This window comes from Rosa chinensis, chromosome 6, assembly GCF_002994745.2.
Source record: "Rosa chinensis cultivar Old Blush chromosome 6, RchiOBHm-V2, whole genome shotgun sequence".
Lineage (NCBI taxonomy): Eukaryota > Viridiplantae > Streptophyta > Magnoliopsida > Rosales > Rosaceae > Rosa > Rosa chinensis.
Genome location: NC_037093.1, coordinates 4410543 through 4480853, shown reverse-complemented (window position 1 = coordinate 4480853; position 70311 = coordinate 4410543). Strand labels below are relative to the sequence as shown.

At 39.5% G+C, this 70311-nt stretch overlaps 9 protein-coding genes across 11 annotated transcripts; all 9 read left to right on the top strand.

The window, feature by feature from the left end:
• Positions 1-13504: 13504 nt before the first annotated feature.
• Positions 13505-14272, top strand: LOC121049921 (secreted RxLR effector protein 161-like). The gene is made up of 2 exons (XM_040508377.1): positions 13505-13952; positions 14046-14272. The coding sequence occupies exons 1-2, from the start codon at positions 13505-13507 to the stop codon at positions 14270-14272; spliced, it is 675 nt and encodes a 224-aa protein (XP_040364311.1).
• A 6891-nt stretch (positions 14273-21163) lies between these two features.
• On the top strand, positions 21164-24879 carry LOC112169251 (probable zinc metallopeptidase EGY3, chloroplastic). The gene is made up of 6 exons (XM_024306258.2): positions 21164-21717; positions 21921-22118; positions 22584-22808; positions 23106-23344; positions 23569-23723; positions 24301-24879. Exons 1-6 carry the CDS (start codon positions 21196-21198, stop codon positions 24654-24656), a joined length of 1695 nt encoding a protein of 564 aa, XP_024162026.1. The 5' UTR covers positions 21164-21195; the 3' UTR covers positions 24657-24879.
• Positions 24880-26360: 1481 nt separating this feature from the next.
• LOC121049898 (F-box protein SKIP22-like) lies at positions 26361-28229 on the top strand. Its single transcript, XM_040508253.1, has one exon. The coding sequence runs from the start codon at positions 26430-26432 to the stop codon at positions 27948-27950; it is 1521 nt and encodes a 506-aa protein (XP_040364187.1). The 5' UTR covers positions 26361-26429; the 3' UTR covers positions 27951-28229.
• Positions 28230-29392: 1163 nt separating this feature from the next.
• On the top strand, positions 29393-31269 carry LOC112169254 (mogroside IE synthase). The gene is made up of 2 exons (XM_024306264.2): positions 29393-30105; positions 30319-31269. Exons 1-2 carry the CDS (start codon positions 29443-29445, stop codon positions 31039-31041), a joined length of 1386 nt encoding a protein of 461 aa, XP_024162032.1. The 5' UTR covers positions 29393-29442; the 3' UTR covers positions 31042-31269.
• A 601-nt stretch (positions 31270-31870) lies between these two features.
• Positions 31871-33862, top strand: LOC112169253 (mogroside IE synthase). The gene is made up of 2 exons (XM_024306262.2): positions 31871-32721; positions 32950-33862. Exons 1-2 carry the CDS (start codon positions 32059-32061, stop codon positions 33670-33672), a joined length of 1386 nt encoding a protein of 461 aa, XP_024162030.2. The 5' UTR covers positions 31871-32058; the 3' UTR covers positions 33673-33862.
• An 8933-nt stretch (positions 33863-42795) lies between these two features.
• On the top strand, positions 42796-44191 carry LOC121049838. Its single transcript, XM_040508056.1, has 2 exons — positions 42796-42823; positions 42902-44191. Exon 2 carries the CDS (start codon positions 42971-42973, stop codon positions 43808-43810), a length of 840 nt encoding a protein of 279 aa, XP_040363990.1. The 5' UTR covers positions 42796-42823; positions 42902-42970; the 3' UTR covers positions 43811-44191.
• An 8377-nt stretch (positions 44192-52568) lies between these two features.
• Positions 52569-53585, top strand: LOC112170615 (putative nuclease HARBI1). The gene has a single exon (XM_024307958.1). The coding sequence runs from the start codon at positions 52569-52571 to the stop codon at positions 53583-53585; it is 1017 nt and encodes a 338-aa protein (XP_024163726.1).
• A 12473-nt stretch (positions 53586-66058) lies between these two features.
• On the top strand, positions 66059-68594 carry LOC112174437 (mogroside IE synthase). Of its 3 annotated transcripts, none has more exons than XM_024312206.2 (3): positions 66059-66155; positions 66661-67354; positions 67583-68594. In XM_024312206.2, exons 2-3 carry the CDS (start codon positions 66707-66709, stop codon positions 68303-68305), a joined length of 1371 nt encoding a protein of 456 aa, XP_024167974.1. In that variant the 5' UTR covers positions 66059-66155; positions 66661-66706; the 3' UTR covers positions 68306-68594. The 3 variants fall into 3 exon arrangements, with proteins under 3 accessions (XP_024167974.1, XP_024167973.1, XP_024167972.1); XM_024312205.2 differs by having other exon boundaries at positions 66658-67354; XM_024312204.2 differs by lacking the exon at positions 66059-66155 and having other exon boundaries at positions 66543-67354.
• A 121-nt stretch (positions 68595-68715) lies between these two features.
• LOC112170614 (trigger factor-like) lies at positions 68716-70095 on the top strand. The gene is made up of 3 exons (XM_024307957.1): positions 68716-68724; positions 69654-69900; positions 70061-70095. Exons 1-3 carry the CDS (start codon positions 68716-68718, stop codon positions 70093-70095), a joined length of 291 nt encoding a protein of 96 aa, XP_024163725.1.
• The last annotated feature ends 216 nt before the right edge of the window (positions 70096-70311 follow it).

The window sequence follows — 70311 nt, the reverse complement described above, 5'->3', positions numbered from 1 at the left end:
AAAATCTCAGCCTTGAGACTGATTCGGAGGGTTAAAATTCCCCACCTTTGGGTGAAATTTGTTGGAATTGAAAACAATTTTAAAAATAACTTTGAAATCACTTTACTCGAAATACTTTTGCAACCCAAAAAACCTGTTCAAAACACAAGATTTTCTAAACCTTGGAAACAACTCAAATGGAGAGGTTTCAATGTTGAACTAGCATGATTCCAATTTCCAACTACAACCAGAACTTTAATGATGTCAGACAAAATCAACCAAAGGAAGAAAATAAGAGTCAACGTAACTATTAACAAGGAAGGAATACTCGCAGTCCTTCTAGGATCCTTACCGGTAACACGTGTTGTTGTAAGTGACCAGAATCCTAGAAAGTCGCCTGCCCTTCCTTGAAATACGTTCGACTTGATGACCTTTCACCTAGAGTCGAGCCGTTTGGTCCACGAAACAAAGTAGGCTTATTTTCTCGTACGTACGCGAGTCTCGACGTCCACAAACTCGAGTCAACTATAGCTATGATTGACACGGAGTTTTTACCGCACATGCGAGTGAGTCGAAGAAACATAATTTAAGAAGTCGCCATAGAGGTCGCACAGTGACACACACCTCTTCTCCTTCTTCCCTTGTGGCACGCTTCAGGCCCATGCTGAATCCGCATTTTCTTGTTTAAGCATTCCCGAGGAGGTCTACATACTTTAAAGTATAACATAGGGTGACCTTAGTCAAACCCATAAATCTTCTAATCGCGTACCTTCCTCAGCTACCCCAAAGCAAAGCCTTATATGGTACCACTCGCCGAAACCATGCTTCCAGATTTTAAAATCCTAAAATTTCACAAGCAACGTCAAATGGCGAGTACTAAAAATCCACTTTTCCTTGACTCATACCCCTGAGGTACGAGAAGCGTCAACGAGTTGCGCTCGACAGGTTCTTCCCGGAATAATGATTCAAATTCCTCGAGAGTTGTCAAATGACATTTCAAGTCTAACATGAGAGCAACAATCAACATCACTCAGACAACTAAAAGAATTCACAAGACAGTTGTCCAAACATCCACTATGCTTATAGGGACCCAAAGTTTGTCGTTCACGTACCTTTTCCTTTTTGCTTTTACCTCATACTGGGCCCACATAATCTTTCTGGCGGTCTGTGCACTGTGGAGGAGCTTTGGGTGGCAACACTCATTCAGATTCAAAGAATAAATAAAAAGATGAACAGTAACTGGACTCGATAAAGATTACGAGACAGATGCAACATCGAGTCTTACCAACAATATCTCAATGGACAGGATTCACGTGATTATGCAAAATTTGGAAGTGAATCCATAAACCAATTCAACACAGCGTATGAACATACAACAGTTGGACTTGAAAAGATGATGAGACAAATCACAATAATCGAGTCTGTGGAAGCAATCAAGTAAACTAGACTCGACAGGATATCCAAGGAAGAATTAATCAGCAAGTCCAACTTCAATAGCAATAAGCACAATTTTTAACGAACCAGATTCACTGAACAAAGCGATGGCAAACAACCAAATCGGTAAGTGAATCCAACAATATAACAACATTAAAAAATATAGGAAATCACGCAACCACAATTTCAATTTCAATGACAAGTCGGAACATAAGTCAACCTTTCGAAGAAGGGATAACGATTTTCGAATTAAGGAATCCAAAAAGAAATCAAACAATAGTTCCGACTGACAACACGTCGAAGTTTAGGAGAATAATTCCAGAGTCATTTATTTATCGCAAGTTGTAATAAGTAATTAACAACTTTCAACCGCGGTATACATTAGGGGGATCCGGTGGCCAGTCGGGCCCTAAACTGCGTGAAGAGTTGTAATTATATGAACACACACGAGCAACAATCATTTCTCACTACGAAGGAGTGAACCGGAATTTCATGGTAAAGAAATTCCTAAAATCTCCCACGTAACTGGAAATCAAGACTCTAGACAAACTTCGAAAAACTATTTAAATCAGTGCAAGGTTCTGTTCAAAAACCTCAAATGTAAAAACCCACGTTAAGGATAAACAACTATTTTTCCGCTAAAACTTCCTTTTTCGGTCAAAAGCGTCTTTCCGACAAAACACATTTCAAAGTCGGTACGGGTTTAAGCACGTAAATAGTAAACACCGAAAACCAACACTTTTGAATAGTAACGGGAAGTCAAACCTTTTTACCAAATTGCCTTTCAAAGCACTTTCGCTTTTGGCCCCTTTCTCGAAATCTCTTTTGGGAAACACCTTTAAAACCCGCCTGTGAACCGTTTTCAAAATCTTTTTTCCGAAAACTTCGTTGAACGTTTTTGAAACTCGATCTTAAGAACCGAAGTCAAACCCTTTCAAACGTTAGGTAGAACTTCTAACAACTTTTCAAGTCAAAGGTTCCGACTTCCGCAACACGTTCTTGAACAACCATTTCTCAAGTCAACTTTTTACCAAGACTTGGAAATTTTCACGAACCGACATAAACTTTTTTCGGGTATCAGAGGTTTTTAAATCGTTGAAATCGAAAACTCGGAAGCATTGCTCTGATACCACTTTCTGTAACGCCCCAAGCTACACCTCACTAGCTTAAGCACGTCACAGTGCCGCGAGTCTCTAAAACATAAACCGAACGCTCGATTTACATCCTAGAGAACCGCTAGGCATTTTGTTTGAAAAACTTTTTGTTAAAACACAGCGGAAGCTACAAATATTTTTGAGGTGAAAACTTGAATTGCTAAAATCTATTCCATTTCGTCCAGAACTTGGATAAAGGCTCACACGAGGTACAGATTTCAATGAAAGAGAATTCAACTGAATGATGACACGAGACTAGGTAACAAGAAACTCCAGAGCCAAAGTTCGAGAAACAGAATTTAGAATAAGGTTCACACGGTAATTTACAGAACTTGTTCTGCACACCCAGCTCCATCCGCTATTGTCCCGTCACCAGTGCACAGTACCTGCATCCATACTGTTGTAGGGGGTGAGCTTTCGTCCTCGCTGCTCAACAGGAACTCTACCTCAAATAGACTCAAAACCAATAAACAAATATTTGGGCTGCCCAGTATGAAAACATATTTAAACCGAATATTTAAAAGAACGACAAACTTTAATGATTTTCAACTTGAAAACCGATGCATGATGCTTAAATAAATACGGCGCCAAATCCCAGTATTACCTGATGGCCGGTCCCATAGACCCACTACACGACCTTACCTCAAATTAATTTATCACCAGGTAAGCGTAGCGAGAGCGTCCGCTACCTAGCTACACACACGGATCGGGTCGTCATTGCGATCGCTCACCGTCCGACCGGTGTAACTAACCCTCCGGAGGTTTTGGGGATCGAACCCAAGGAAGTCAGAGCTACCCTTCGCTCTCAAGCCATCACATTTCTCACATAGTTTGGTTAGTATGCATTGCATTTGAACATAACCAAACCATACCAACTAACATGCATCATTTAAGAACAATATAAGAAAATCACTAACCGAGGAGAGTCCTGAATCCCTACCTGGATTCCGATGCTTTCTCTCACGTATTCCGAGAGTCGCGAACCTTCCGTTCCTCGGGTAACTGGAGTCCTAAATTCCGACATTTCGATAGTTAATATATTTTGAACAATTATATTAATTCTCGACAACTTTTCCTGGTTTGACCAGGAGTTGACCTGTTTGACCATTGTTTGACCAACCGTAATAAGTTCGATAATTAACCCAAATTACCGAACATTTTACTTGAAAATTACGATATCGACCAATTATGTCTATGTCGAAGTAAATCAAGCAACGACTTAATTTCAAACATATTAGGTGTACCCGAAATTTACTAAGATCACCCAATATTCTATTTTCCTTTCTTTACTTAATAATTTCGTCACATAGTAATTCGATGAAATTTACTATGGACACCCAATACTTTCCAATTTTCATACAAGGTGTGCCCAAAACTACTAAGGGCACCCAACCCTAACTTTTCTCCTTAACTGAAATATAAGTTCTTCCGATTCAAATCAACGCAACCACTAACATAACAAATTGCCTTAGTAACCTTAACTAAATATCGAACTGATAAAACCAACTCCCTTACAAATAGTAAGTACCAAACAGAAACGAACCCATACCAATTCAATCCACCATTCTCAACACAACTTCACAGGAAACTTGTAAACACAGGCATTCAACTTCAGAAGCAAACTATACAAGCAAATTCCCAAAACTGTCAATGGATTCTAACTAACCTTGCCATCAAACTCGATCACAAACAAAACCCCAAATTGCAGGTCGGCTCTCTGTCGAAGAACACAGCAAACCGGAGTCAGCCTAGTCGATTCTGAGTTGATCAACTCAACCCAAGACTGCAGATTTATCTCGACCAAGACCCAAGTGGTGGTTAGGACGCAGAAGTTAAACCGAGGAAGCCAAAACAACCGTCGGCAACGTCAATTTCGACGGCGTCCGAAGCAAACCCAGAAACACAATCCATTAATCTCAATCGAATTGAAAAACTAATTAGACTAACGTGCAGAGCGTGACGAGAGGAGTGAGTTTCATACCACAAGCGGCTCTGTCGGTGGTCCGAGTCGCCGGAGTCTGCAGAAATCGCCGGAGGAGACCCAAGGCTTTCCGTCGTCAAATCCCCGCTTCTAGTCGCTGCATGTAAGATCTGGAACCACAGGGACGTAGACGACGCGGAGGCGAAGGGAATGATGGGTGTGCGCTGTCTTGGGGTGGCCGGATGGTGGCGCGACGGCCGGGTTTCTTCTCGGGTCGCGGTGGCGTCCGGGTCGGAGAACTCTAGTTCTCTCTCCCTCTCTCGTGTTTTCTGATTCAATCTAGTCCTTTCCACGGGATTTATAGTCCATACAGATCAAATCGAACGGTGGAGACGGTGGATGGCTGGGATGAAACGGTGGTGAGATGAAGGGCTAGGATTGCACCACAGAAATTTTTTTTATCTAAATGGATTTCCAAAATTTCCAAACTTCGGAAATTCATTATAAATACTTCGGGTATCCGAAAAATTCTCCGAAAATTTCCACGAACTCGTCGTGTCATGTACTTTATCATCCAACCCTCAAATTGAGGTTTTCACTTTATGAAAATTTCTCCATTAAGCTCGATACATATTTCCGGGGCTCACAATCTTACTCTGCTGAATTTGAAATTCCCAGTTTTATAGGGTTTCAATTTTCAATCTCAAGAAATGTTGAAGCGGAAGGCGTCATAGAAGAAGATGTTCTCCCCCATTGACAGGGTCCACCCCGGATTCCACCCTGGAATCCGAAGTGGCCCCGCGGGACACACCTTTAAAGAAGGTTTACCAAAAATTTCGGCATAACCTCCCTTAAAAATGGGCAACCCAAAACCTGTAGAATTTCAATTTCACTTCTAAACAACCCTCCCAAAACTCCTGGAGCCACCCTGCTCCCAAAACCGCACAACTTCACAATTTAGAGTATCAAATTATCCAATTAACTCAAATTACAACCAAGTCATAGGTTACAATAATAATACAAAATACTCAAGGTTATCAGAGCAATCTAGAACCAAAAGAACAACGATACACATAGTAGGTTAGCAAGTAACCTACACAGCGGTGGTGCTAAGCCTCAACTCCTAAAGCCGAACAGCTACACTGCGAACTGGGCATTTGAAACCAAATGGCCCAGGGGAAAGTACATAAAAACATTAGCGTGAGTGGACAAAAATAAACAATTTCAAACAAAAGGGATTTTATACTTTCCCACATTTATTTCTTTAAAAAAAAATTCTGATGCATGAAATGATTAATGAAAATAAAACAAGAGGAGTTCCGCTCAAGAAAACCGACTAGCCCCGCTAGTCACAAATAGTAAAATGAGTAGGGGAAGACGATAGCCATACAAGTGAGCCTCCCAGGCTAAAATACTCCCATAACTCCCGTAATATATCCTTACGCCACTAAGTGTAGCGATAGGATACCGGGCTACAGAATTACTGTCACAAAGACAGTAACCTGCGCCACAAAGGCGGAAGGGCTACGGTGATCCCATCACCGCGCCACAAAGGCGGAAAATCAATGCTAGCAATGATAAGTCACCCAAAGTATGGCAAAAGAAAATCCGAAAACCTAATAAATCCATAAGTACATAAAGCTTCCCCTCTCTTGCAAATGAATTCCCATGACGTGTCCCACACGCCAAGATCATCTCAAATTCAAAGTAAATAGGCAGAAATAATATTATTCGTAAACCGGAACAAAATCCATTTCCAAAATCATCAACAAGGCATTCTCAATGCCAAAACCGAAGTCGATATAAAAAGAGGAAATACAACTCCATCGAAATCCCATTTTGAAACTCCTTTAAAAGTCTCAAATCGAAATAAAATATAATTAGAGAATAATTCCGGAAATCACCTCGGAAATAAGATAATTTCACCATTAAGATTATAAATCAAAAGCAATTTCGGAAACGAATCAATAATCAAAGTATATATATGAGATAATACGAAATCAATTTATAATCTCATACTCGAAATGTAAATTGATGAATAAATAGAGCATACTTTTTTAAAATAATGCATGCATCAATTACTTAAAACCAAAAGTCCACTCACGATATACGGCTAACGTGGTATCCAAGCGTAAGGATCCTCGTCGAGCGATAGGTCGCTATCACGTCCTGTACACAATTATAATCCGTAAACAACAATTTGATAAATATTTACGATAATCAATAATTAATCTCAAAACCCAAAACCTTAACTTCTCCAATCCTCTTCCACACCCAATCAAATTTCACCATTAATATCCATCCGTCGATTAATGTATTCCATATCGGAACAAGGGAAATCCGAAGGTCGGATTCCCACAATTCAACAACCGAAACTCCCAAACTTCGGAAATTCATAATCCATGTCAAACTTCTCCCAAAATTGACCAAAATCACATATTTAACCTCTACAACAATTATAGAATTTAATAAGCTAAAAATTGAAATTGAAAGGCACCCCTACGCGCCTCCATGCGCAACCTACAGTGACAGCGCGTGGGGCCCACGCGCCGACGGCCACCACCTTCGATGGCCACCAAATTTCGGCAGCAACAACTACTCAACACGCCCAATCTTTTTCTCAACTACAACACAATCTAATTTTACCTCGAAACAGTCGAAATCAACCGGTGAAGAAAACCCAGAAACTCCAAACCCTAGGTTGTCGATTCAGTCTCTACACGACAAATTGGAATGCAAGGCCTTAGGGGAAATGATCTCTGTCAAAAACCGAGCCTTCGACGCCGGTTTGGTGGCCGGAGACGGCCGGAAACGAAAGAATTGCCGGAAAACCCCAATCTGCTACAGTTTGCTTCTCGCCGTCGATTCTCGTTTCTCCGGCCAAATTGGCGTGACTCACGGGTACTAGCGTGAAGAGGGGTAGTAGGCGCGCCGGTGATGATCGGTGACCCGTCCCCAGGTGGCCGGACGGCCGGGAATTGAGAGGAGGAAGATAGAGGCCGAAAGGGAAAGAGGGAGAGATCGGGGAAAGAGAGAGAAAGGGTGGGTTTCCAGTTTTGGAAACCTACCACAGTAAAATTTCTATATATATGAATTTACCATGAACAGTAACTTCCTTATTTCGCTCATAACTTTCGCATACGAACTCCAATTTTTACGCACCACATATGCACGCGCTCGGTTTAACGTCCTCTACAACTTCCATGAAGGAAATTTTCTCAAATTTTGACCCGAACAAAAAGTCAACTTTTAGGGCCACTAAACGTACTGAAACGATAGTAAAAGTGAAAATAAAGGTCGTTTACCGTCCAAATGACCAGTAAACGGGTAATTGAGATACGGGACGTTACACCCATCATCTCCGGTACGAGCCCCTCAAGGCCATCACCGACCATAATCCAAGCGGTTGTCATCAGGTCTGGGAGCCCAATCTCTAGTCCAAGGTTATGATTTATATATACTGTTGATCCTCTCTGTCGATTCGGTTTGGGTCCTTCAATTGATATTCACTCTGTTTGTTTTAGGTTGAACCAAATTTCAAAACAAGCGGAGGAGACCACAGTAGTGATCTATTTGAGGCTACGTCATCGAGTAGGTTTTGCCTCTATTTGATTTGATTCATTGATTAATCGGTTTTAATTGATTTAATTAAGTGAATTCTATTTTCGATGTTTAGGTTTCGTCACAAACCTACAGTCTCAATGAGAATCTCTGCCATCTTTGTCTCTATCAGGTGATTTAGGGTTTAGGAATAGAGTTTCTGGTTTTGACTAGTTTCTGTTTGGATTCTGTGCTTTGTTGTGATGGTTTGTTCTTGTAATTTTTGGGTGTCATTTGTGTAAGATAGAATTTGAATATCAATATAATTCATATTAAGAGTGACAACTTATTGTTAATTACAGAACAAGTAATTAGAGAACAAATATGAATCCTAATCCTTGTTTAATTGTATTTGTGTTGTGAGTCACACAAATATGATAGGAGATCTAAATGGCTTGGAAACCAAGTAATTAGTATCAGATAAACTTATAGTGATACAGTTTTGATAGAATTAAGAAGCCTTTTATGGGAAGGACTTTATCGGATTGATAAATATAAATACAAGGTCCCTGAGACCTCTCCAACGACGAGCATTCAGAATATCTTGCCCCATAGATAAGTTTGCTTACTCGAGAGGATCTCAGAAGATTTTGTTTGGCTGCAATGGCTTTCTCCTCACAAGCTGGTGTGTGCCACAATCTGGCATATGTTATATGTTGATGTTATATGTGTATGTTGTTTTGAATGGTTAAAAATATGTCTTGCAGTGTTTATTAATTGTGCAATATAATATGATATTCAGTATTTCAGTTAACAATTGGTATCAGAGCCTAGGGATTGCATGATAATAAACCGGATTAAGAATTATGAAATCCTTGCGGTATTCCTTTTGATCATTCGGCTAAAGCCAAAGGTTTTTGCAACTGGGCCAAACCTTTTTCTAATACAGCCTACTTTTCTTTTATTATGAGCCAAACCCGATATTGACCATTAAGCCTAAAAGTGCATAAGCACAATTCAGCCAACCCCAAAACTAACCGTTTTGCTGCAAACGGTCATTCCTCCTTAATTTTCAGATTTGGGGTTTAGGGTTCTTATAAAGAAATTGTCGATTCTGCTGAAATTTGATGTACCTGATTGCAATTACTTCTAGACGCTGAATATGTATGTAATTCGAACTCTTCTATATATGTTTTGGCATGATTAACTCCTCTTGCAGCACGGGAGCGTCCGGGTAAGTTCTTGTTTCGAAAAACTTGATTTTACATATCTGGAATTATGGTAGTACAAGAACCTTAGTTTGCATTCCAGGCGTGCACCTAGGCTAGAGTAGATGGCGACCAGATGAAATTCAATTTTGGATTGCTCATGAATTTCGATGTCTTGTTCGATTGAAATTATTGTGATTGAGTGATGATTCTTGTGCTGCTGTTTAGTGTGTAATTCATGTTCTTGAATGAGTTGTATGTATAACTGTGTTATTCGCTTGATAGAATTTTAGTAAACAAGACAATCTCCCGATTAATTCTTCATATATCTTGTTTAATGAAATTCTGAAAATTAAGATGGTTGTTTTAAAACTTTCAGTAACAACAATTTGGTTCTAGATTGCAAAATTGTGTTCTGATATATATTGTAACATCAATTCGTCATGATATTGTTTTGTAAATCATTTAGCTACTGAACCAAACTTTGTGTTTTTTGATTTCTGGAATGTAACTGTATCTTTAACAGAAGGATCGACTTTTGTATTCTTGAAATTGAAACAGTGTAATATGAAATCCTAGGAACTAAATTTAGTGATCTGAACGTTTCTTCTTGCTAACATGTGTTGAACATTCAGTGATACCTTAGTTTCTAAAGGTTTTAGTATTACAATTAAGTTAATCTTCAGTATAATGAATCATCTTTTTGCCAACAGGTAAAGTGTTTCATTGAATGTGCTTTTGGGGAAATTTCTGTGTTTTCTGTGATGGATGTTTTATTTTTTGTTTTGTTTGATTCTTGATGCACTATCATGTAGTATATGTGTTCTTATTTTGTTCAAACAAAAATTTTCCAGATTTGACAGAAAATTAAAACTTTTGTTTTTCCTTGTTTTCAGCTTTGAACTCAGGTTTTTCCCTAACCAACATTGAACTGTTGAATAGCTCGAATTTCAGAAAATGGAAAGAGACGGTTGAGTTGTATCTTGGCTTTCAAGGTATTGACATATGTTTAAGAGAACCTAAGCCCCTTATAAATGACCAAAGTACTGATCAGGATGTCGCCAAGCATAGAGAATGGCATAGAGCCGATAGAATGACCAAAATGATCTTGAAATAGACCATGTCAACTATTGTGAGGGGTAGTGTCGCTGAGCAAGAGACCGCATTAGAGTATATGACTGCTATCGGCCTTAAATTCAAGGAGAATGAAAAGGCTGAGATCCACCTACTGTTAGATAAGTTGATAAAGACTAAGTATGAAGCTTCTGGTAGTGTAAGAGAACACATTATGAGTATCATCCAGACCACCACTAGACTTCGGGACTTAAATGTTGCTTTTCCTGATGCTTTCATTATTCATATTTGTTTTGAAAATCTCCCTGCTAGCTTTGTGCCTCTTAGAACAGCTTATTTTGCTCAAAAGGAGCAGTGGGACTTGAATGAGTTAATTGCAATCTGTGTGCAAGAAGAGGAACTGCTTAAGAGAGACAAGTCTATTTCTGTGAATTTAGTCAATAAACCAAACTGGAAGGGTAAGAACAAGGCTTCAGGGTCTAATACAATAGTTGCAAGTGAGGGAACTAATGGGACCAAAGCAGTGAAACTTGGCCCCAAGAAATTCGGTGGAAAGGGTAAGAAATCTGGAAATTTTAAGTGCTTTTTCTGCAAAAAGGAAGGGCATATCAAGAAGAATTGTTAGGGGTTTAAGGACTGGCTTGTGAAAAAGGGTAAGTGTCAGCTTTCTTTGTTTTCTATCGAAGTCAACGCAATAGATTATTCTCCTAGTTCTTGGTACCTTGACACAGGCTCACCTATTCACATTACTAATTGTTTGCAGGACTTTCTAACAAAGAGGGCCCCAAAGAAAAATGAGGTGAACATCTCAGTAGGGAATGGCATGGGAGTAGCAGTGAAGGCGATAGGCACAGTCAAACTGCTTTTAGGATCTGGTCTTAGTTATGTTTTGGAAAACATTTTTTATATTCTCTCTATGAAGAGGAAGTTGATTTCAGTAGCTTGCTTAGTTAGGAGTGGATGTACTTTTTTCATCAACCTTGAAGGAATAAAAATCTCCCATGTTTCTGGTTATCTTGCTTCAGCTTCTCTTGTTAATGATTATTGGATGCTTGATTGTTCCCTGTCTCATGATGTGTTATCTATTGAAAATGAAAGAAACAGTTTAAGTAAGAAAAGAAAATTCAGTGAAAATTCAGCTTTTCTTTGGCACAGGAGACTTGCACATATTTCAAAAGATAGATTGCGCAGAATGGAAACAGAAAACTTACTTCCTGAACTTGATTGGACTGATTTGAAACTTGCATTGAGTGTGTAAAGGGTAAATTGACTAAGTCCAGAAAGAAAACCTCAAATAGAGATTCAGAACCTCTACAGCTTATTCACACTGATATTTGTGGTCCGTTTGCAAACAAGACAATATGTGGAAATAGATACTTTATCACTTTTATAGATGATGCAACCAGATATTGTTATGTTTACTTATTGTCGGAAAAATCCCAAGCTTTGGAAAAATTTGTCATTTACAGAACTGAGGTAGAAAAGGAGTTGGGAAAGGAAATTAAGGCAGTAAGGTCTGACAAAGGGGGTGAGTACTATGGAAAATATACAGAGTTAGGTCAACAGAAAGGGCCATTCGCACTTTATTTAGAGAAAGTTGGCATACAAGCACAGTACACTACACCTGGAACACCTGAATCCAATGGTGTTTCAGAAAGGAGAAATAGATCCCTCCTTAATATGATTAGAAGCATGATGTGTACCTCGGGGTTACCTAGATTTCTTTGGGGTGAAGCTTTAAAGACTGCAAACTACCTGATAAACAAAACACTGAGCAAAGCTATTCCCAAAACTCCGTATGAACTGTGGAAAAATAAGAAACCTAGTGTGCAGCATATACATGTTTGGGGATGTAGAGCCGAAGCCAGACCTTACAATCCTCAAGCTGAAAAACTTGATCCAAAAATCATTTCAGCCTATTTTGTTGGATATCCGGAGAGATCTTTTGGTTATAAATTCTATTGTCCTAGCCACAGTACTAGAATCATAGAAACAAATAGAGCTGTGTTCCTTGATGAAACTAATCCCAGTTATCCATATGAAGACTTAGAGCTTGAATTCCAAGAATTAGCAGAAGATGAACTTGAGCCACTTGATACCTCATCTCTAAGTCTAGATGTCACCATTGAACCAGCTCCACAATCTCAGCCTACAATTGAAGAACAAGTCCAAACTGCTCAAGAACCAAATCCTGTAGATATTGAGATAGAACTCCAACCTGAAAATACAAATGTTGCAGCCGCAGCTCAAAATGAAGTTGAGAATGAAAACCAAGTATTAAGGAGATCTGAGAGAGTTAGAAAACCAGCCATTAACACTGAGGAATATGAGGTTTATTTACAGGAAGCAGAGATTGATTTTGGGGATGATAATGACCCTACAAACTATAGACAAGCAGTTGAGAATGATGAGAGTTTGATGTGGAATGAGGCAATGAATTCTGAGATTAAATCAATGTATGACAACCAAGTATGGGAGCTAGTAGAACCAGTCAAAAACCAGAGGGCAATTGGCTGTAAATGGGTATTTAAGACCAAAAGATGTGCAGATGGATCAATAGAAAGGCATAAGGCCAGATTGTAGCAAAGGGATTTACACAGAAGGAAGGAGTAGACTTTAATGAAACCTTTTCACCAGTTTCTACGAAAGATGCTTTTAGGATCATAATGGCTTTAGTAGCCCATTACGACATGAAATTACATCAAATGGATGTTAAAACCGCCTTCCTAAATGGCGATCTAGATGAGGAGATTTACATGAAGTAGCCTGAAGGATTTATAGAACCTGGAAATGAACACTTAGTATGTAAACTGAACAAATCTATTTATGGCTTAAAACAAGCATCAAGGCAGTGGTATCTCAAGTTTGATGCAGTTATAAGCTCTTTTGGTTTCACCGAAAATCTAGTCGATGCATGTGTCTACATGAAAACAAAAGGCAGGCATTTTATTTTTCTTGTTCTCTACGTTGATGACATATTGCTTGCTAGTACAGATATGTCTTTGCTACTTGAAACTAAAATCTTTCTATCAAATAACTTTGATATGAAAGATTTGGGGGAAGCAGCTTATGTTCTGGGCATAGAAATCCATAGGGACAGGTCCAAACATCTTTTGGGGCTGTCTCAACAAAGCTATATTTCAAAAGTCCTAAAAAGATTTGATATGAATAGTTGTTCACCTGGACATGTACCAATGTCCAAAGGTGATAAGCTGAATAAGAGCCAATGTCCTAAGAATGAGCTAGAGAAGGAGGATATAAAAAACAAACCTTATTCCAGACTTGTGGGCAGCTTGATGTATGCTCAAGTGTGCACACGACCAGATTTAGCATATGCAGTAGGTATCTTAGCTAGATTTCAATCTAATCCAGGCCATGAGCACTGGATCGCTGGAAAGAAAGTGTTAAGATACTTACAAAAGACCAAAAATTATTGTTTGGTTTATAGAAAAGTGGATGAACTTGAAGTGGTAGGTTACTCAGACGCCGATTTTGCAGGACAATATTCTGATTCTGGAAAATCAACTTCTGGATATGTGTTTATGCTTGCTGGAGGTGCAATAGCTTGGAAAAGTGTGAAGCAAACTCAGACTGCCGCTTCCACCATAATGGCAGAATACATAGCAATCTATGAGGCAACTTGTGAAGGCTTATGGTTGAAAAAATTTCTGCAGCAAACTAAGTTAGTAGATTCTATAATCTCTTGACCCTTGAAAGTGCATTGTGACAATTCAGCTGCAGTTTATTTCACTAAGAACAATAAGAGGTCGACAAATTCTAAGCATATAGATTTAAAGTACTATAGTGTTAGAGAGAGGGTCAAACACAAGGAGCTTGAAATTGTTAAAATTCATACATTGAAGCAGTTGGCTGATCCTTTTACTAAGCCTCTAACGGTGGTAGCTTTTCAGGCTCATGCCAAGAATATTGGCATACTTCCTGCCTTGGATGCAGATTTTTAGTGGAAGGCTGTGCAGGATTGAGTGGGAGCCATTTGTTTCAGATTACAGTTTGTTTCTTTTGAGTTCAAAATTTTCAGTATAATTTCTTTCTGATAACTATTTTAATGTAATTTCCTTTTTGAACTCTTTTCCAATTTGTAAAATTCTATTCATTTACTTTGATCATTTGTGTTACTGCAGTATATTTTGATTGCTATTGGTTGATTCTATGACATTCATAATTATGCATATATTCTGGGAATTGGTCATGTTGAATCAAGTATTCATGAGTTGTTCTTTGAATGACAAGTTAATGAGGTTCTTGCACATTGAGCCGTTTAAGAGGATCACATATATTGCATTAACAGCAGATTCATTTCAGCAGCATTTATATGTATTAAGTGATACTTTTTGTGTCTCTTGTGGTGTATGATCGAGAAGGGTGTGATTGCAGAGTGTTCAACTTTTCTAAGGTTGAATTTGGGTTAACAATTTGAGAAAATTTCCTTCATGAAAGTTGTAGAGGACGTTAAACCGAGCACGTGCATGTGTGGTACGTAAAAATTGGAGTTCGTATGTGAAAGTTATAGCTTAAAATGTGGAAATTACTGTTCATGGTAATAAAAATATATATATGGAAAGTTACCACTGTAGGTTTCCATTTTCGGAAACCCACGGTAACTCTCCCTCTCTCCTTCCCCGACCCCTTCCCCTTTCGGCCCGAGTTGGTTCTCCTCCGATTTCTCCCTCCTCCAGCCGACCCACGACGGAATCCGGCTATCTCCAAGCTCGTCTCCTCCCCCTTGACACATTGGCGGTGGTATTTTGTGAAGATTTGGCCGGAGAAGCTTGATTTCGCGCTGGGAAGGTAACTGTTGCAGTTTGCGATTTTTGCCGATTTCCGGCGATTCCGGCCATCTCCGGTCACCAGACCGGCGTCGAAGGTCGGGTTTTTGCTGTAGATTATTTCCCCTAAGGTCTTGCTTCTCAATTTGCAGTGTGGAGGTCGAATCGATCAAACCCGATCCTAGGGTTCTTGAATTTTTCTGGAAAATCTTCACCGGCTTAATTGGAACTCTTCCAGGTAAAATTGGCACTTGTTGTAGTTGAGAAAGAGATTGGGTCTATTGAGTAGGTGGTGCTGCCAAAATTTGGTGGCCATTGGTGGTGGTTGGTCGGTGGCGCGTGGGCCCCACGCGCGGCCACTGTGGGTGGCGCGTGATGGCGCGTGGAGCTGCAATTTATATTCTGTTTTGGCTCCATAAATCCCTTAACGATTGTAGAATTTTATACATGAAGTTTGGTGGAAATTGGAGGAATTACGAATTGAGTATAAATGGATAATTATCGATTTACGTGAATTCGATCGCCAAAATTCTTTCGAATTCACTTTAGAATTTATATATCGATGAATGATTATTGTTGGAATGTTGTGGATGGATTCGTTGTGAATTAAGGAGTTGGATTTTGAAGGGGGACGTTATAAATTTCAAATTCTAATTATCGTAAAGTTAATTTCCGTCCTATAAATGTATTTTTACGAGTGCTATTCGTACAGGACGAGAGGAGTCTTCGTACGAGGAAAATACCGAGCGACGTCAGGATTGATCATATACTGTGAGTGGACTTTTATTTTTTCAAGAATGATGCATGCATTTATTTAATCGGTTCCGAGGTTATAATTTATTTATCGTATTACTTTCCCGAGCATATGGTTATTTTCAGAAATGGTTTTGGATATTTGGTTATTTGAAGGTTTTATGGCGTGCGGGGTCACGTCATTGGATTACGCTTATCTTCTCTTATTTATTTATTTCCGATATGATTTCCGGATTTATACTATTTATATTATACTTATATTCGGCGATTTGAGACTTTTATGAGATTTCGATGGAGTTAATCTTTACACTTATTTATCTCCTATTTATTTTGAATATGAGATTATCTTGGCGTGTGGGACACGTCGTTGGAAATTTATTTACGAGAGATGGGGAAGCTTTATGTACTTATGGATTTACTTGGTTTTCGGGTTTCTTTTGCCATACTTTGGGTGACTTATCATTGCTAGCATTGATTTTCCGCCTTTGTGGCGCGGTGATGGGATCACTGTAGCCCTCCGCCTTTGTGGCGCAGGTTACTGTCTCTGTGACAGTAATTCTGTAGGCCGGTATCCTATCGCTACACTTAGTGGCGTAAGGGTATATTACGGGAGTACTGGGAGTATTTTAGCCTGGGAGGCTATCACCCGAGCCTGAGAGGCTCACTCCTATGGCTATCGCCTTCCCCTACTCACTTTACTACTTAAGCTAGCGGGGCTAGCTCGATTTTCGTGTAACTAGCGGGGCTGGTCTTATTTTTCCTTGAGTACCAGAGTTCCAACTTTTTCTTTTAAATCGTATGTGACTAGTGGGGCTAGTCGGTTTTCATGAGCGGAACTCCTCTTGTTTTATTTTCGTTAATCATTGCATGCATCGGGATTTTTTTTAAAGAAATAAATGTGGGAAAGTATAAAATCCCTTCTGTTTGAAATTGTTTATTTTTGTCCACTCACGCTAACGTTTTTATGTACTTTCCCCTGGGCCCTTCGGTTTTCAAATGCCCAGTTTACAGTGTTGCTGCTCGGCTTTCTGGAGTGAGCCTTAGTGACCACATCCGCTTCCGTCATCATATTTTGTAGGTTATCTATTTAGCCTACTGTACTCTATGTTAAATTTACGTTCCTAGAATTGCTCTGATTACTATGAGATTTGTGACCCAGACTTGTATGGAATTTATATTTGAGGTCTACGACCTAACTTTGTGAATTGTAGTATCTTAAATCTTGGAGTTTCTTAGACCTGAAGTACTTGTTAAACTATTATTATTTTGGGCTTGAGTTGGTTGAATGATGGGAGCAGGGTGGCTCCAGAAGTTTGTGGTTGGATTATTAGAAGCGAAATTTGTTTTCCACAGGTTTTGGGTTGTCCATTTTTAAGGGAGGTTATGCCGAAATTTTTGGTAAACCTTCTTTAAAAGTGGGTCCCGCAAGGCCACTTCGGATTCCAGGGTGGAATCTGGATCGAGTCTTGTCAATTATAATCTAGTAGTAAGATTAATTTAAGATAAGAATATTGTTAAAATTATGTCTAGCAGGCCACATGAAAAAAATAGTAATAGAAAAAAATAGTAATAGTAATAATAATTAGTGCTGCAAGCTAGAATTAAACCTTGGAAAAAATCTAAATAAAAAATTCTGCAATTAGCATGATTTGAACCCAGGACCTGTAATATAACTATAGCATGGCAGACCACTGCACTATCCCAACCATCTGTGTTACCTGCTCACTTAATTATATATATCTATCTGAAAGTTTACTGGGGCATAGGACCCAATGTGGCTCCGCCACTGATACTACTAGTTACTGTTTTTACGTAGTTACAACATAAATATGGACAGAACTTATAAAAATGATGTTAATTATGCTATTAAATAATAAATGTATAATAAGTAACTAATTCAATACTTTTTATAGCATATATCGATGGCATAAGCATTGTGAGATATTTGACGGCAACATCTCACCACTCCTATTGTAGTTTTCTTAATGAACTTCCAACCTTTTATTCGGCACGAGCATATCTAGGCTCGTTTACACATAGAAGCTGCGAAGCAAATCGAAAGAGAATATCAAAATGGCCCAGCAAATTCTTTTCATAAATCATTCGTTGCTTCGAGTATCCGGCTAGAGAAGGCGAATAAGGTGTGCGATGATATAATCAGATGGTTTCACCATGAACGGGGAGTGACCATATATCATTATTCTAGCTCGCCGATGGAGATTCTTGAATACATTGGAAATTTGATCATCTCACCTCGTGCTTGCTTAACTATGATCTTAGGCCAGCTATGACTTCCTCCGGGACTTGAAGCTGCTCTAAAAGCTCTTCCATCCGTCCTTAATTCTTGTTTCGAGGATGTCAATTGTGCTTCACATACTTGTCTATATCGATTGAAATCTGTGATCAATTACATGTAACTATAAAATCATACAAAAGAAGGTACGTACTGATAGTATATACAACAAGTGACTTAAAATATGGCACAAGAATGAGTAAACCAGTTTTTCAGGATCTCTCAAAAAGAGTTTTCAGTTGTCATGAACTAAGATTCATCCATTCCAAGCAAAGAAGTGTACAACAGTCCATAAAGAGAAGCAAAGATGAAAAAAAGGTTTAGAGGATAATATTGCGACTAAAGCTTTGATCGTGCCGCGAGAATTTGGATGTCTATGGTTTTTTTAGAAAGGATGGTTTTTTGGATAACTTCTTCCTTCTTCTTTTTTGTCTGAACAGTTCTTAAAAGTTTAAAGCCTTGATTTTGCTACCTTAAAATCCTAACCTTTCTTAGTTGCTACAGATTCTCACAAAAGGCATGACCATTTTGTTTTATGATTTTCGTTGAATGATTGTTCCACACCAATACACATTCACTCTAGCACATAGAAATGTATGTGGAATATGATTGTTTGACAAAGTTTTAACCCCTTTGCTTCTTCCTGTTTTGTGCTAACTTTGTCCTGTTTTGTGCAGTAGCAAGTGTTGATGTGATTTCTCATCTATTTTGAGCATTGTGCCTCATTTTCTCATTTTCATTTTTAAAATTTGTTTCTGAAAAATCATTTTTGAAAATGTTACTGGACAAGCATGGTCTCCCAGTGTGAAATTAATTCACAATCTTTCAATAGAAAGTAACAGCACGTTAAATGAGTGAAAATTCAAAAACAAAAAGGAATAGGTCAAATGAAAATAGAGATTGTCAACGTGTTGATTCCAACTAGATGAACTTTTTTTTCTTTGCTCAAGTTATTTTAGAGTAGTTTAGAGTCGTTTGCTAGTCAATTTTATAAGATTGGACGTATTAGGACTTTCATTTTAGTTTTAAGTCTTAGATTAGTGATTATACCCCAATCCAATGATCCCTACTCGCCAATACTACTAACAACAAATATTTATGCTTCCCGGGATAAGTTATATATAGCATTTTTTTTGCATCTATTTAGGTGCATATAAACATCGTATTAGTCATATTAACCAGCAGTCGGTTTACAGAACAAGGAGTTAAGCAAGGGCCAAGAGGTTGACGGAAACCTCTTTCTTGGTTGTAACGTCTTTCCAAAATCATTACAACATACCAACGCATTTTGGACCCTCAATTAAGAATATTTCTTTCTTGGGAGACAATCAATTGAAGAAGTCAGATTAAAGCACTAAATTAAATCAAACCTCACTTGGTCATTCGGTCGTGAATTGACACGCTTAACATCAAAAGGCTTAGTATGAAGTGAATAAAGAATTTCACGTGAAAAAAAGTTTTCAAACATGCTTAGAGTCCTTAAAGAACCCGAATTCAGAAATTACTTAGAGAATAAGTTTAATCTAATTCTAAGCTTAACTCTATATGAAGAAATTACTTCTGCATGAAGATGAAGATAAAACACCTCTATATCAATTCCATTTTTCTATAGCCTTTGTTGTTTTGTTTTTAGTCTAGAGTTGCTTTTGTTCTCTTTTTTTGGGAGAGGTTTTGGTCTAGTCCCCCTTTCTCCTTTGTAATTTTGTCTCTATTTTATTTCAATAAATGAAACCAGGCGTGGGGCTGAGCCTCCCAGTTAAGTTGGGTTCCAAACTCCTTAAAAAAAAAATTCCATTCCAAGAGACTTTGGGTGTAGTGGAGATATGGTATGGGAGTGATTAAACACCTTCTAATCTTTTGATTTTCTCTTTACTCACTAGTGAAACCTTAAACACCTAGTGGACGTAGCTCTAATTGGGTGAGTGCCTGCAAATCTCTTGTATTCCTTTGTTTTTTGTTATGTCTTATATTCTACGCACTAAACCTAAATTATGATTTTTTTTTTTTTGAAAGAGGTTTGGAACCCAGCTTAACTGGGAGGCTCAGCCCCACGCCCGTTATTATTATTAATATCAGAAGGATGATTGTACAGCGAGGGGGCATATTACCTACACCTCGAGTACTAGTACAAGAATCTTCATAGAGTACATCCTGGATTATCACATGAGTCTCATCTAACCAATAATTATCTAAATAAGAAACACTAGCAAGATGCGCCAATTTATAGGCTACACCATTTGCTTCACGATATATAGGTTGTAAAGAAAAAGAAGGAATAGCATTCAGAAAACTGCTGATCGGTCATACTAAGCTGATGTAGAGAATTCCGGTCTTAATCTCAACAAAGTCACCTTATTGATACTAATTTTAAGCGTCAATAATAAGATGACACTATAATTTAAAGAACTTAAAAGAGTGATTGCAATCATTTTGGTGGCAAAAAAGAAAACAACAAAAAAACAAAGAGTGATGGCTGATTGGCTGTGATGCAATAACTTATAAATTAAATGTTTCATCAAGTATATCCTTTGCAAAGCATTTGATTATGACGAAATAATTTTTTTTTCTTTCTTTTTTTGTTTTTTAATTGAAAGGGATCTGAATCCTATCCAAATACCTAATGTAATCTTAACCCAATTTTCAACTTCTCATCACTTACTTTTTGATAGCAAACTTCTCATTACTTACTTGAACTAATCCGAAGAGCTCTTGGGAGAAATAAATTGTGTGACTATGAAAAATAAATCGTTAGACTTCTTTTATTTTTTTGGTTACAAAATCGTTAGACTTCTTAACTAGCTGGTTTTCTCAACAAAATTTTTTGAGACAGAGAAAAACAATGCCGTATTTCCTCAAATGGAAAACCACAGGCTTGGCGCTCAGCTGGGGTCTCATATTTTTGTCACCTCCTTCAAAACCCACTCCACCTGTCACGCTTCTCCTACTTTCTAGACTCCCCTAGCTCTCCTATCTCTCTGCATCCAACACTCTTTTTATCTAGTCACCAAACCATGTCTTTTCTCATCTCTCAGTCTACTGCTCAATCTCTCCAATGGCTTCTGTTTCCATCACTTCACCTTCCAGCATACCTTCATGGTCTCCCAAGAACAAGAACACCAAAACCCCATTTGCTAAAAGGACCCATTACTTGTCTTTTGCTTCATCTCCCAAACCCATTTCAAGAAAACATCCCATTACATTTTCCATGAAAGATGACCAATCTTCTTCTTCAGCTGTTGTAGTTTCTGATAAGCCAAGTGATGACAGTGATACCCAAAAGAGTGCAGAAGAAGAAGGTGAAAAGGGTGAAGAGGATGAGGAGAAAGAGAAGCAGCAAGAAATGGATTGGAAGACAGATGAGGAGTTCAAGAGGTTCATGGGGAACCCCTCTATTGAAGCTGCAATAAAGTTGGAGAAGAAGAGGGCAGATAGGAAACTCAAGGACCTTGATAGGGAAAGTAGTGATAACCCAATTGTAGGGCTCCTTAATAGAGTTATAAGAGATAGTTTGACTAGAGAGAAGGAGAGGTTGGAGAAAGCTGAAGAGACCTTCAAGGCTATTGACCTTAACAAGGTAACTTTTTCCATTGCAAATCCTTTATTCATGTTTGTAATTCATTATTTTTGCTATAGTATAAGTCAAGAACAAACAACTTTGGATGTTAACATGATGGTTCATCTCAAAAGATGACCTGAACAATGTGTCTGTCTTGTTTTTGTTTAGTATCTTATCAAGTTGAGTACCAACCTTTTGTTCCTTATTATTTGATATGGCAGTTGAAGAGTTGTTTTGGATTTGATTCGTTTTTTCCAACTGATGTTCGGAGATTTGGAGATGGAGGCATATTTATTGGAAATTTGAGGAGACCAATTGAAGACGTGATGCCCAAATTAGAGAAAAAGCTGTCTGAAGCGGCAGGACGGGAGGTTGTTTTATGGTTCATGGAGGAAAAAACAAATGACATCACAAAACAGGTACTTGAATACGAGCCCAGTTCTTTCTAAATTATATTCCTGGAATATATTTTGAACATATAGGATCTGATCCCATACGTATGATCTTGTCATAATTGTTAACCTTTTAGATTTGTCATTTCAATATGCATCCTTGAGGTGTTGATCCTATTTAGCATACAAAAGCTAAATTGTACGAGTGCAAGATTCATCGCAAGCATTGCCTTGTTTTAGTAAAAGCATATTAACCAGTTCTGTGGCTCTATTGCTATAAATTTTAGCTGTGTCCTGAACTGATTTAAGCATGCTAGTAAATTGTGAAAATGAAGTGTTCAGTTTGATGTAACATGAAATGTTCTATGGTCTTGATTTGGGAAGTGTAAAACTTCTGCAACTTTTTTGATCATTACCCTCTGTAGTCAATAGTCATCAATTCCTTTCATGATAATATATATACTTATGGTTTTTCCAATGATTTTCTTTAAGGTCTGTATGGTGCAACCTAAAGCAGAAATAGATCTCCAATTTGAGTCTACCAAGCTGAGCACTCCTTGGGGTTATTTTAGTGCAGTAGCATTGTGTGTTGCTACTTTTGGGACAATAGCTCTGACGAGTGGCTTCTTCCTTAAACCTGGTGCTACCTTTGATGACTACCTTGCTGATGTTGTGCCTCTCTTCAGTGGCTTTATATCCATTTTGGGAGTTTCTGAGGTATGCTATTGTACATTGGTACTAGTCCATGATTAATATCAGTACTTATCATTCGACAGGCAATCTTAATTGATCTTTTTCATGATTGTTTGACAGTACACCTTTTTCTGATAGAAATGCAAATCCATTATCAGAAGAGGCTACATGTTTAGGTTTAAAGAATGTGGATAGCATATAACTATTAGGAAACTTCTCATCCTTTTGTTCAATTGGTTGACAGATAATGTACTACAATTGTCTATATGCATTGTTAAATATTTATTTGGTTTTCATTCTGACAAAACTTGTGTTATGCAGATAGCCACTAGAGTAACAGCAGCTCGGTATGGTGTAAAACTCAGCCCATCTTTTCTTGTGCCATCCAATTGGACAGGGTGTATAGGAGTGATGAATAACTATGAATCACTGCTTCCAAATAAGAAAGCTCTCTTTGATATTCCAGTGGCTCGCACAGCTAGTGCATATATTACATCTCTGGTGCTTGCAGTTGCTGCGTTTGTGGTCGATGGCAGCTTTAATGGGGGTGACAATGCATTGTAATTTCTTCTAACCTTCCTAGGAACAAAATGTTAATTTATTGTCAAAAATAAGTTTTGCTCTTATTTGTTTGGGTACAACCGTACAAGTAAAGCGATGGTGGTAGTGCTAACCAAAGTATAGTTTCATGTATTTCTTAATAGTGCTTTATAATCTTCACGATACTGTGACATCCTGCCCTTCATTATTTGGTTCTAACAATTATTCTTTTATTTCTTGGCAGGTATATAAGGCCCCAGTTTTTCTACAACAATCCACTACTTTCGTTTATCCAATTCGTTATTGGTCCTTATGCCGATGATCTTGGGAATGTGCTACCCAATGCAGTGGAAGGTGTTGGAGTTCCTGTTGATCCCCTTGCTTTTGCTGGACTTCTAGGTGAGTTCCTTGGCCTTCTTAAGCCATATAATTAAGAGTTATGTCAAATATTACTATGGTAGTGGTCAGCAATTTGGGTAAAATTGACTGTTTTTGTCCAGAAACTCAATTCTACAAGGGCTCAGCTTGTGTTTATACTATCTGTAATCGGTCCTTATGATCGCCAACTTTGACACTTCCAAGGCATTTTAGCTTAAGTTCTGTAACTCCATGTGATCAGGACAAATGCAAATGACTTCAGACTCTTTCCAGGTCTGAGTGCGAAATAACACCAATATGATGAAGAAGTTGAAAGGAAAAACAGGAAACCAGTACGAGTTGGCTAAAAAATTGGGGCTGTTTTGTAATAAAATTACCTGTTTTCTTTCTATTATTGACCATATTTGTTCTCCAAATATTTTTGTAAAAAAATTGTGAGTTGGTTGAGAATCTAGGTCTTGGGGGAAGCAATTACTTCATGCCAAGCCAGTGTTGTCTTGGTGAATATATGGTTTGCAATTATCTTAGGCAGTCCTCAAATACATAGAAGTATAGAACTAGTATCGATACAAGGTATTGACTACAATTTTATCTGCAGGAATGGTGGTGACTTCTCTGAACTTGTTGCCTTGTGGAAGACTCGAAGGAGGGCGGATTGCACAGGCTATGTTTGGGAGAAGCACGGCTACTCTGCTATCCTTTGCCACCTCACTTTTACTTGGTATCGGTGGCCTGAGTGGAAGTGTCCTTTGCTTGGCATGGGGGTTATTTGCAACCTTCTTCCGAGGCGGAGAAGAAGTACCTGCAAAAGATGAGATCACACCCTTAGGAGATGACAGATTTGCTTGGGGCTGTGTCCTTGGCCTCATCTGTTTCCTCACTCTTTTCCCCAATGGCGGAGGAACATTCTCCAGCTCTTTTTTCAATGGACCATTCTTCAGGGGAGATCTGTAAATAGCAAGTGTAAAATAGGGAACTAGGGAAGAATCAAGAAGCTCAGAGGCTGATATATAGTACATGTATAGTTCCAGGTTGGTATGCAGGTTTGGGAGACTCAAGTATGCACCTTCCATTCCAAACCATTGTGACAGTAGGAAGGCCTTATATTCTTTCATCGTACCTCGGTGAATATAATGTTCTCTTGGTTATTAACAAAGATTCTCCATTTCTGGTACTATATGATGCAATCATAGAGAAAAATCTATGAGTTTAAACTCTTGTTCAAAGAGAGGTGTTCACTGATACGAAATGAGAGTGAAAATAGGGGCACTCCTATTTATCCTCGTGTGTGTTTATTGACAGCCGAACACCAAGAAGTAGGCCCTTTAACAAGAATAAGCCGTCTATATTGCCCAATAATCCTCGATTAATAACGCTGAACTACATTGATATTGAATGTAATGAGAGTCGTTAAATTAGAAGTCAACCAAAGATTAAATCATAAAGTCTACAATCAGTTCAGTATATAATTCTTCTATAACTCGTTAGTATAAACAAGAAGTTTGAGTTTACTGAAATTTACATGTATCATCTTTTCAAAAAAAAAAAACGAGAGCTAGTGATACAACAAGTTTGAGTTTACCAAAATTGATATATAACAGCTTTTCAAAGAAAACAAGAATCGTTTTAAGTTACTAACCACTTCACCACTTATTAGTGTGCTCTGATCTAACTGATGTAGAACGACCTGCAGAAAGAAGAGTTTTGAGGAGCACCTTGAAAAACGAGTCGAGAAGCAACGTCGCAAGCAAGGATAAATTTTATGTAATTCTTAAGTTTGTTATTTCCTAATTCTAGACTAAATAGAATGTCTATTCATGGGTTAAAGCCTATATAAGGCACCCCACTACATTGTATTTATTAGGTATTCAACAATCTAATAACAGCTCAGAAAACTCAAAAACATCAATAAGATGGATTATCCTCGTAGCCATCACAGTTTCACTGCTTCAAGCTTTTCACGCTGCAAACCCTTACCACAAAATTAACCGTAGGCAGCTTGTTCGTCCTTGCTGGACTCATCCTCCTCAGACTTGGCTTAAAGTGAACGTAGATGGAGCCTTCAATGCCTCAATGAAGATGGGTGGCATTGGGTTGGTGATACGTGATTCTAGTGGGCATTTTGTGGCTGGTCATGCTGCCCCTCTCACACAAATACGGTCTCCAGAGTAGGTTGAGCTTATGGCAGTCCTTCTAGCTGTACGCTTTGTCCTTGATCATGGGCTTCAGCCTGTGGTCTTTGAATCAGACTCATTGCAAGTTGTCAAAGCGTGCAATTTGGTATCTTCTAATTTGTCTATCCTTTGCGTATTTATACGAGGATGTTACATTGTCTCTTGCAGACCTACCTGACTCTACACTTCATCATGTGTATCGTGAAGCTAATGAAGCGGCTCACTGTTTGGCTCGTCAAGCTCTTAATTATGCTAGTCCTGAATCTTGGTTTACAACACCCTCTTGGTATTATGTTGGATGTGTTATTTGTTGATTGCAACCATATTTGATTATAATAAAAGTTGTCGTCTCCTCTTCAAAAAAAAGAAAAAAAAAAAAGGCCCCTTTTTGGCCAAACGACGTCGTGAAGTGGTTCAAGTGCTCCAATCCAAGGTTATTTGGGTAATTTCCAATCCATTTCCAGATAAATAGGAGAGAAATCCTGTCTTCTTCTTCCTAAACCAAACCAGAACCAGAGAGAGTTAGAGCCGATAGAGCCATAGATAGAGTCCAATGAAGCTGAGACTGCGATCCATCGAGTCTAAAGAGACTCTCCGAATCGAGGTTCCCAATCTCTGTTCTCTCCACCACCTCAAACAATCCCTCTCCGAATCCATCTCCGCCGCCTCTCCCTCTTCTCTCCGCCTCTCCCTCAACCGCCGCGACGAGCTCCTCTCCTCCTCTCCCGACGACTCCCTCGCCTCTCTCGGTATCACCTCCGGTGACCTCATCTTCTACACCCTCGACCCCTCCTCCCAAACCCTTCAATCCCCAATTCCTCACACTCCAGTCTCCCCAAATCCCCAAACTCTAACCCTAGTTGGCCAAGGGGCTTCCACGAGCGATGCAATGGCCGAAGGTCCGAGGTCGGGTTCGGAAACCCTAATTGGCGAAGGGTGTTCTCGTGTGGAAGCTTCGATCGCCGAAGAGCCGGGGTCTGTGGGTTCGAATTCTGAAACCCTAATTGGCGAAGGGTCTTGTGGTATGGAAATTGATGATGAAGATGAGTCGACTGGAGTGGTGAGGAAGAAGTACTCTGTTCCGTTTTTCTTGAGGAGGGTGATGAGGGAGGAGTTAGCCGAAGATCGTAGCGATCACAAGCTACTGGTGATTGCATTACATGCGGTGCTCGCAGAGTCTCGATTCGTCAGGTTTGATTCTGTTTCGGGTGAGCAGACCGATCGGTTTCCTCTTCCGAAAGAATGGCCGGCAGTGGCTTACACGCTGTCCCTCTTGTATACATTGCCTGAGGTTCTGCAGAATCGGGGCAATGGCAGGGGTGGGGTTGAAGCCGTAGTGCTTAAGATTCAGACTTTGGGGCATTTTGTCAATGTCTATGGGTCGTTGGCTGGTGGCGGCGGTTCCGGGCATTATAGGGTGTCTTTGGATGTGAAGAGGTTTGCGCCAATGCTGGATTTTGTCTGGGGAAGCAGGAATGTGAGTGATAGTGAAGTTTTTGTCCCGGAAATTGAAATCTTTGAGTTTTGGAGGATTGTCAAGGATGGAATTACATACCCATTGCTGATTGATCTTTGTGCAAAGGCTGGTTTGCCTGAGCCGCCCAGCTTCATGTGCCTTCCTTTGGATCTCAAGATGAATATTTTGGAGAGGCTGTCTGGTGTTGACATTGCGAAAGTGGGATGTGCTTGTAAGGAGCTACAAAATCTAGCCAATAATGATGAGCTCTGGAAGCAGAAGTTTCAGGAGGAGTTCAGGGAGGACGCAGGAGGAATAGGTAACTGGAAGTTTCAATATGCTGGGAAGTGGGAGGATAGGGAGCGAGAGAAGAAGGCACTGGTCACGTGGAGACCAAGGCTTCATCACAATTTCCCTATTAGAAGGAACCCAGAGATCCCATTTGTACCTGGTTTTCCTGGAATTATTAGGGATCCTCCAGATTTTGGTGTCCCTGACCCTTTTAGACGACCACGGTTACCATACCCTCTTGGTGGTGGTCAGCCTGCAATCTTTTGGCATGGGAGGAGGCAGAATTTCTCTCCCAATTGCAATCTGGGAGGAGGATTTAGTGAATAGTCCAGGACCTTCTCCACTGCTGAGTGCTGCAACTGAAGCTGCAGGTTCATCCGTTCATGTTTCGTTTATAGAAATATATATAATAATACTTGGATCTCCTAGTACAGTTAAAAGACTGAAGAATAATCAGTTTTAGTTCTGTTGTTTTGTTTATAAGGATATTGTTCATGTGTTGATGAGCTTTTGGTTTTTGGATATGATATGATTCTGAGTTTTGTAATTACATTGCTAGTACCACTTCATGTATTATAGAAGTTATCTTGCCTAAATTTCTCACTGGTACCTGTTCTGTTGGAGCCGGCTGCTGGCATTATATGGTTTTAGTTCAATTCAGATGAATACTTCAGTTTATGATATACATGGTTACTTTAAACCACATTTTCAAATAAGAATTTATTCTCGTCAATTGTTAGATGATGATATAGATCAATACAGATATCAATAATTTGCATGTGGATTGTAAAAGGAAATTATATGCTAGAGAGATATTTTACCAAATACCTTATACATCATCCGACTTAACCAAGTCCAATTCTTGCTTCCTCGCAACCCCTGCTATTTCTTTCAAAACCATTGAATTCCTTGTTTACATACATTCTTGAACCCCCAAAAGAACTCTGAAGAGGGAAAGACGGTACAAGAAATTCAGAACTATCTCTGATATTCATGTGTGGGTTGATACACTCTTTTTCTCTAGAGTATTCTGGGTAACATAAAAAACAATGTAAATGGCTCCCAAGGACATGCCTCAGGTTGTCCAAGCTATTCTGCACAGGGAGATCATCCAGAAGCTAAACATTTAGGATTTCCATTCAAGGTATGGTGCAATCATGCAGCACAGATGCAAAAGCCAAATTGCACTTGGCTATTTTGACTTTTGAGAGCATAGATGCAAGAGCCAAATTGCACTTGGCTATTCTGAGGTTTCCCAAATGAGCTATGAAATTTGTTACACAATGATATTATTGGCTCTGTTCCCAATGTTAGGGGCCATAATCATAAAGGAACCTCAATTGTCCATTTTTCTCCTCTGCATTCCACATAGTGTGTCTAATTACTCTATTTTCTTTACTGGGCCATCGATGTCCATCATATACATTTTTATTTAGCCAAAAACAAAAAATCAATATACATTTTCACTCATTTACTCTTACAACTTCGTAGAATGATCCTATATTGATGCACCATGGTATACAAAACCTCAGCGTCCAAAGCTGGTTGTCCTTTTGCTGCATTTTAAAATCATTGACTTGCGGCAACCACTGGAATAGTACAGAACGTGTATTTGGGAAATTGTGCAACAAAGAGACGTATAGATGTGACTCGGTGCTCAACTTCACATCAGCACATGTGGAGATGACTTGGCGGCCAAGGTTTATATGACCACTAGTTTCGTGGACTGATTGTGCACTCCATCTTCATTCTTCAGCAGTATATATTAATCCGCAGCTGAAGTTCATTCCAAATACAGATACAAAACCAAACCAGAGAAATGGAGAAAGAACAGAGAGCCTACAAAGCTCACTGTTTGGTCTTTCCCTATCCTAGTCAAGGCCATATTAACCCTTTGCTCCAATTTGCTAAGCTTTTAGATCACAAAGGAGTCAAAGTTACACTGGTCACTACTCGTTTTATCTACAATACAATGTACAGAGGATCAAGTTGCTCTGCACTTGAGACTATCTCACTGGAGACCATCTCCGATGGTTATGATGAAGGTTGGAAAACGCAGGGAGTAAGTATTCAGGTGTATTTGGAGAGCCTTCGGAAAGTAGGGTCGCAGAGTTTGACTGAGCTCCTTGAGAAGCTATCCGGCTCAGGGTGCCCAGTTGACTGTCTTGTTTATGATGCATTCATGCCTTGGCCTTTGGACATTGCCAAGAAGTTTGGAATAGTTGGGGCTGTTTTCTTTACTCAGTCTTGTGCTGTTGACAATATTTACAATCATGTCAACAAAGGGCTGCTGAAAGTTCCTCTTACTGACACTGAAATTTCACTTCCCGGGATGCCAGCACTTGAGCCTTTGGACCTGCCATCTTTTGTTTATGATTTCGGCTCTTACCCAACTTTCTTTGAAGTTGTTATCGGTCAGTTCTCCAATGTTGACAAAGCCGATTGGGTCCTCTGCAACACATTTTATGAGTTGGAAGAACAAGTAAGTACATTCGAGACTGCTATACAATCGTTTTATACAACCATGGTCTCTTACATCTGTCTCATGTGCTAATTCTACTTGGTGCTTTATCATCTTAATCTGTTTTTCATGGTTTTTATACGAGTCTAAGTTTCAAAACTAGTTGCTATAATAACCAAAAAAGAAAACCAACCGTTGTCATTTATTTTGCTTCCTTGTTTTTGCTTTGTGTAGGTGGTGGAATGGATGGCAAAATTTTGGACACTGAGGACCATTGGACCAACTATACCATCTAACTACTTGGATAACCGACTTGAAGAAGACAAAGCTTATGGTGTTGACCTATTTAAATCCAACAATGATGCCTGCATGAAATGGTTAAACGAACATGCAAAGAACTCTGTTTCTTACATTTCATTCGGCAGCGCTGCACAACTTGGACTTGAGCAAATGGAGGAACTGGCATGGGGTTTGAGGAGGTGCAAAACCAAGTTCTTGTGGGTGATTAGAGAATCAGAAGCAGCAAAAGTCCCCAAAGGGTTTATTGAGGAGACAGCTGAGAAGGGTTTGGTGGTTTCATGGTGCTCCCAACTGGAGGTTTTGGCTCATGAGGCTGTTGGATGCTTCATTACACATTGTGGTTGGAACTCGACTTTAGAGGCTTTAAGTTTGGGGGTCCCTTTAGTGGCAATGCCGCAATGGACCGATCAAAGCACCAATGCCAAGTACATTAGGGATGTGTGGAAAATAGGGGTTAAAGCTCAACCTGATGAGAAAGGCATCGTAAGGCAAGAAGAAGTAGAGCATTGTATAAGTGAAATCATGGAGGGGGAGAGAGGAAAAGAAATACAAAAGAATGCCATGAAATGGAAAGATTTGGCCAGAGAGGCAGTGATTGAAGGCGGAAGTTCCGACAAAAACATTGATGAGTTCATTGCAACGTTGGTCAAGCGTTAAGAGGTGCTCAAGTGTCAAATCCACTGAAACCATGCAATTTCTTTGCTACCTCTCTCTCTATTGTACTATTGCAGGCCTTTTCACTGATGATTCCATTAGTTTGGCTTCAATAAGGGCCTTTCCTATCTAGTTTTGTTGTAAGTTTTTTGTATCCTTGAATTGTGTTGAGATTACAAGAATTGTTCTTGTGATGAAAAATAAATTGGAGAGTTGTGCAATTTGTTGTGATGCTACTACTCCAATTAAGAGATCAATAATGGTTTTGGCTTTTCCCTTCCATAATTTAACCTTCTATTTTCTGTGTGCTTTTGGAGATTGATTTCTTTTCTGTTTTCTCAATGCAAAGTAGTTTACTTGATTCTGTTTCAGATTTTAACAAGAGGAGAAGTAAGACCCCAATTGTCACTTTCTATGCAGGATATGGCTGTTTGGATTTTGCAGATAACCTGTTCGAGGAGATGCCTCAGAAGAATACAATGGTTAGTATACTACCCAAAACAAGTTTATTGGTTTTTTACGTTAACTATTAGAATAAATTTAGTGTCTGAAATCTTTTGCGGATTGTGAACTCCAAATGCTCTTGGATTCTACTTCAGTTCTCAGGGGTTCCAGGTCTAGTTGTCAATCAATTACCATTCCACCTTCCCTAAATAAAAAAGAACCAACAGACTTGACTAATTATAATTGCCCCCTATTAAAAATCATTGCTATTGTTTTCATGTGTGGATTGATACATATTGATGCACTATATAAAACCTCAGAGTCCAACAGTAGTTGTCCTTTTGCTGCATTTTAAAATCATTGTTTTTTGGGAAATTGTACAACAAAGAGGCGTATAGATGTGACTTGGTGCTCAACTTCACATCAGCACATGTGGAGATGACTTGGCGGACAAGGTTCATATATGACCACTAGTTTCGTGGACTGATTGTGCAATTCATCTTGATTCTTCAGCAGTATATATTAATCTGCAGCTGAAGTTCTTTCCGAATACAGATACAAAACCAAAACAGAGAAATGGAGGAAGAACAGAGAGTCTACAAAGCTCACTGTTTGGTCTTTCCCTATCCTAGTCAAGGCCATATCAACCCTTTGCTCCAATTTTCTAAGCTTTTAGATCACAAAGGAGTCAAAGTCACACTGGTCACTACTCGTTTTTTCTACTATACAATGTACAGAGGATCAAGTTACACTGCCCTTGAGACAATCTCGCTGGAGACCATCTCCGATGGTTATGACGAAGGCTGGAAAACGCAGGGAGTAAGTATTCAAGCGTATTTGGAGAGCTTTCGGAAAGTAGGGTCGCAGACTTTGGCTGAGCTCCTTGAGAAGCTATCCGGCTCAGGGTGCCCAGTTGACTGTCTTGTTTATGATGCATTCATGCCTTGGCCTTTGGACATTGCTAAGAAGTTTGAAATACTCGGGGCTGTTTTCTTTACTCAATCTTGTGCTGTTGACAACATTTACAATCATGTCAACAAAGGGCTACTGAAACTTCCTCTTACTGACTCTGAAATTTCACTTCCCGGGATGCCACCACTTGAGCCTTTAGACCTGCAATCTTTTGTATATGATTTCGAGTCTTACCCAGCTTTCTTTGAAGTTGTTATTGGACAGTTCTCCACTGTTGACAAAGCCGATTGGGTCCTCTGCAACACATTTTATGAGTTGGAAGAACAGGTAGGTACATTTGAGATTGCTATACAATTGTTCGATACAACCATGTTCTCTTACATATGTCTCGATCATGTGCTAATTCTTCTGGATGCTTTATCATCTTAATCTGTTTTTCATGGCTTTGATATGAGTGTAAGTTTCAAAACCAGTTTCTATAATAATTATATATAAAAAATATAAAAAAAATAACTGTTGTCATTTATATTGCTTCCTTGTTTTCGCTTTGTGTAGGTGGTGGATTGGATGTCAAAGTTTTGGCCACTGAGGACCATTGGACCAACTATACCATCTAACTATTTGGATAACCGACTTGAAGATGACAAAGGTTATGGCGTTGACCTCTTTAAATCCAACAATGATGCCTGCATGAAATGGTTAAACGAACATCCAAAGAACTCTGTTGCTTACGTCTCATTCGGCAGCGCTGCAGAACTGGGACTTGAGCAAATGGAGGAACTGGCATGGGGTTTGAGGAGAAGCAAAAGCAAGTTCTTGTGGGTGGTTATAGAATCAGAAGCAGCTAAAGTCCCCAAAGGGTTCATCGAGGAGACAGCTGAGAAGGGTTTGGTAGTTTCATGGTGCTCCCAACTGGAGGTTTTGGCTCATGAAGCTGTCGGATGCTTCATTACACATTGTGGTTGGAACTCAACTTTGGAGTCTCTAAGTTTGGGAGTTCCATTAGTGGCAATGCCACAATGGAGTGACCAAAGCACCAATGCCAAGTACATTAGGGATGTGTGGAAGATAGGGGTTAAAGCTCAACCTGATGAGAAAGGCATTGTAAGGCGAGAAGAACTAGAGCACTGTATGAGTGAAATCATGGAAGGGGGGAGAGGAAAAGAAATACAAAAGAATGCCATGAAATGGAAAGATTTGGCTAGAAAGGCAGTGATTGAAGGCGGAAGTTCCGACAAAAACATTGATGAGTTCATTGCAACGTTGGTTAAGCGTTAAGAGCTGCTCAAGTGTCAAGTCCACTGAAATCATGCTTCTTTGGTATCTCTCTCTCTATTGTACTATTGCAGGCCTTTTCACTGATGATTCCATTAGTTTGGCTTCAGTTAGGGCCTTCCCTGTGTAGTTCTGTTATTAGTCTTTTGGATCCTTGAATTGTGGTGAGAGAATAAGAATTGTTCACGATGTAGGATGAGATTTTAGCTATTTTCAACAAAAAATCTTGAAAAGAAAGAAGCGTCTTCACATTAAGAAGAATAATTTGGGAACAATTCTTAGGTTCACCCCTGGGTGAACAAGTATATTCACCCATGTTATCGATTGACTCACTTTTACTTAATAAATTTATAATCCAATGATTTATATCTTAAATTAGCATTTAAAAATCATCTCTGTAAAAAATCAATCGAATCGGAAATCGTTTAATTATCTAATTGAATCAAATAAATGGACTGTTCTAACAACACTTACTGCTATTATGATGAACCGTTTATGTATTTCATATAAATGAATAATTAAAAGGTCTTCAATTTGATTGATTTTTTACAGAACTAATTTTTGTATTACATTATACAACTTGAATGGTTGGATTAGAAAATTAAAAAGTTATTATGCATTAATCACAAGAGAGTGTGAATATGCTGCTTCACCCTAAGGGGTGAACCTGAGAATTGTTCATTTGAATATTGGAAATTGGTATTCAAATAGGCTTCTTAATGATGGAATTAATCATAAATTACTCTTTTGGATATATCAGGATTTTTGAGCAAAATCTTGATTGGGATTCCAAGTGTAATATTCTTTAGTATATATCTAGGATTCTATTTCCGATTTTTATTTAATCAGGTTTAATTAGGTTTCCTAGTTTTAGTCTATAATAAATTGTTCTTTATGTTTTCTAGTTGTATTAGGTTTATGCTATGTGCCATATATAAGACACTTCTTAGATTGTAAAAAAAAATAAAATCAAATATTAGAGAAGTTTCTCTATGTTTCTTACGGCTGTGTCCGTAATTGCTAGTAGATTCTAGCTCATCTCATATGACTTTCGACGCTTGACGGAGTCTCTTACTATCGTGTACATGCTTCCCGCATTAGTTCTTGTGGTGAAAAATAAAATGGAGAGTCGTGCAATTTGTTGTGATGCTACAGTCAAGAAGAACAAAGGAACAATAGATTTGTGATTTTCTGATATGTTATTTACCTTCTCCAAGAACGGAGTATATATACAAGATACATTAAGACCTATTAGGAAACTAAGTATGACAAAAAATGAAATACGATAAAAAATAAAGACAAAATAGTTAAAATTACATGTTTGATGTAGTGGTACCAAGATGCATACAAGTACCAAAATAAATCCGTTACTTTATCACCATCACTACTATGATGCTCAATATACTTGTACGTGCTAAAACAAGTTATTTACTAGTTGCTGCATTTGTGTTCTCCCAGCTGTAATTTTTTTCCTATATATGTTGTTTCCTGGCATTATATATTGTCTTCATTGTTGTCACATTCTTCAGATTTCTTCTCATGATGGTGGTCAAAATCTCTTTAGGCCTCATTAAACTCATGGACATATCCACCAACAATGAATTTTCTTCTTATGATAATCGACCTGTGAATGAATGCCCATGAAGGTATTCTGAAGCAGCATGATTATGCACTCCACAAACCACCTCTAACTTCCATTCATCTCCATTTTCAATATTGATGCCTCTTAATGAGAATGGGCATCGACATTACTTTGTACTAGTAAGCCTCAGACGCTTTTCTTTTCGACTATCTTCATCAGATTCTTGTGTATTTATATCAGATTTCATAGACTTATATGATTTATACTGACCATTCCTCTCACAACAAAACCTTATTTTAGGTATCTTCTTCTTATTGCCAATTTTTCCAGAATCAGACCTTCGGATAACAATCACAAAATTGTTTCTTATTCATTCTGAACGAGTCCATTTAATTAACTCAGCTTTACTTTTGAATATCTACCAGCAAAAAATCTATTCATGATTCAAAATAGTAGTGCCTTCGTGATATTTAAAGAAATTTAGAAATAGTTTACCTTGTCAGTTGTAAATTGATTGGTATGATCTAATACATCATCTACTTTGACCCTACTATCTTGAATAAAGGTATCACCATGTTGTTGATCCTGGATGTTGTAATTGAAAAACAAGAACATAAACACAAGCAAGTGATGTTGATTAAATGTAATATGTCAATCAAGCATGTATATTTGTCTTTCAAGCTTTTGAGAATCATATATAGAAATATAGTTAAAGTTGAAGAAAACTTTAGGCATGCATCAACAACATTTTCAAAACTTGGACCATATTTTTTTACTAAAGAAAAAATAAATCATGATCCTAGCTAGAACCATACTTGCAGCATGCACACACAGTTTGACTACAATATTTATATATAAAAGTGAACCCATTAACTCCTATGCTTCTATTAATTGAAACGATGCTTCTATGTGGTGATTATACACATTGAAGGCCATTAAGAAGATTGATAATGTTTGAGTCGAACACAAAAGTAGAAGAAGAAGAAAAAAAAAACAAAGAAAGAAACACTAGCAATAACGCAAACAAAGTACCATAGCTCTATTGAAGTCGGCCTTAATCTTTGCACTTTGCTGCTCTTGCAGTTATCGTTCAAGATAGCTGTCCAGTTTCTAATGAAACAAATCAAAACCCAATTGGTAAATTCAATCCGTAATGAAAAGTAGAACCTAGAAAACTAGAAAGCAAGAAGAAAGAACAACATCAGACCTTGATGGGTGGTGGAAGAACATCAAACCTAGTTGCAATAGCTCTTATGCACGTCGCTGACTTTGACGTTGTGATCAGAACGGGAACGCTATCATAGATGAGAGTAAGATCACAGGTCTAGGATTTAAACCACTGTATCGTGAAAACTAAGTTGAGAGGTTTGTACAAAAAATACTAGTTAATTAAAATTCATTGTCTATAATTGTCAATTTACAAGAGGATATATTTGTAATTCAATAATTCAAAAGACCGAGGTCAAAGAAGCAAATTGAGAGGTCCCAATAGAAAATCTCCCTTCTATTTTCTATTTTTTGTTCTTTATTATTTATTTCTATAATTGTCAATAAATAAATGAAAAAAACTTCTACCTCTAGTAGTGGAGTTTGATTGGTAAGCCAATCGAGGGATGAGTTGTAAACTCAAACATCAGCCGACTGAACTATTGAAGAGCAAAACAAAAAAAGATAAATGCCCCGAAGAAGAGTAAAGCTGATGACAGGGGGGGGAGTATTCAGAGCACCGCCGTGCACTTGCACTAACACAAATAAATGGTTAGATTGCATTAAATACACTTTTTGTTTATTAAAAATAAAGTTGATAATAAATATCGGGTTGAGATTATGTTATAAGGGTTGGGTCACTTGCACCGTCGGTGCATAGAATAATTTCCAGATGACAGAGTCATTTCTTTTTCTGTGATCCTTTTAGCTAAAAGATTTTAAGTTTGTTGGGCCCTCAGCCCAAAAAGACGCTCAGAAACCCTAATGGAAGCCTAAGAGGCTCAATAAGTCATTAAAACGTGGTCTATTTTTGCATAAGAATGGCGTAACTATTTAGTCGTTGTTATTAAGGCTTAGCCGCTTAGAGTGTAACACACCAAAGACCAAACACAATGAGTGATAAGTTTACCAACCAATTGCGCCACACTCTTGACTCGCCAGAAACAAGAAGAAAGAATATATAGTGAAAGCAAAGAAAAATTTTCCTTTTCAGTCAAAAAAAGAGCAAAGAAAAATTATCAGAGAGCAAGGCTCCTGCTTTCGAAGATGATGAGCTCATCTGCTATGACTTAATTGGGATGGAACTACAGCTTATGACTTATCAATGGCAACTAAAAGAAACAAAGTCATAGACGTTAGTTATCTTTCTCTGTGGATGCATGTAGTTATTCACTTATTTCTTGGAAGGGTCTAATATAGTCAATTGCTTGAACTTTCCTTCTAGTTCTCTAGTCAATTAACATGAGTTTGGGAAAATGTTGGGGGTGTCTAGTTGCATGCAGTAAGTACTTCAGTGCTATAAATAAGAGCTTCTGCATATTGATGTAATCAGATTTCTTATATACAGTTAAAAACTGAAGAATAATAAGTTTTAGTTCTGTTGATGACCTTTGGTTTTTGGATATAATATGATTTTGAGTTTTGAAATTACATTGCTAGTACCACTTCATGTATTATGACAGTCCCAATTGATACAGGTACTATTTTTCTTTAGAGTATTCTGGGTAACAAAAAAAAAACAATGTAATTGGCTCCCTAGGACATGCCTCAGGTTTTTCAAGTTAATCTGCACAGGGAGATCATTTAGAAGCTAAACATTTAGGATTTCCATTCAAGGTATAGTGCAATCATGCAGCACAGATGCAAAAGCCAAATTGCACTCAACTATTTTGAAATTTTCCAAATGAGCTATGAAAATTGTTACTGTTTGGCTCCAATTTTGTTGCAGCTGGTCAACAGTCTCCTTTCTGCGCGGGCGTGCCAGCACCGTTCGGGTGCGGTCGTCGGGCATGTCCCTTGACCTGACTTCTATCAAGTGATTGTGGACGAGGAGAGCACCAACCTCGTCGTGGGATTCTTTGTGCCTCTTGGCGAGGACTTTTGCTGAGCTTCTTGAAAATCACCAAATCAATACTCCATGTTGTAGATCGAGCAGAGCGAGAACCACTGGGAAATAAGGAGAACTTGCTAAAGCGTGACTTTAGCTTGGCTGGGTTGCTAGGGCGTTACCCTTGCTTGGCTGGTTCCGTAACCGTTGTGGTCGCGGCACTACCGTCGGCTCCCGTGGAGACTAGGACCGAAGTACGTTGACAGAGGGTTTGGTGGCACTGAAAGTCGGCTTCTGAGAAGACTAGGACTAGGAGTGTGATCACCGCTAAGAGAAAGAGAAGGAGAGGAGTTGCTCTTAGAGATGTTGCTCTAGAGAGAACTTAGATCATCTTAGAGATGTTTTGATGTTGTGAATGTGTGTCTTAGAATGAGAGGAGAAGGTGTTTATATAGGGAAGAAAAAGAAGAGTGAAATGATGAGTGGAAGAAAAATAATGAAAGTGGAGTATGAAAGTGATTTGTAAAATATGGAAAAGATAGAGAAATGATGAAATGAAAGCAAAGCATGAAGGTGGAGAAACATGGAAGTGATGATGATCTATTAAAGAGATTGTAGAAGAAAAATATATCCAAGGAAAAAGAGAAAAGCATCTAGCTTTCTTCATGTGGGTAGGAAACATGAACATGTGAATATTGAGCTGTTTTTAGGTCAGTTTCTGCCCCTTTATTCCTTCAATTATTTCTCCAATAAGACTTCAGAAAGAGCCTTCGACTTCTTCATAAAAAATGTTCCACTATGAGTGTAGATCACTGTGGTAAAATTTCAGAATTTATTTCCATGTGGTTGGGCCGGAAATGCTGCTGGATCTCTTACAGGTCCAGTTTTCCAGTTTTGCTTCTGTAGAAAATTGGGCTGATTGTTTGATGGCTTTCCACTTAAAAATAACTCTGGCACTCTTCACAAGAAATGATCCTTGGGATGTCTAGTATTAATCTGGAAAGTTTCAGCTCATTTCGATTTCATTTGGTTAGTCTGCCACCCCTCCTTCCTTGTCTAGCTCTGTTTCTCCTAGCTGAAGTAGGAAAATATGCTAAAGTTGACTTTTCATACTTCCATAGTAGGCTTTATTTAGCCTCTAAATATATATTTCGAACTTGTCGACAATATATAGCTTGAGCCACTGACATTGGCTCAATTTCTCCAAGACGTGCCTTGTCAGGCCAAAATGTTCATTTTGGGTCCAAACATTGCCCCCCAGACCTTGAAGTCAAAGGTCTTCGTCTTGACTGAAGAGGTCTTGAATCAGCACTGCTCTTATAATATTGTTTCTCAAAAGCCACTTGTTTTGGCTTGACTGATTCCATATAGGCCTCTAAATAGGCCATAAAGCCACAATCTGAATTGCTTTTGCCATGAATGAGGATCCGAACTTTAGCATGCCCCCCATGCGAAGGAGACTGCTTTTGATTGCGAATGAGGATCCTTGTCTTCCTTGGTGGTAGTTTCGCCATGTGTATAGCAACAAGTATCTGCCTTGTTCGCTGGCTCTCTGTTGATTTTCTCAAATGTAGGGGTTGTAGCCGCTTTCCTGGCTGGATCAAAGCCTATAGTACTTGGCGACATAAGATGCAAAATAGCAAACTGTTTGCTGTCATTTAATCCTTCGCGAGTCTTATGCCGAAGAGGATGATTGGATCATGGCTATCGACATCATGACGTGTGACCAAGTGAAACCACCATACTTGCTGCAACTTTAGCATCTAAAACCGCATCGGTTTTAATCATGTTTTAATTAAAAAACATCAAGCCTCTATGCTGGCCCTGCCGTGGTAAGAAAAGGTGGAATATCTTCACTGTCGCCTTAGATGCGATTCTCAAGATGAAATAATGACTCATTAATTATCAACCAGGGCCACTCACTGGCCCAACTAATAAATTAATCTCCAAAATATCTGAGCTATAAATCGAGGTGTAATGGAGAAGTATCTTCACTGTCGCCTTAGATGCGATTCTCAAGATGAAATAATGACTCATTAATTATCAACCAGGGCCACTCACTGGCCCAACTAATAATTACTCTCCAAAATATCTGAGCTATAAATCGAGGTGTAAGGGAGAAGTAATCCTTGCGACCTAGAAATGGCATCCAAGAAACCATTCGTTATTGATCAGGCAGATGAAATCACTGAGAAAGCCGCATTCAACTGGCAGACTAACATGAGTATTCGATGTAGACGTCAGACCGGAGAGGAGAGAAGCCGACTGATGGGCTTTGGTGGCGGTGATAGTCAAGCGAGTCTGGGTCCCACACCTCGCGATCGTTTGCCAGATGATGTTATGGCCTATTATGGGCTTCCCATCCGCCGTCCCATAGCGGTTCTTCGGCAAGTGCCTGGTGATTTTAGCAGTTGGGGACCAAGAAGGAAAGTGGGCTTCTGGCCTACTGTCACTCCCGAGGAAAAGGTTTGGTATCAGGAGGTCCGAGCGAGAGATTTGGTCCGATGGGACGCGGTGGGTATCACCCAAACCATCGATCTATGCTTCTGTCTGCCCTATAATACTAGCCCTGCACCGCTAGCCGCCGCTCTTTGCTTCTGGAACACCTCCAGCAATACATTCGATTTCCGGTTTGGGCAAATGAGCATAACTTTGCTGGATGTTCTTACCATCACGGGGTTGCCTATTGATTTTGACCCCTATGTGCATGGTCAATTTGATGGCATTCAATTTCCTTTGAGAATGGATATGGCTGGTCGAGGGCATTACAGCAAATCCTACCCATTCTGGAGCGACTATTACTGCACCCAGCGAGACCATACAGGAGGTATCGCATTCCTGGAATTCTGGCTTTGCAAATTTATCTTTTGCACTTCTTCCAACAAACCTACTGGGCCCTGGAATTCTTTGGCCACTGCTCTCTACAATGGTATTTGCTTTGGCCTTGGGCAACCTGTATTGGGTGCGTTATATCGCTCCCTTTATAGAGCCGTAATGCGCCCATTTGATACCGACATTAGTGGTCCCTTCTGGATCCTTGCCTTTTGGCTGCAGATTTATTTCACTCTCTTCCGTCGCGGTGATATTCCAAAGGAACCTCCAGTTGATTCCCTTTTGGGGAACTGGCTTTGCCGCAATGTAAGGTATCGAGCTCCACCCTACTCTGAGTGTTTTATTTATTTGTACTTGCTGGGAGAGATGCCGGACCCAAAAATAGTCCTTTCTAGGCGTTTCCCTCCTCCCCTTGATGATGGCTTTCTGCCCAGTGGACGGGATCATAGTGAAAGAGCCCTCCTGGCCTTTCGTCGCGCCATCTCCTGCTTGGATATTCGTCTTGCCACTGATCGCGTAAGTTACGAGCTCTACGCCCCTAACCACTTTGCTCGCCAATTTGGGTTGGCCCAATTGGTACCCTGGCCTCTGGTTGATTCTGCCAATTACTACACTTCTTGGCGGAGATTAGCCCCACCTGGGTCTGCCCCCTTTCAGAGTCAGTTAACTTTGATAGTGATTTCCCCTTGGGTCAGAGCGCTATACCCCCTCAACGATGTCGATGATGACTATGCTGATTGGTGGAAAGAAGTGTCAGTGAACTGTTGGGACCTGCCACATGACGAACTCTTCGTCCTGATCTTTCGTGGCATGAGTAGCCCTGGTCCGGAGGACCGCGAGATTCTTGAGCGTTTCTCCAAACCTGCAGAACAACCCCCGCGACCTATTCTACCTTCTCGCTCATTGCGTCCAGGGATACAAATCCACGAGCCTAGGGCAATAGTAAGTTTTTGTCTTTCTTCACCATTCCATTTCCTTGTGTTGATTTTCCCACTCTTATTCCTGAGTGTGTTTTGCAACAAACTACCCAGAGCAGGACAGCCTCTGTTCAGGCCGGGAAACAAAAGGCAATAGCAGAGGAGACTTCTGAGGGAGAGTCTTCGCATGATGAAGATCCTGCTGAGGTAATTTGGTTAAGAACGATCCCAAACTTGTATATTTGGTGCTTCTTCCCTTTTGAGTTATGACTCTTTTCTCGTACAGGCCATTGCTGTCTTTGCTTGCAAACGCGATCGAGCTCAACTTGTCGAAGAGAGTTTTGAAGATGATGAACCTCTGGGAATGCGACTGGTAAACTCCGACCCCGTCTTATCCTATTTAAATTTTGAAATCTGGGCAGGATTTTCACTATGTATCTTTTGACAGGTCCGTCAAAGGACCACTGATCCCTCTCGCCTGAGCGAGGCTGGACCCTCAGCCACTGCAGAAGAGCCAATTATCTCGCTAGTTCAAGCATCAACTAACCCTGTGGCACCTCTCCCATCTCCCACTACAGAGCATCTGCAAGGTCCTACCATTCTAATAACGATCTCTGATGACGACTCCTCGGAGGATGAAAGCATGGAAAGCCACTCTGAGACTTCTACCGCTTATGAGGAACTGATGACGACAGAGATTCTCGCGGCACTAGAGGTTTAAGAGGTGAATGAGGAGGGGCCTCTTTCTCTTGGTGACCACGTACCAGATATCGACCCGACAGCTCGAGAGGTAAGCCACTGTTTGGCCAATACTTTCCATTTCCCTTTAGATCCAACCCTGCTCTCTGACATTTCTGAACCTGACTAGGATTCTGTTTGTACCAAGGAGGTGGCTGCAAATCCTGTTGGTCTTATCGACGGGACAATCGCCCCAGAGATGGAAAATGATACTAACGGTGGTGGTGCCCCCCAAGTCTCGCAAACAAATGAGACAACCATCGAAGCTGAGGGCTCTGTGCTTGAATCTGCTCCACTTACCCATGGTGAGCCGCGAGTTGAGTTTCCAGATTCCCCTGAGGCTGAAGGGACAGACCAACCTGTTGAAGATGAAGAAACTGAGGAAACTGTCCATCCTTTTGCATTGGTGGTTCATGATCCTGTAGCGCCTCTGCCGCCTCCTCCTCCTACCAGATTTGAGAGATTGATGAGGGTGTTGGAGGTAACTCCTCCTTCTGCTGTGGATGAGGCTAAAATGGTGCTTCGCGAACATGTGGGTCCTCAGGTATTGGAGACTGACATTCTCCCGCGAGTCTTAGAAGCCCTAAGGTATCTTTGCCAGGAGAAGGTATTGACCCAGCAGCAATTTAGTGCTATTAATGATCTGTTGAATGAACTTGATATGGCCCGCCGATGTCAATCGGCCGCGAACACCCAGGCTCGGGATGCTCAAGAGACTTTGAATAGTCTTTCCCAAGAAATGGACATCCCCCGCGGTATTTTAAATGAGCGAGCCATCCGCCTGCGCGAACTACAAATCCAAAGGTCCGACTTCAAACTTCGGATCGAGGATCTCCAAGCACGTTTAGCCTTTATTGAAAATGCGATTGTTGCAGAAGAAGCTCAACTCGATGAACCTTTGGCTGCTTCTGAAGAAATGGGCCGCAACCTGGCCCATATCAGAGATCGGGCCACTCAGGCCGAAGCTGGTGCTATTGAGGCGAAACGCCACGTGGAGGAAATTTGTTTGAAATTGAGCTTTGCAGGCCAATCTTTGTAGGCCCCCTCATAAACCGTTCAGTCTCCTCACATGCTGCTAATCCCTTCTTTTCCGAGATTTAAGGCATTAATCACTCGTTGAAAAACAACGGTCGTGAAAAATAATCTTGTGAAAAGAACAGTTACCTCTTCGAAAACAGTTCGGTTTTCTCACATGCTATTAGTCTCTTTTTTTTTCTGAGATTTGGAATCACTAATCTCGATTTACTGACATCAGTTTTGAAATTGAGCTTCATCCAAGGGTGGGGATTTGCCTGAAGTCCTTACAAATAGTTGTATTTCGGGAAGGGAATACTCACAACAACTTTTCTGAAATATTCAAGAAATGGCCTTTCAGTCTTTGCTTCTTTTTCTCCTTCTTCACAAATCTTCCCCTCATGAAATGACCTTTAGCCTCTAAATTTTAGGCTTTATGGCGTAATCTTAAGCCTGGGTTAGGCCTTATGGCGTAATCTTAAGCCTGGGTTAGGCCTTATGGTGTAATCTTAGGCAACCCCTTGTTTCGGCCTTCTGAAATTCTGCAACAACAATGCCAGGCTTCAGATTGGTTTAGAAACGCGAGGGGGCTCCGAGCGTGGGATCCACGATCATGTGAGTCATCTTCATCATAATCCTTACACGCGGAGCAAATCGGGGAAGGGAGGGAAGCCAAATTGAGGTTCGTCTTTCCTCCTCTGTTTCCTTCCTTCTGGACCCGGCCCATGTTGTGCCCTCCAGATGGAAGAGGCTTTGGTTCTCACCTCCTTCTCCCCCTTTCTCTTCTTGATAGAATCTTGGAGGGATGAGAAGGGATGGACTCTTTGAAGGAATGGGTTCAAGCTACAGAATGGCTGTTCCTGTACTTCACGTCCAGCTAATGGTGGTTACCAAGGCTAGAGGGGGTGCAGAGACTCAAGCTGATATTCGGTTCCTTCACTCTCTGCCCGTCCTTGAGATAATGGCGCGGCTCAACCCGACGTTGGATTCCATAGCTTCTTCCAATTGAGGGGGCTTGGAGGCTCCATTTTCTTTTACAGGTGTCTCCCCTTCTCATGGATACTGGCGTTGGCCAAACCAATGTTGTATTCCTCTGTCGTTTCCATGTAAAGGGGGCTCCGGTACTCCTCTTTTCCCTTCCCTGAAGTCTGCCCTCCTTGAGATAATGGCGCGGCTCAACCCTACGTTGGATTCCATAGCTGCTTCCACTTGAGAAAAGATTAAGAAGATATCCGAAGATTCCTGTTTTGTATTCTAGCCACTTTTGGCTTTGTAATGAATGTACTGCTTTTGGCCGCACAACCACTTTATGAATACAATAATATTTTCTTATCCTGATATTGAAAATATCCGTGAGAAGTTAATAATTGTGTCTCGCAAGGCCCCAAATATAGGCCCCCATAGTTGTGTATTGAAAATAATATGAATATATATATATTTTTTAAATATGTTCCGCGTCAAAAAGAGCCTCGCGACGAGGGTTTTGAGAAAAGATTTTCTTTTGGATCCACTTGCTGGCCCCAACTCAATTCGCATTAGCTGTTTGAAAACTCCACCGTGAGAAGATAATATTGAAAATGGAATAGTTCAATCCTCGAAAACCGTTCGGTTCCCTCACGCACCAATAATTCCTTCTTTTCTGAAATTTAGGGCAACTTTAATCACGCTTTACTGACACTTGACTCTTCTCTTTGACCGTCCATCCAAGAGTGGACATTTGGATGCCTATATCTTCCTCCATATTGTAAACCCAAATTTCCAATCCCAAAATCGTTTCATCAACATCAATCTTTCTTAATTACTTATCATCATCACTCTTCCATTCTCACATTCTCTTTAATCCATCATCAATGGAACCACAAAACCGTCATCCAACCGAGGATGGAGGAAGTAACAAAGCCGCCGAGAGTAGTCCTAACATGCATTGCAAGCAGAGTAACACCAGGTGGCTTCCTACTACAGATCAGATAAGAATCCTCAAGGAGCTTTACGATGACAAGGGAGTTAAGTCCCCCACTGTAGAGCAGGTTCAGAGGATCACTCTCCAGCTAAAATGGTACGGACAGATCGAGTTCAAGAACGTCTATTTTTGGTTCGTGAACCAAAGGGCTCGGGAGAAGAAGAAGAAGAGGAAGCTCACTTCGGATGTTCAAGTGCCCAAGCAAAGATCAGAGCTTGTTGGTGGATCCATTAATCTCAATTTTGGGTCAACTAGTTCTGCTGGTGTTGGTGGATCCATCATAGAACAACGAGGAGAAGATCACCAGGAGGTTAAAACCCTTCCACTGTTTCCCATGCACAGTGAGGACATCTTTGGCAACATGAAGACTACTTCCGACGGAGGTGGCTCTTACATTTCCCTTGAGCTCAGCCTTTCCTGAGAGGGCAAAGCTGGAAAAAGTTTCTGGAGCCGCTGACTCGGCTTAGTAGCTTCGTGAGTGTAGGGACACTTAGATTGCCCCCGAAGAGTTGTATTTATGACTCTTTTTTTTTTTTTTTTTAATAAGTAGCTAAATTCAATAAGACAATGTGAATCAAGGTTTAGACATGCGGCCCAAGTATAGTCGCCTAGACACAAATTTTCTTTTCAAATCCTTTGGGCAACCTTACTGAAATGGCCAGGTGGGGGAGGGCGAACAAGAGAGGCAGAATCCATTTTGGCATGAGCTACTCCCACACATAGTGGTTTAGGCCCATTTGCACGCACTTCTGGATTCAAGAACCTGTCATGAACGTTGTCCCCTTTCTAGACACCATTTCACATAGGCTATACTTACTAAGATGAGAAAGGTCATAAGTGTGAAGACAGTTTAACAAGTGTTAATAAAAGCCGCCCTTGACCTTAAGGGACCTGATCGAACTAGGCACCAATAAGGAGTTTAGACCAATATTAACAAAAGAGACTTCACCTATTCCATTATGATTCACAACCCCTTACCAAATTCAACACTTTTTTTTTATTTTTTTATTTTTTTATATTTTATCTTTTCATTTTTAAAAATGAAAAGAAAACTAGAAACGAAAAAATAACAGAAAATTAAAAGCAAAGAAAGAAAGAAGCTAGCAACACCATGTTTGGCTAACCTCTAGAAGACCACGGGGGAGGCCATCTATGCTTCATTCCAAGCTCCGATGTATCAAAATTTGTAGGGTAAAAATCCCTCCTGTGAGAGCTTGTAGGAAAAGAACAAAGATACTTCTCGTTGAAGAATTTGGAGGAATTTGGCTCGTGAGAGGGGTAATCTTGCCCCCCAAGTATCTTTGTTGGTTGACGAGGCATGATCTTCAATTGTAATTTGGGAGATGACGGTGTCCCAAGATCGGCTTTGTCGCCAACAGTAGCCAACTTCTCTTGATCAAAGGGATGATCATGGGTCATATCTTGCCCCCATGCATCTGATCAGTAGCCACATATTTGGCTTGATCAGTGGAGAAATCAGATATTTGTTCAGAGACAATTGTATTGTCAGAAGAACAATCTTGTTGATGACCTTTTCCATGCACAGCCTCTGTGTAAGGCTGTGACTCACCAGTGAGACCCTTAAGTTGATTGCCACATATAGGCAAGTTAGTCTCAGAAATGACCTCTTCTCGAGCTTCTCGAGCGTTCTGCTCAATTTGTTGGTCCCAATCGCGAAACCTCTGCTTTGTTTTTGCCATCAAACTGGCCATGTCCCTGGCTCGCTTTTCTTTATGCCTCTCGATGTTGGCCATGATGATCGCGAGCTGTTCCTCAATGCTTGCCCCCTCTGGGATGGGAATAGGCATAAACTCATCATTAATGGCAGTATCGCCAGTGGTGGCAACATTGACCATCATTCACTTTAGGAATTTCTTTTGGTAAAGATTTTCCCCTGGCATCTCAATGATGGCGAACAAATGCAAAAAGACTCTAGTGTAGTCCCACTGGGCGTGCCAAAATGTTTGTTTTGAATTTTGTAGCCCGGTGGTTGAATGTCTTCAAGAAAAGAAAAAATTCTAACCTTGTCCCACTGGGCGTGCCAAAATGTTTGGCTCCAATTTTGTTGCAGCTTGTCAACAGTCTCTTTTCTGCGCGGGCGTGCCAGCACCGTTTGGGTGCGGTCGTCGGGGATGTCCCTTGACCTGACTTCTATCAAGCGATTGTGGACGAGGAGAGCACCAACCTCGTCGTGGGATTCTTTGTGCCTCGTGGCGAGGACTTTTGCTGAGCTTCTTGAAAATCACCAAATCGATACTCGATGTTGTAGATCGAGCAGAGCGAGAACCACTGGGAAATAAGGAGAACTTGCTAAAGCGTGACTTTAGCTTGGTTGGGTTGCTAGGGCGTTACCCTTGCTTGGCTGGTTCCGTAACCGTTGTGGTCGCCGCACTACCGTCGGCTCCCGAGGAGACTAGGACCGAAGTACGTTGACAGAGGGTTTGGTGGCACTGAAAGTCGGCTTCTGAGAAGACTAGGACTAGGAGTGTGATCACCGCTAAGAGAAAGAGAAGGAGAGGAGTTGCTCTTAGAGAGGTTGCTCTAGAGAGAACTTAGATCATCTTAGAGATGTTTTGATGTTGTGAATGTGTGTCTTAGAATGAGAGGAGAAGGTGTTTATATAGGGAAGAAAAAGAAGAGTGAAATGATGAGTGGAAGAAAAATAATGAAAGTGGAGTATGAAAGTGATTTGTAAAATATGGAAAAGATAGAGAAATGATGAAATGAAAGCAAAGCATGAAGGTGGAGAAACATGGAAGTGATGATGATCTATTAAAGAGATTGCAGAAGAAAAATATATCCAAGGAAAAAGAGAAAAGCATCTAGCTTTCTTCATGTGGGTAGGAAACATGAACATGTGAATATTGAGCTGTTTTTAGGTCAGTTTCTGCCCCTTTATTCCTTCAATTATTTCTCCAACAAGACTTCAGAAAGAGCCTTCGACTTCTTCATAAAAAATGTTCCACTATGAGTGCAGATCACTGTGGTAAAATTTCAGAATTTATTTCCATGTGGTTGGGCCGGAAATGCTGCTGGACCTCTTACAGGTCCAGTTTTCCAGTTTTGCTTCTGTAGAAAATTAGGCTGATTGTTTGATGGCTTTCCACTTAAAAATAACTCTGGCACTCTTCATAAGAAATGATCCTTGGGATGTCTAGTATTAATCTGGAAAGTTTCAGCTCATTTAGATTTCATTTGGTTAGTCTGCCACCCCTCCTTCCTTGTCTAGCTCGGTTTCTCTTAGCCGAAGTAGGAAAATATGCTAAAGTTGACTTTTCATACTTCCATAGTAGGCTTTATTTAGCCTCTAAATATATATTTCGAACTTTTCAACAATATATAGCTTGAGCCACTGACATTGGCTCAATTTCTCCAAGACGTGCCTTGTCAGGCCAAAATGTTCATTTTGGGTCCAAACAGTTACACAATGATATTATTAGCTATCTGTACCCAATCTTAGGTGCCATAATCATAAAGCAACTTCTATTGTCTATTTTTCGATCCCCTGCATTCCACAAAGAGTGTCTAATTACTCTGTTTTCTTGACTGGTCCATCGATGTCAATCATAGACATTTTCATGTAGCCAAAAACAAAAAGTTACATCCATTTTCACTTATTTACTGTTACTTCGTAGAATGATTCCTATATTGATGCACTACACAAAATCGCATGATTCTTGGGTATGCCGGGCCTTAAACATCTGTTAACGGAGGGACACAATTGTCATTTAATATTTCACAAACGACAAGTCAGATACACTGGGTAAAAAAAAACCTTTTACTATGGCCCCATCCCTCTCAACGGAGGGGCGAAGTGGTCATTTTATATTGACACCGTTCCTCTCATCAAAAAGCACTGAGAGAGTGGGAGTCTGAGATACAGATATGAAATTCTCGATCCGCACCGAAATTGAAGAGGAAAGACAGAAAGACAACGATACAGCCCCTTTGAATTTCAAAAAGAGGGTGCAGATCAATCAAACAAGCAAAAGAGAGGGGACAAAACCAGTGACAATAAAGAAATCTGATTGGATTGGCAAAATTTGATTTGTATTTGGCACTTTTGGCAGAAGATTGGATAGGAGAGGGAGCTTTGGAGGTTGAAGAAGATGATGGTGGCTGATTTGAATCAATCACTTCAAATATTAGACTGAAGACAATATTAACAAGCCAGCAATAGTGGTGCCTTGGCTAAGGCAGAAGGTATTTAGAGTGGCAACCCGGGATCAAGCCTTTGTTTTTTTGTTGAACCTTTTTTTTTTTTTGGTTTTAATTCATAATAAACTGAGTTGTTAAGCCCATTTTAAAGTTCAAATTTTTTGGTTATTGTTTTTGATTGGATGACATTAATGACTTAAAAATGAATTGTAAAGAAAAAAAAATTCAGAAACAATTTAATAAATTAAACTTGTTTTTGAAAAGCCTACATCACTATATAAGCAATATACTAGTTATACATAGGTATTTATAGTGATTTGCAAACACATAATTGAAAATCTGTAGATTTAATATTATCCATGTATTTAACGCATGTTAATAGGTACCGCGAACAAAAATTAACTCGGTCGCCCTTTGTTTTCATATTGGTCAAATGGGGTCAACACAATATATGATTATGCTCTCCTAAGGGGAGCTGAATTACAGGAAGATAAACGTCTCGAAATTTCTACAAGGGTTGATACACCTCGTCCCTGTAAGAGTGTGAGCGTTGATAGATCGAAAAAAAGGAGTTGCAAGGGGGTGATTATGAGCGTTTTTGTTTTGATGAGTATTTAGAATTTAGGGTTGACCATGCGGATCAAGCCCAAAATAATGACAAAAAAAAGTCAATTTTTTACCATATACATGTTTCCCTGCCTTGATCATATCCAACGATAAAATTTGTCAAATTCTATTTCTTTGAACTTGTTCATCTTGAAAGGTATACTCTAGTCCACAACCCATAAATATGCAATACAACACTGGTAGACATATAAAGATTTTGTGTGATCTAAATAATATATATTGGATATCAATAAATTGGGCATTACCCATGTATTTAACAAGTATTAATAGGAATCATATAAAAAAAATTAACCCAGTCGGCCTTCATTTTCATATTGGTCAATGGGGTTAACCCAATATACGTTTAAGGTTTTCTAAGGGAAGCCGATTCACGGGGAGATAAACGTCTTGAATTTTTTAATGGGTTGATACTACTTGTCCCCGCGAGAGTGTGAGGACTGATATATCGAGTAAAAGAGTTGTGAGGGAGTGGTTACGAGCGTTTTCGTTTGATGAGTATTTAGAATTTAGGTTGACCACATGGATCGAGGTTGAGACGATGATTAAAGTATGTCAATTTTTTACCATAGCCATATTTCTCTGCCTTGGTCATATCCAACGGTTGAATTTATCGAATTCTATTTCTTTCACCTTGTTCATCTAACGATCGATTTTCTTACTCATCGTAGTTTGAAAATGATTAAAAAGTTATTCTAATGATCTTCTCGTCAATTTGTAATTTTGTTAGAATATTGTACAAACTACATGGTCAGAATTTTAATTTGCTAGAGAACATTCTTAGACTCTGTGAACCCTAGAAATATTCAGAAATTATTTTAAGTTTTCGGTTATTAAGGTGTTTTGAATATTTTTCTAAAGTGAAACATTTAAATTTTGGACTCGATAATAAAGCATGCAACATGATGGTACTGTGAGAGTTTTTGAGAAAATTTTCATATACCCGATCTATTTGTTACGATTTTTGAAAGTTAGTAATCATAAAAATTACTAAATGGAAAAGAATTTCGAAATGGTGCGATCTGAGTCGTCCATCTCTACACCGCTTCATCATAACCGTTGAATTTAATTAAGTGGAAGACTTACAACCTCTCCACTCAAAAAGTCAACGAACAAGAAAGACACGTGTTCCCATGAGAAACCACTTTGCATGTGTTCAACTTGCTAGTGTACACACTAACATCCACGTGGGAGGAGCATTGGGTTCAACACACAAGTGGTGTTGGATAATTAAAGGATTCAATTTCCCACCAGAATTATGGCCTTGACTGTAAGGGCATCTCCAACTATTTAGTCAAAAGCCAAAGCCATATGCAAAATTTGACTCCCCTAGTGTCATCACTATCATTCAATTTTTCCATCTCCAACCATTTTTAGTCAAAAGCCAAAGTCATTTAATAAATTAATCATTTTAGGGAATTAATTAACTACAATATGAATTTATATATCATACATAATTATGTTATATAATATATCGTCATTAATTGATTACATTTTATTTATTTATTTATTTTTGGGAATCTATATATCCGTGCCACGTGTCAATGCTATTCGGATCCGATATCTTATCTCTATCTCGGTTGAGATTTTATTTACCACGTGATAAGATAAGATTTTCTATCTCAACTTTATTACCGATTTTAGTGCCATGTGTCAGTCGTTGAAAGGTTGGTTAGATTACGTTTTTGATTTTTATTTGCCACGTGTCATATCCTATCTTCAGATATCCTTTTCCAACCCTCCATAAATACGGAGTCATTCACTCCATCATAGCTCACCAATTCACAAACACATCTCTTCTCATTTCAGAAGCTTAGAAATTATGAACTTCCTTTTCATTTTATATTTTTGGTTCCTTGTTGCAATGAATTGGTTCCGGAAATTGCTGATGCAAGGGGAAGAAGATGCCATTACAAGAAATGGTCAAAGAGCCCTGGTGATGCAGGCAACTTCCTCTCATATCTTGAGGATCTAAGAGGAAGAATCACAGTGGGGTGGTTCACAGCCCGGGCGCCAGTACATCGCAAGAGATCGAGAAGCTATGGATCGACGACTGAAAGCTCTATACTTCACTTCGCCGTGCAGGTTCCAGGGCGATGTATTTCGCAGAAGGTACATAATGCGACCTCATGTGTTTGACCAAATGATGCATGATGTCACCAACCACGATCCGTACTTCGTGCAAACTGATGATGCCTCCGGTAGAGTTGGTTTGTCTATCGAACAAAAGCTGACTTGTGCTATGAGGAAGCTTGCTTACGGGCTTCCGGCCGACTTGTGTGATGAGTTTCTAGACGTAGCTGAATCTACAGCTTTGGAGATCTTGTCGCACTTTACTAGAGCAATCTGGAATGTGTACCACAAGCATTACCTTCGTCGACCAACTCCGGCAGATTTGCAGCGGTTGCTAGATGTTGTCGACAAAAGGGGGTTCCCTGGAATGGTGCAAAGTCTCGACTGTATGCATTGGCAGTGGAAAAACTGTCCAACCTCATGGCAAGAGCACTTCAATGGTTATAAGGGGAAACCCACAATCATTCTGGAGGCGGTCGCATCATACGATGCTTGGATTTGGCACGCCTATTTCGGACTTCCAGGTTCCCTTAATGATATCAATGTACTTGGAATGTCTCCATTATTCAACGAAATATGCACAGGTAAGGCTCCTCGAGTTTCGTACCATGTAGGTGATAGAGAATATGCCCAATGCTACTACCTAGTCGATGGGATCTACCCTAAATGGGGTTCTTTTGTGAAAACAATTAGAAATCCAATTACCCCAGAGCAAGCTCATTTTACAAAGATGCAGGAGTCATACAAAAAAGACGTGGAGAGGGCATTTGGAATTCTCCAAGCTCATTTTGCAATAGTAAGAGGACCCGCCCGTGGATGGGATAGAGAGGATCTCCAATACATCATGATGACCTGCATTATTTTGCACAACATGATTGTCGATGATGAGCGTGAAGAAGATGAAGAGTCCCCTATTGACACAGATGATATCCCCACCAGACCAAGGAAAGCACAAATATATGAGAGGTATGAGGATGATCATTAGGTTGAGCGCAACCGTCCTGAACTTGAGGAGTTCATGACTCGTTATGAGGGGGTTAGATGCCCAATTGTGCATGGAGTCCTTCAAGGAGATTTGGTTAATCACCTCTGGAACATGAAGCTGCAAGCAGAGTGGAACTGCAGATGAAGAGATTGTATTTTCACGTTTTCAATAATTGGCAATGTGGCCATTGTGTGGTTTGAGGAGTTTGTGTGTTTATGCTTTGTAATGTTGTGTGGTTTTATTTTATTGTTAGTGTGTTTATGTTTTTGTAATGCAGTGCGTTTTATTGTTATGAATAAAAGTGAGATAAAAACAAAAACTTGTTTTTATTTGTTAATTATAAAATAAAGCAACAATTTTTTTTCATAATTGAAAAACAAAAGTGAAAAAGTACAACCAATAAAATATTTTTAATTTCTCCCCATCCATTCAGTCTCTTGAACTGGCACGTAGAGGTACAAGTTAGAGTCATCTTCACTATGTGGTGTATTTTCTTCAGGAGAAAAGGAGGGTTGACGAAATGCACCAGCACTAGAGCTTTGTTCCTCCCTCTCAATAATCCGTGCTTGCTTCCTCTCCCAATAACTCCTTTTTTTGGGTGTGAAAATTGACGGATCCACTGTCATTGTGCGAGCATCATCCGCGTGCTGCTCAGCTAATCTTGTCTCCCCCTTGAGTCGCAGCCTGTATTCGAGATCGCGCTCTCCTTGGTCTGTAATCCTTTGCATTTGCAATAAGAGTTCACCTGTTTCGTCTTGCCTGGATTTTTTCTTAGCAGCCTTCTGAGCTTTTTGACTTGGGGGGCGTGCATGCACATTTGAAGAGCTTGGGGAGTCACTCGCGGGAGTGCCGTCGTCCTCTAAGTTGATAGAGGTAGGAAAACTTGAGCTACCGACATTCATGCCTGGAGGATTGCTAAACTTTTTTGTATCCTTTAATATTGGCCAACAATGCTCAAACGTGAACTCCTCTCCTTTAGCTAAGGTACGATATATTGACTTAGCTTGTAATTCCTATAAATAAGAATATATTAATCATGTACTATATATATTTATAAGAAAGTCAATAAACATAACATGCTAAAATAACGGTAAAATTAATTTTAAAAATAAGAATTGAACATCAAGACTAGTGATGATTACCTCGTCGGTGGCGTTATCACCACTTCCTCGAAGAAGTGCCTCTTTGTTAAGAGCTTGACGCCATCTTTAGCATGCCGGTCTAATCTTTTTCGAATGACCGTCACACCCTCCTCCCAATCTAACCACGCCTCCGGGAGGCTTGCAAGTCTCGTATACTTCATGTACACGCTCCCACAATCTTTTTTTCTCTTGACTAGTACCCTTAGAACCGTCTTCACCAACGGTAACTACAGCTACGCACAAGGCTATATCTTCTGCGGCATTCCAAAACTCTTGTCTTGGGTTAGACATCTTCTAAAAAAATTGAAAGCTAGCTAGATGAAGAACAATGGTGAAAAAGAATGAAGTTTGGAGGAGATTGAAGATGTTTTGGAGTGAAAAATTATGAAGAAGAGGGTTAGTATTTACAGAATTTGTTAAACTTACTTTTCCAAAGGGCAAAAAATATTTTTCTGATTTTTTAGAAAATTTTCTTTTATTTTTTCAATTTTATTTTGGTTTAAAACACATTTACTTTATTATTAACCGTTGATTTTAATCCATACAATTTTTTGAACCGTCAGATTAGATATTCAGTAAATATATATTTATTTTTTCATTTTTAGAACCAATTAATCTCGGCCTTTCATTTTAAATCGAATTAATCATAGCGGCATCTCGTCCGTTGGTTTGATGACCGTTGGAAGCCCCAAGGGCTTCTGTCCCTGGAGGGGCCCAGTGTCGGCCACCTTACTGCGCGTGTAAGGCACGTTAAAGGCTGACTGAATGTTTTTTTTGTCCTTTTGCTCGTTTATGGGATTCAAACTCCCGCTGCGCGTTGCCTCTATCTTCCTTTCACCACCCATGTGTAGCTGGGGCCTACCCTCTTCCGTCCTCAGCTAAAATGGCTTTCGTTCCAGCTTCCTTCATCAAAATGGCTCCACTTTTGACTAATAAGTCAAAATGGCTAAGCTTAGGGAATGGTTGGAGATGCGTTCTGGAAAAGCCAAAGCCATTTTTCCTTTTGACTACTACCGTTGGAGATGCCCTAACAACACTGGCATTCTTTTAACTTTTCCTCTCTTAGCGTTTTGGGCAAGTTTTTCTTTGCAATTTTTCGCCATTATGGCAATTTAATGATTTAATGTTGGATGTTGTATGTTGTATGTTGTTATGGTCTCGTCATTTTATATAGAAGTACTGAATCAAACGAATAGCTCAGAAACATCAGTCTCGACCCGTTTTTCGAAATCGGGAAGAACGCAACCCAACCTGGACATTTCTTCCTCGTCTGGCAGCTTCCCAGTGTCTCCCTGGAAAAAAATGGATCGGATTGACAGTGCGAAGAAGACCCCAACACCGTTAGTCCAACCGGAGGAGGAGATTCGGAGTTTTGAGTTTTTTCCGTTGGTTCTTTTGCAAATTCCGGCGACTCCGGCCGAAATCGATGTTGTTGCATGAGGTATGAAGACCGATCCTCTCATCGTTCTCTGCATCTTTCCATAATTTTTATTTGTTGTGGTTTCGGGCACTGCCGAAATTCCTTTTCACAACGGCTGTCTCGATGACGTTAGTTCCATGACTATTTGAAGAATCCTTGAAGTTCCCTTACAATTTTGTTGGTTGATATGGGCTGTCATCGGATGAGTCCATTTTGATATACCTTAGTGTTGGAGGGTTTGTGATTCCGACGCGTGTGACTGAAGTCGGATTCCATTACTTCGGTGAAACTGAGAATCCAGTCCTTGAAAGGGTTTTTTTGTGAAGAAATAGAGGCTGGTTTTTGAAGTTGGGGAATTGGCTATGAACAATTTTCAGGTTAAGAATTGGCTAAGAATTTACTAAAACACCCTCAAAATTTTACCATAATGGAGTCATTTGTTACTGATAACTGCCGTTAAGTGTGAATTTCCTTATGTGCCCTTCTCTTTCAAATTACATGGACGAGAACCACCCATGAGGCTGACCCCACAAAGGCATAGCGTACGCCCCGCGTAGCCCAGACGCACCCCACAAAATCTCAGGGTCCAACAGTAGTTGTCCTTTTGCTGCATTTTAAAATCATTGTTTTTGGGAAATTGTGCAACAAAGAGACGAATAGATGTGACTTGGTGCTCAACTTCCCATCAGCACATGTGGAGATGACTTGGTGGATGAGGTTTATATGACCACTAGTTTCGTGGACTAATTGTGCACTTCATCTTCATTCTTCAGCAGTATATAATAATCTGAAGGAATGGATGGATTTTAAAAACTTTTTAATTAGTGCGGAATTAGTTTAACCATTAAACTACTAACTAAACATAAAATCCATTCCTTTAACCCATGATCTTGGCTTGTTGTGATATGTATATAAACATAGCATGCAAAGTAAGGAAGAACAAAGAGGTAGTTTATGTTCTACTCACCCTTGGAGCGTGATTTTAATCCGATCCAAGTGAACCACCAAAGTTCCTATCCTTGATCTCTCCTTGTGTGTGTTTCCTCCACCTTGAAGCACCTTGAATTAAGAACTCCTTCTTGTGCTTGTAATCTTCTCCTTGATGTAATAAGTAAAGCCACAAAAGGATATGGCCTCTAAGGATCTTCACCAAGTGAATCAAGAGATGAAGAAAGATGAAAGAAAAGAAGAAATTATGCAAGTGTTCTTCTTTCCTTTAATTTTGTAATGGACCAAGGGAGAACTCTCTCTCTCTCTCTCAAATCTGAAAATAATAGTGTGGAGACACACTTATTATTATGTCCATGCTTTCACTTTTATATAATAGGAAATAACTTCAATTACTAAAAGAAAAATATTGACTTTCATAAAGCCAATATGTTGGCTGGTCCATACATGTTATTGGGCACTAAAAATATGTCTTGGGCTTTCATTTAAATCTCACTTAGTGAAGCCTAAGTCCACCAAAAACCCGACAATCGTTTAGGCCCAATAGGTTCGGTTTTACCCGAAAATCCTAATTATGTCCAAATAATAAATCTAATTAATTATTTGGTCATAACCAACTCTTGTTTAATCTTCTTCATATACAATCTCAAGGATCCACTTATATGGTGTGCGATCTCTTAGGTTCTAATTAACAAGGCAGTGAAGTTTATAGAAACCATTCTATTTTGTTTACGAATCAAAAATGGAGTTTTTGATTCTCCCTTGTTATTAGGATTATAAATGTTTATTAATCCTCGGGACTTCACAAGTCATGAGTGACGTCTTGCAACATATCATGACTACCCTAGTTAATGTAGAATGACAAAGAACCTATTCAATTGGAATTACAATACAATACGGTCCTTCTCTAACACTATGTTCTGAATCACATAATCGGGGTATGGAATTGATATGTCAATCCCCTAATGTGATTTTCATTCTTATGTGATTCTTAGAATGTGATTCCTTTTTAATCTCATTCAATGCTTTGGCCAAAGACTCATTGAATCACATCTTTGAACATACACCTTATTTACTTAAGGATAGAGATTCCTTATTGTACACTCACATGTCTCCATGACCAAATTGATTATACCAATGAATGCATCTATTATATCCATTAAGGGACACAATATTATTGCATCATCAAGAGATAATCCATTCACTCATAAGACAACTATGGTGTCTTAGGTCAAAGGACTAATTTGTATTATTGCAATTTAGAGTTCAAGTTTGACATGTAAGTAAGACTCCATACAAGAACTCTAATGATCGCGTTCAGTGTACTCTTTAAGTCACCTACATACTTGTATTAGTGTCTCTACACAAATGACAAGAGACATATCATCCTCCATATTGAGCATACATAGTATGTGCTAGTCTTTCTGGATTATCAATGTCCAAGTGATAATCCTATGACTAGGAACTTTTTAGGATAAGAGTGTAAAAGAGTAAATGTCTCACACATCTAACTCTTTAGATTACTTTCTCTTTAACTCATATTCCTTGGACCTTGTTCAATCAAATATTAAATATAAGCAATGAACAATAAACTTGCCCTTTTGATTAATAATAATTACAATAATAATTACATCAAAATGACTGTTTTAGGACACAATTCCTTCATAATCTGCAGCTGCAGTTCATTCCAAATACAGATATAAAACCAAACCAGAGAAATGGAGAAAGAACAGAGAGTCTACAAATCTCACTGTTTGGTCTTTCCCTATCCTTGTCAAGGCCATATCAACCCTTTGCTTCAATTTTTAAGCTTTTAGATGACAAAGGAGTCAAAGTCACACTGGTCACTACTCTTTTTATCTACAATACAACGTACAGAGTGTAAAACCATACAACCATGCTCACAATAATATGCACACGAGCTCAACAACCTTCGTACAAAGATCAAGGCTTACCTTCAACTATTACTGGCATGGATTCCATCTTTTGCAGTTGCAATCATGATCACTTTAATATGGCCTTCTGTTGCTTACCATCTTTGCTTCTCAATGGACAGAACTTTTGCAAATCAACGTGGTAGCAACAAGGACCAATTCATCTATTTATAGAGGTGACTTAAACCTCAAGAAGCTTTCCATCAAAAGAGTTCATATCGGATTAGGTCTCCTAGTTAGATTCTTAATGTAACACTTTATTGTAGTTTTTCTTGCAGACTAAGAATTGGATTACTATACCTAATGAATTGATACATTGTTTCATTTTTTTTTTTTGAAATAAGGGCCGGTGCGGCTGCCCTCAAACCTTCATGATACATTGTTTCATTAAGCTACAAGTATTGGTTTATAGTTTGTGTCCATGTTAAACTAGCTAGTTTTGACATTAAGCTAATTATCAATTTACTTTATGTTAATGTGTAACAAGTCCATAATGATTCTAACAATCTCTCCCTTGGATTGACACATATTAAGCTTGATAATTTGCACCAGAAAATGTCAGAAACTACTTAACTTACTGTAGTGCGCGGCAGACAACAAATTCAAACTAGAAATCCATTCCAACATGGTCAAATGATTTGCATGTTGCATTATGAATATTGCACTTAAATATTGCATGTGTAATGGAAGAATATTGATAATGTCTTGTTGTGTTTTGTTGTATTTTGGCATCTTGTTGTGCAAAGAGTTTTGGGATGTTTCTGTGTAAAAGTAATGATATATTAATGATACTATCATGTTGGTTTTGCAGAATGCAGTTGGAAGAATCAAGGCTGCAAGTCAAGGACCAGCAATCTTTTATTTTTTTTCCTATGAACTTTCTAGTTTCTATTGTGCTCAACTGCTCATTTATGATTTGATTTGTGCAAGACTACATTGTGATTCAAGTTTCATTTGTGAATTGTGCAAGACTGCATTGTGGCAGAATGCAGTTGGAATCTTTATTCAATTCATCACTTCATTAGTTCATTGTGGCATTGTCATGGCATTTGTGAGCCTGTGTATTGCTGCTACTACATAGTTGAAGAAGTTAGAAGTTCATGAACTCATTGAGCTGTAATTAAAGACTTCCAACTGTTGAAAATTGCATCAAAGACTTGAAGTTCTTTGAAGAGGTTGAACATTTGAACTGTTATGTTGAACTGTTGAAGTGGTTTTGAACTTTTGATTCATTTGATTTTGTATTTTCAATGTATTGTACTACTGATTGTTTCATTTCATTGTCTTGGTTGTGTTCTGCATTGAAGTCTAATGATCTGTGAAGTTATGAACTGCAATGAAATGTGGCTGGGAAACTGGAAAAAGTTATTTGTTTTCTTTCTGCCTAGGAACTGGTTCCAACCTGTAACCGAACCGAAAACAACGGTTCCGACAAAAAAAAAAAGGCACTCTGAACCGAAAAGAAACTTCGGTTCCGGTTCCGGTTCTAGCAAAAAATTCCAAAACTAGAACCGATCCCATGCCTTGTCAAATCGCAGTCACTTATGCAGAGCAAGAAACAAAACACATTTTATCAAAAATGCAGAGTTTCAAAACCACAACATAAGCTCCTGCAATCCACATATGTCATAACTAGAAGTGAAAAGATATATGTTGATGTGTATCAACAAGTAGACATATATCAGGTCCTCCTGAATGTTTCTTAAAACAGAAACTCAAGCAGTTTACTAAACACTGATGACCTTACTGCTTATTACTTGAACTGCAATATCATGCTTAAACAAGTATGATAATTTCTAGAACAAAACAATAAAGTTGCAGCTAGAATATAACTGGAAATGCCTCAAATTTTTATTAATAATAAACTGTCATTACAACCAAGTTGTGATAAATAAACTGGAAAACCACAACTTAAAGAAATACGAGAACTCAGGAAACTTAAAATTTTACATTGCTCCAATTGGACTAATCCCTATTGAATCTAAGTATCTAGATTAGCTAAAACTTCAATGCTTGTTGTATGCTTCTGGAATGTAGCCACTGACAAGGCCTTGGTAAAAGGATCTTCTAGTTGTGAATTTGTGTCAATACTCAAAACAGCTATCTCACCATGCTTAACTCTTTCTCTAACACTGTATTACTTTAAATCAATGTGTTTCCCTAATCTATCAAGTATTGAGTACCGGATGAACCTATATGAGCTCCTATCCTCGGGATCACTCCACTTATCATATACTCTGGCTATTCGTTTCCTCTCGACCTCTGATAGTGTATACGACTGGTTCTTGAGGGCTTGGAAAGTTCCTGTTAGGTACCACTTCTTGTTTTTTATCTGCCACTCGCCACAGGCAAGGAACACCATATTCCTCCACTTCTTACTTTGAGAAGTAGGCAAATCTGTGACCAAGGGCTCATAGTCCTGGGCAATAAACGTCACGGTACCTTCGCCCCCTTCTTCTTCGAGTACAATACCTGATACACGGCTGTGAACTCGTTGATCGATGGCCACCCCCTGTCGTACAAGTCCCACATTGCAATCATGGTCAGGATCTGACGCCACGCGTTCGGAGTCAATTATCCCGGTGCCAGGTTCAACATCCTCAACAGGTATTGAAGGCACCGGGGCAGCGGTAATGATAACCCTTGATAGAATTGGTTCTCATGTAATGCAACCCACCCGAGAGGAGGATCTGCTGCCAATTCACCAGGCTACAAGGGCCTTACCTCTACTCCATTGGGTACCCCCCCACCTCAGCCTCATAATAGTTATCTGTGTCACATTCATGCTCTAGGCAGGTTCATCGCAGATAGTCCCATCCACTAGCGTGTATCTCAGCTTGGGTATACCTTGGGGTATTGCAACAGTAACTTCCTTCTCCTCCCTGGACCCCGAATCCTCTTTGCTTTCAGTACCCTCTGTACTCCCCATACTCTCTGACATCACTCCTGTAGAGGATGCGGTCTCATAAGCTCTAGGATCCTTCCCAGGTACCGGTGCTTGCCAGATACCAATCTATATCCACCTCTGTTTAGCTCGTGGAGGCTTGGTGAAAGGATTTAGCTCCCCCAACAGCAGCATGTGGTTCTGATTCCATCCTAAGCCTACTAGTACCCTAGCCTTACACAACTTTATATTGGTATCTGGAATCAGAAACAGAGGAGTCAGCCTAGAATTACGGATCTAGGGCTCCGTTGCAGTAAGGATCCCTCCCTACTTTAAACCCAGAAACCCAGAAAATCGAACAAAAACCAGAAACACAACCTTTCAAAACAAAATTTCATTCACAAATTACTATCCACTACAGACTAAATCATTTTCAACCTCTAGTACCAAACCAACTTAATTACCATTGTAAATGCAACAAACAACAACAAAACAAGACCAAAGTTTAAACCCACAAACAGAGAGCATGTACCAGAACTCAACAGGTTAAAGGTCGAAGCAATACATACCTAGAAAACGGGCTTCGACGACTGCTCCTTTCTTTGAAATCCTAACTCTCGATTCCGGCGATCTTGCTATGACATACTTAACATAAAGAAAACAAAGAGGCTGAAGAGCGACAGAAACGAAAGCAACAACAAAGACGGAGCAAACTATTCCCTTTCCTTCTTAAATTCAACCATAGGTAAATCGCAACCGTCGATGCCTAAACACCCCCGCCGTCAGATAAGGACACGTGTCCCACAAACTTTTTCCACTTCAAAAACACGCAACTGTTAGAAACTGAAGAGACGTGCATTTATTGCACCCTCAGGAACCCACGTTACACGTGGCTTGCATGCATTTTACAACAAGAACCTATCCCATCGGGTACAAAAGGCTCAAGCCCTCATTCTACCTAATCAGGTACAGGAGGCTCAAGCCCTCATTCTGCTCCATTGGGTACACGAGAGGCTCAAGCCCTTTTTACCCCATTGGATACAAAAGGCTCCAGCCCTCATTCTACTCCATCGGGTACAGGAGGTTCAAGTCCCCATTCTACCCCATTGGGTACAAACCACTTAGCTACTTGCCCGGTCAACATATTCCTTCGTCAGGAACTTGGGGGACTCCATATCGGCACGATATATGAAACCTTGGGCTAGAGCTTATTCAAGTCCCCACCCAAGAAACATCTTGAATGAGAACTTGGGGGACTTGTATATACTAGGAGGTAGTTCACTGTCACAAGGTTTCACTCTATCGCCAAACCCCGCAGCGTCACCCGAGGGCCATATCATAGGTTAGTTTGATACCCAACATGATGGTGCTCACAATGGGCGGCACTTTGGGTGACAAAGGTCTCAGACTTGCCTTGTAGATCTCACCGAAGCACACACCAGAACCTGCTATTACTACAAAGAGGTGAACTGCATCTCACATCGGAGAGATGATAAACACCTTTCCTATGCCCAAGTATATAAACTAAACCCAACCACCTTCATAAAGGTAATAACTTCTTCTTAATTATTGTTACCTTTCAAATTGTACAAATAGACTTACATAAACATCGGAGAGGCATAAACCGTCCAGTACGGTTTATACCTCTAATGTTGTCTATTTCCTTTGATAGGGTCTCGAAGTTATCTTGGCACCTGTAGTGAGGTATAACATTCTATCTGACGACCCCGGGAAACAGAAAAAAACAAGTACGATAGATATGAGCCTGTTCTATTCCTATAAAGCTTTGAGAGCGCCGCCGCGGGCACCATCGGATGTCGTCCCCTTTTCTCTTCACCAAACATGAATGATGTCTTGGAAGGTTTTGCTGTTTGATCAACAACACCAAGTTTGATCTGAGGACAATGTGGCAGACTTACTCACTAAATCATTGCCCAAATTCATTTTCGAGAAACATGTGAAGAGCAATGGTTTACAGAAGCTATCTGAACTCCCATGATCGTAATCATCAGGGGGAAATGTAGACATCAAGGGAAGATGTCTACATGTTTTGATCTCGAAACGTGAAAGGTGTATTGTACTTTTTTTCTCGTTCGATCGAGGTTATTTTTGTCCCACTAGGTTTTTGTTACTCGGTAAGGTTTTTGACAAGGCAACGAGAGGAGCACCAACGTTTGAGCTACACAAGGGGGAGTGTTTCAAGATACATAGAATATGTGTCTGGAACAAATTCTAGTAACTTGTTTAAATTGTAATAGGGTAGATATCTATAAGATATTTCATTTAATGTAAGATTATGTTTCCTTGTAGAATTCAGATTTTGTATCTTGTAATCCTCTATATAAAGAGACTCCTATTATCAATGGAATACACTTTCATTCTCTCCAATTCAGTTTCTTTTAAACATAAACATTATTTTTCATGAAATAAATCTAGCAAAGGTTTAATTAAGTGATTTTGCATGAATGTGACGTAGTAATCATCAATTTAGCAACTGTTGATAGTGTTGGGAAAGAAGGGATGCTTTAATATAAGGCCAATAGATAATTGGTTATCCCAGGATCTAACTTTTCCCACCTTTCGTGTGATTTGTGGAAATAGTAATAGATAAACAAAAGAAGACACAATATTTAACGAGATTCGGCAAATGTGCCTACGTCCTCGGGGCAGTAGTACTTCTTTCTTCCACTATGTAAAATAACTGGATTACAAAAACAATATTATGATGAGTGACTAAACTTCACCAAAGTGGTGAAACTCTCTCTCTTGATATTCTGTCAAGAGGTATACTCTCTCTCACCTAATTGAGGTACTTTTTCTCTCAATCTCTCAAGTGAGAAACTCTCTTAGCAAGTGTACAGTTGTCTCTACTCACAAATGATGGACTCTCCAGACTTCCGGACTTCATCAAACTCTCAAATGCTTGAATGAGTTTGGATACCTTGATCTCGAACTTAGACAAGCTCGGATATCTTGATCTTGGCACTTAGAAAGCTCAGATCCCTTGATCTTGATCTTAGATAAGCTCAGATGCCTTTGTTCTTGTATCTGATGCCTTTATATAGGCATTGCTCTTCATGGCAGGTTGTAGGTGTGAAGAAATGAAAAGCAAAGTCATGCTTTTCCATTTCTAGATGTTTGCATGCTAACATTAATTGCATGTTTCCTTCCCCAATTCATGACAAAGACTCCAACCACTAATAGGAGCATTTTATGCGATGTTTATATGGTTATTCCATATATTAATCTTTGTTAGTCTATTCTATTTTCTCTTTATTTATTTATTTTTGTGTTTATTAGGTTTTTAGGAGTAAATATACAAAAAGGATATAATATGGAGGAAAGATGCGCAAATAAGGATAATCTTGGAGTCGCTAGACCCGCGAAGGAGACCTTGATGGACCGAGGGAGCCCAATCCATGGAGATATCACAGCAATTAATGGAGATATTCGCAGAGATATTGATGATAACATAGCCAATTCCCATTAAACAAAGTGATGTGGAGAAATCCTAATTCAAGAATAGAATTAAGAAGTTGGTTTTCTCTACACTTCTAAGAGTCTCAAACCAAAAAGGAATGAAAGATTCAAGAGCGCTCTAAAAAGGCTAGAGAATCCTACAAAAAGACTCTTATGTGCGAGAATCAAGCAAGAAATCCGAGCAAAAGAAAGCAGATCAGCTATTCACCGACCAATCGGCGAAGTTCGACGACCGGTCGTTCTGATGATTTTCCAATTTGGTTTTCAGGGTTTTTTAAGTTTTTCTTTGCTTATGAATTCATTTGTGCTTTCAATTCAAACCATATATGTGCAACTAATTTCTTAGTAGTTGGGGGCTGTTGAAGCCCCGATCATGATTGTAAGCCATGCTATGACATTTAATTAGTTTTTGTTTATTCAATGGATGAGAACTTAATTAATTACTATTTTTACACTGATGATTTCTCTAGCTATGTGCTTTCTTTAGTAGCCAACTTAATTAGATTGCATGTTCAGGACTCTATTGCTATGAATAATCATTGCCTGCTGCTTTTTAAATAAGGTTAATCCTTTGAGAGTTCGAAGTGGTAAATTGTCTATAAGGCAATAAGCTAGTGATTAGGTTCCCAAGTTAATTGAGACGCTTTGTACTTAAGATGCCATTAATTGCAGGCCTTCCAGAACCAATTAAGATATAGTGATCGAGTGTATATGCCATTGACGTATATGTATGCCAAGCTTTCCAATGGTTTGCGAAAACAGGTTTGTATATGTGACCAAACAGTCTCCCATTTGGCCGACTTTTTATTCAAAGATAATTTTTCATAGGAACCTAAAACATACGGTTCCGATGATCGAGTATACTGCAAGTTTATCAAATTAGAAAAACCTTATTATTTTTCATCCAAGAGGATGTCGTAACTCAAAGTGAACTGTTGCCAAAGTCGTGTAGCAAGTGTTCAAGTACTATATATTAATGCAAAATTGGGGTGTCAATTCCATCAAGTCTTTACTCTATGTTGTCTTACTGGGCAAGTGGTCAATCAATGAAAACATTCACTTATTTCTTATGTTTCATATTCAAGTGATTCTATATTTAAGCACTACCAAGAGTCAGTAACTTACTGAGTCCCAAACATTGTTTTTGGACATAATGCAAAAAGAGACGTATATAGACTTGGCTTGCAACTTCACATGCATTATTATAGCATTTTCACCATTACGGTTTCGTGGACTGATTGTACACTTCATCTTGATTCTTCAGCAGTTTTATATAGTTTTTCCCAATCCAAACACAGCACCAAGACTGAGAAATGGAGAAAGAACACAGAGCCTACAAATCTCACTGCTTGGTGTTACCCTATCCTAGCCAAGGACATATTAACCCTTTGTTCCAATTCTCTAAGCTGTTAGATCATAAACAAATCAAAGTCACATTGGTCACTACTCGTTTTACCTCCAAGACAATGCACAGAGGATCCAGTGGCATTGAGCTGGAGGCAATCTCTGATGGTTACGACGAAGGTGGGATAGACCAGGCAGAAAGTATACAAGCCTATATTGAGAGCTTTTGGAAAGTAGGACCAGAGACATTGGCTGAGCTCTTGGAGAAGCTTTCGAGCTCAGGGTGTCCAGTTAACTGTATTGTTTATGATTCAGTCATGCCTTGGGCTTTGGATGTTGCCAAGAAGTTTGGAATAGTTGGGGCGGCCTTCTTTACTCAGTCTTGTGTTGTTGACAGCATCTACTATCATGTCAACAAAGGGCTACTGAACCTTCCTCTTACTGACTCGGAAATTTCACTTCCCGGGATGCCACCACTCGAGCCTTTGGACCTGCCATCTTTTGTATATGATTTCGGGTCTTACCCAGCTTTCTTTGAAGTTGTTATCGGTCAGTTCTCCACTGTTGACAAAGCCGATTGGGTCTTCTGCAACACATTTTATGAGTTGGAAGAACAGGTAAGTACATTTGAGACTGCTTTACAATTGTTCTATACAACCATGTTCTCTTACATTTGTCTCGATCATGTGCTAATTCTTCTGAGTGCTTTATCATCTTAATCTGTTTCTCATGGTTTGGATATGAGTCTAAGTTTCAAAACCAGTTGCTATAATAATTAAAAAAAATAAAATAAAATAAACTAACTGTTGTCATTTATTTTGCTTCCTTGTTTTCGCTTTGTGTAGGTGGTGGATTGGATGGCAAAGTTTTGGCCACTGAGGACCATTGGACCAACTATACCATCTAAATATTTGGATAACCAACTTGATGATGACAAAGATTATGGCGTTGACCTCTTTAGATCCAACAATGATGCCTGCATGAAATGGTTAAACGAACATCCAAAGAACTCTGTTGCTTACATCTCATTCGGCAGCTTTGCACAACTGGGACTTGAGGAAATGGAGGAACTGGCATGGGGTTTGAGGAGAAGCAAAAGCAAGTTCTTGTGGGTGGTTAGAGAATCAGAAACAGCTAAAGTCCCCAAAGGGTTTATCGAGGAGACAGCTGAGAAGGGTTTGGTGGTTTCATGGTGCTGCCAACTAGAGGTTTTGGCTCATGAAGCTGTTGGGTGCTTCATTACACATTGTGGTTGGAACTCAACTTTGGAGTCTCTGTGTTTGGGAGTTCCATTAGTGGCAATGCCACAATGGACTGACCAAAGCACCAATGCCAAGTACATTAGGGATGTGTGGAAAATAGGGGTTAAAGCTCAACCTGATGAGAAAGGCATCGTAAGGCGAGAAGAAGTAGAGCATTGCATAAGTGAAATCATGGAAGGGGAGAGAGGAAAAGAAATACAAAAGAATGCCATGAAATGGAAAGATTTGGCTAGAAAGGCAGTGATTCAGGGCGGAAGTTCCGACAAAAACATTGATGAGTTCATTGCAACGTTGGTTAAGCGTTAAGAGGTGCTCGAGTGTCAAGTCCACTGAAATCATGCAACTTCTTTGGTACCTCTCTCTCTATTGTACTATTGCAGGCCTTTTCACTGATGATTCCATTAGTTTGGCTTCAGTTAGGGCTTTCCCTATGTAGTTCTGTTATTAGTCTTTTGGATCCTTGAATTGTGTTGAGAGAATAAGAATTGTTCTTGTGATGAAAAATAAAGTGGAGAGTTGTGCAATTTGTTGTGATGCTAGCTAGTACTTCAATTAAGAGATCAATAGTGGTTACAGTACATGAGTAACCTGAAAACCAGGATTCCCCTGAATCATGCTTCTAATGTCATCAATCAGTAGACGCATAGGCGATAAGTCTTGATCTTCCTGCTGCAAGGCTTGAACCAAAAGAGCGCAGTCGCTCTCAAACGTCACCTATGTGTGCTGTAATGTCAGCGCTAACCTTACGCCTTCCTTTAATGCAAGCAGCTCGGCATGAAAAGGAGAGGTAAGTAGTGCATGAGAGCCTCTTTAGCAATGCTAGCCATTTTTGAGTCAAATTTTAGCTAAAGTAACTAAAAAGTTATTTTAGCTAGCAACTTTAGAATTACGTCTGCATTAATGCTCTCTATTTTAGCTAGTTTTGAATTTATATTATTTTTTAAATGAAGATTAAATTGTTTAAATGTATTTATAAATTACATAAAATAACTTAAAATAAATGTTTTAAATTATAGAGAGCCTCATCCCGCTCTCTATATTTAGGAGCGAAGCTAAAAGTTATAATAGAGAGACACTTAGGAGTCTAGTGCAGCTGCTAAAATAGATAAAAAGTTAAACGCTCTCCAAAATAGCTAAGGAGCCAAAATAGAGAGTCTGCTAAAGATGCTCTGAGGGCGAGATGTACCGGCCAAAAACTCACCCTCACTGTTCTTTGCTGGCATTGTATTAGACATATTGTTTTATGAGCTTTTTACCAATAACTACAAAATAACACTATTATTTACCAATAGTAGAGTCTAAAACTAATATCCCATGCGGCCAATAATTTCAACGGCCTGTTAGCTCATCTTAAAGAAAAACACTCAAATATTACAAAAATTACCAAACATGCCACTCTCCCAAAATCAGAAAGATTCCAAAATTGAAACAGTCCCAAAATCCAGATCCCCAAATCAGAATGGTTCCAAAATCGAAACCGTCCCAAAATCCAGATCCTCCCTAAATTGAAGCAGCCGGCGAAGCGAGGGCGCGTGCCGGCAACGAACCAAGCGCACGACCCTGGCGGTGAACTAAGCGCGTGACCTTGACGGCTAACCAAGTGTGAGACCCAGGTGGAGAAGTGAAGCCTTTGACTGCTGAGGAATTGGAGTAGTACGAGTTCATTTCGGAGTCCTCCTCCGACGGCCTTGAAGAAGAGGAAGAGGATGACGACGACGACAACGATGCGGATGATGGCGACGATGAGGATGAAGATGATGACGACTATGTCCAAGAGGTCGTACAGTCCTCCGGTGGCCCTCCGGTTCAGTCAATAGACGATGAGGACGACGAAGAAGACGAGGAAGACGCTGAAGGAGGCGATGATGATGACGACGACAGCGAGGGAGATGACAGCGATGGTGAGGCCAAGCTAGTATACTGCTGGGGGCCAGTACACTACTGCGAATTAGTACACTACTGCAGATCAGTACACTACTGAGGGTCAACATACTACTGGGGCTAGTATATTGTTGGGGGTGACATACTACTAATCCTCAGTACATTACTGCTTGTATGCAGAAGCAGCAAAGCCAGAGATAAATGATAGTGTCTAAGTTTCATATTGTAATATGTACAAATAGTTTTTGGAATTATTAAATAAATGAGTTATTTCTAAGAAAAACAAAGATGCAATGTAGATATATTCTTTTTTCATAATGCTACTGACATTCAGCAGTGTTAATTCAAATTATCCATTCACAAGGGCAGTTTCGTAATTTATTTGTCAGTAGAAATAATTAAAAAATGAAAGGAATCTAACCGCGAGGGAT

Bases quoted from the DNA above. Each gene is read 5' to 3' on its own strand.
- LOC112169254 (XM_024306264.2), top strand. From the start codon at position 29,443: ATGGAGAAAGAACAGAGAGCCTACAAAGCTCACTGTTTGGTCTTTCCC. The intron at 30,106-30,318 runs GTAAGTACATTC...TGCTTTGTGTAG, and splicing joins TTTATGAGTTGGAAGAACAA to GTGGTGGAATGGATGGCAAA.
- LOC112169253 (XM_024306262.2), top strand. From the start codon at position 32,059: ATGGAGGAAGAACAGAGAGTCTACAAAGCTCACTGTTTGGTCTTTCCC. The intron at 32,722-32,949 runs GTAGGTACATTT...CGCTTTGTGTAG, and splicing joins TTTATGAGTTGGAAGAACAG to GTGGTGGATTGGATGTCAAA.
- LOC121049838 (XM_040508056.1), top strand. From the start codon at position 42,971: ATGGAAAATGATACTAACGGTGGTGGTGCCCCCCAAGTCTCGCAAACA.
- LOC112170614 (XM_024307957.1), top strand. The intron at 69,901-70,060 runs GTGAGGCCAAGC...GCTTGTATGCAG, and splicing joins CGAGGGAGATGACAGCGATG to AAGCAGCAAAGCCAGAGATA.
- LOC112170615 (XM_024307958.1), top strand. From the start codon at position 52,569: ATGGATCGACGACTGAAAGCTCTATACTTCACTTCGCCGTGCAGGTTC.
- LOC121049898 (XM_040508253.1), top strand. From the start codon at position 26,430: ATGAAGCTGAGACTGCGATCCATCGAGTCTAAAGAGACTCTCCGAATC.
- LOC112174437 (XM_024312206.2), top strand. From the start codon at position 66,707: ATGGAGAAAGAACACAGAGCCTACAAATCTCACTGCTTGGTGTTACCC. The intron at 67,355-67,582 runs GTAAGTACATTT...CGCTTTGTGTAG, and splicing joins TTTATGAGTTGGAAGAACAG to GTGGTGGATTGGATGGCAAA.
- LOC121049921 (XM_040508377.1), top strand. From the start codon at position 13,505: ATGTCCAAAGGTGATAAGCTGAATAAGAGCCAATGTCCTAAGAATGAG. The intron at 13,953-14,045 runs GTGAAGGCTTAT...GTGACAATTCAG, and splicing joins AGCAATCTATGAGGCAACTT to CTGCAGTTTATTTCACTAAG.
- LOC112169251 (XM_024306258.2), top strand. From the start codon at position 21,196: ATGGCTTCTGTTTCCATCACTTCACCTTCCAGCATACCTTCATGGTCT. The intron at 22,119-22,583 runs GTACTTGAATAC...ATTTTCTTTAAG, and splicing joins CAAATGACATCACAAAACAG to GTCTGTATGGTGCAACCTAA. The intron at 23,724-24,300 runs GTGAGTTCCTTG...TTTTATCTGCAG, and splicing joins TGCTTTTGCTGGACTTCTAG to GAATGGTGGTGACTTCTCTG.